Source organism: Wasmannia auropunctata, unplaced genomic scaffold, assembly GCF_000956235.1.
Source record: "Wasmannia auropunctata unplaced genomic scaffold, wasmannia.A_1.0 LD335987.1, whole genome shotgun sequence".
NCBI lineage: Eukaryota > Metazoa > Arthropoda > Insecta > Hymenoptera > Formicidae > Wasmannia > Wasmannia auropunctata.
Genome location: NW_012026903.1, coordinates 1,984,972 through 2,057,060, shown reverse-complemented (window position 1 = coordinate 2,057,060; position 72,089 = coordinate 1,984,972). Strand labels below are relative to the sequence as shown.

The following is a 72,089-nucleotide window of genomic DNA, read 5'->3' as shown; positions in this document are numbered from 1 at the left end:
TCTAACATCCGACAGACAATTTTCTGCGGACAATTCGGCCGCAGCGTTCGTCGTCGTCGTCGTCGTTGTCGTCGTCGTCGTCGTCGTCGTCGTCGTCGTCGTCGTCGTCGTCGTCGTCGTCGTCGTCGTCGCAGATACAGCAAGGACGAGACGCGCGGAAACGATAGTTGGCTCGCTGGCAAGCTCCAATCTCCGGATGCCCTCTCGAGCACACCTCTATTAGAAGGGATGGGAAGGGATATCCCCCTTCGCATCCCCCGATCGTTTCGCGATCCTTCGTCTCCACGGGGTGAGGGTGAGTCTGCCCCTAACGACACCGCCGTCTTCCTTTTTGCCGGCGAAAGAGCGAGCGAGCGAGCGAGCGAGAGAGAGAAAGAGACCCGGACAACTCTTTTCTTACCTAAATGGCGAAAAACGGGTGGGTGGTCCTTTTGATGAATCGGTGCCGAACTGCGTCCGGCATACGTAAACCCCCGGAGGAAATCACAGGACGATCGGGGATGAACGATGCGTCCGTGCGGGCGACGAAGCGAGAAGAATGGCGAGGTGGAGACGGCAACGACGACGACGAAGACGACGGCGAGACGACGGGGTGGAAACACTTGGAGGGAAAAGCCCAGGCACTTTTGCCGGTGGATACCGTCCAGTATAGGAAATTAACCCCCTCCCCCTCCTCTCCGCCGCACCGTCGTCCGCTTTCTACCCTCCGGTGGAAAAAGAATCGCCGGGGGTGACAAGCTGCAGGTGCGCCGGTGCGAACGACCGTCCGGTCGCCAGTGCGAAAGAGTGCCTGCTCGATCTATGATTACTCCTACGCACACACACACACACACACACACACATACACGCACACACAACTCCGTAGTATCAATATATCTTTTTCGGACACGTGGCGAGACTATAATGCTACATTGTATTTAATTGCTGCGGTATCGATATTAATTTAATTGCTACGCGATACCACACGCGCGGAACGACGTCCCCTCCCTCTTCTCTCGCTGGAAACTGCAATGATTTTTTTTTCCTTCGCCAGTCAAAATTGATTATCGCTTATCGCACATTTAATAACGTGTTTGTCGATCGGCGTTCGTAATATCTTACGCCCGTAATAAATCAGGTTACGAGCGCCGGGGCGCGCTAGTAACACGGGGAGCTGAAGTATCGCAACAGAATCGAGCGGGTGATATAAGTAGTACCCGGCGATAGAAGAGAGTGACGTTCCCGTTTCCTAGGAGAAGAAATTAGTGTCTAGCAACGGGAAACTTCATTTAGGTGACTCATCGCATCGTTGAGCCGGTGCGCGCGCTCGCGATTGTTTCACGCGATGGGGGCGCGGGCGTGATGATTGATTAAAAAGTTGCTGATAGGCGGATGCGAACGGGACGTTTATCAGGGACGGGAAAGAGAGAGAGTGGAAAGGGAGAGAGAGAGAGAGAGAGAGAGAGAGAGAGAAAGAGAGAGAGAGAGCACTGAAAGGCAAGGCGAAGGCGAGAGAGGCGCGCTCGCGATCGCGAAATATTAACGACGCGCGTTTCCGCCGAAGTTCCATGATTAAAGCCCTTAAAGGCACTCCGCAGGAAGACAATCGCGTGCTAAGCGATCCTTATAACTGGAGGTCCTTATATCCCGTCCCCACCCCACCGCGCCCACGTCTCGTCGCGAACTTCGTGCGGCCGTTCTCCACTCCTATCCTTCCGCCTCCGCCGCCGCCGCCGTCTTTGCCTCTGCTGCCACCCCCTCGAGACCTGCAAGTTGAAAGGTGTCTCGTAGTCGATAGTTACACCGCACAATCACTTAGGGTGGATTCGCTGCGAGCAGCCGTCTGGCAGCCCCGCTTTGTCCCCGCTCTGAAGAAATTGACAGGATACTGGGGAATAAAGCGAGTTACACGGGAGATCACTCTGAATGTGCGTGAAACCGCATCATGCGACGCGCGTGAGGGATGCGTTGCCTTTCTTCACTCCGGCGGCATAGTGCCAAAATCGATGAATATAAATTTCTCGACGACGGCGGTTAATATACCCTACGGCCCATTAAAAATTTCGATAGAATACCTTCGTTCTCTCCTTAACCACGTTTAGATGGAGGAAAATAATTCATATTATCTCTCTATTAGTGAGTTACGAACGTTTCATTATCCCTTTATTAATAAGTTACTCCTCTAGAAGGAAACGTATAATTATCGAAATTGTTCCACTATTAATCCGTCTCCCTCTTCTCTTAACAGTAATTTTTGCCGCGACTGGGCTAACGCTATTAATTAAGATAATAATATCGAAATGCATCCTCTCTCTTCTCCGCCGACTATAACTCGCGGCATCCAGGTCGTAACGTAGTCATCAAATATTTTGCTGCGGCAGACGCGGCGGAGCGCCTGTATAAGAGACGCCCGGCTCTCAGGGTAACGTATGCCAGCGTTCGTTGAAATATTATTCAGTAGTCGGTGTCTCGAGGTGCGCGCGCGGCGGCAGGACCTCGAAAAATGGCCCCCGAGAATTCCTGATGCGGACGGCTTTTAGGGCCAAACGGGCGTGCACTCCGCGCGCGTAAAGAGGAAAGCCCCGCCGCCGCGCCTCCGCACTGCGAGAATACGTTTGAAAAATACGAATGTAAGAACGTTTTTGAACGCGTGTAAAAGCGTCGTTAAAGCGTAAAGCGGACAACAGTGCCGAGGGCCAGGGTATAGGTAACCTGGGCAACACACACGTCGAACCGGGAGGAAGCGCGAAATTTTAATGGCCATGCTTTCAGATCCTCCCCGTCCTCCTCGCCGCGGCCGCTTATAGATGCACAATGATCCTCTCTCTCAAGTTGTAAAATGTACTTCTAATAAACGTAAATAAATGATCGCCGCGCGAGCTCTTCCGGTATTCCGCGAACAAGCCTCACGTCGCTCTCGCGCGAAACACGTCCGATGAGAATATAAAACACCGGCGATGTGCACACGCGTAAACAATTACGAGGAAAACACGCAAATAAGAGGAGACGTAATCATTATATGATTCTCATTGCTGTAATTATTTCAAGCAGAACAATAGGTCACGGTGACGACAAAATAACATTAAAAATGAATCGCGACCGATCGAGAAGTGACTTTCAATAATCATTTTAGAGCAATTTTCACGCCATTTTAAGACTCGTTCTGCTCGGGTTTAATTTACAAAATCAAAATGGGTTTTCGATCGGAAAATTTGAGTAGAAATTGAGTAGAAACCTCGATTGATTTCGTCTCGTATACAATTCGTAATAATTCGGGATCATTCCGTAATCATCTCCACGGTGAAAAAGTGAAACTCGATCGATCACCAACGCGTCCATCCGCGCGCCCATGTCGCGTCGCTTATCTGTCCGTCTGGATCCGTAACCTAATAAATATAAATAAATAATCGGACAGATAAGACGGGAGAGAACCTTTCAGGACTCTCGAACGTCTCTCCGGCGTAAAAGCGGACGGCCGGATAAGAGGGTGCTTTTAAGGATATAAAATACAGCGACACGTAGGTACATCCGGCCAGTCAGCCAGCCAGCCAACCAGCCCCCAGCGCGTGCGACCCTCGCGCCGCTCTCGCGCGCCGTTTACGTCTAGAATATTACTCTTCTTCCCGAGAGATTCGTGAGGTCCTCGTAAAAGGCTCGTGCAGGAATCGATCCGGGATGTACGCTCGATCGCTCGTATATATCGCGGATATACGCGCCGCCCTCGCTTTCTTATTAAGCCTTATGCACGCGCGACACGTAGCGCGTGCGCGCGCGCGTGTATGTGTGTATACATACAGGTATGTGTGTACGTAGAGCTGCAAGAAGCTATATATAAATATGTACGGCACTTACAGGCTTGGTCGTGTCGCGACGGAAGCGCGGCAAAAAGAAGGCCGAAAGAAGAAAATTTCACCACGGTGAAATATCGGCAGCAGGAAGCCCGCGCGATTACGCGAGTGCAGCGTTAACGCAGCGCCTCGTTAAGCGCCGCACTCGCGTGTGAGCCTCACGAGCCTCGCGAGGGCAAAACCTCGTAATTCGCAGTCGAACATGCTGTAGCGCACGAGGAGCGTAGGTAAATACTAAAGCACGATACGTTAACCCGTTTTAATTCCTGAACCGCTCTCGTCGCGATCTCGCCCCGCTCGCTCGCGAGACGCCCCGTGAAGAGTCGCGGGAAGTAATTACTATCAACTAGGAAGAAGTGAAAAATCCCGTTCTCGGCGCGCGCCCTTGAATCGACGAAGAGGTAGAGGGTGTTTTTTTCCATTTTTAATTACCGACCACTGCACGAATATATTCTCGCGCTCACCGAAATCTCCGGGTGCGCGCAAAACCCGCTACCGTTTCGGGGCGAAATTTACTTATCGGGATGAGACTCGCGCCCTTACGATTCTCCTGGCGCGGAGAAGCGCGCGGCACTCGCCATTCACGCTAAATTAAGCACCGGCGAGAAGGGAGGAAAAAAATTAATCCCCCGGTGGCGGAGATCAGGCGAGTCGATATGCTTTTTCACGGGTCAGGTCGTCCAAACGGGGAACGAAATTGAGGGCAAACGAGGCACGGGGCGAGGGTGAAGAGGGAGGGGGAGAGGGGAAGAGCGGGGAAGAAGGCGAGAGCGGAGGAGAGAGGCCAGGTTGGATACCGGGATAGAAGTTCTGTCAGGATAGGGGCGCATCCGGATCCCGGATGGGCTACATTAAATATAAACAGCGGCGGAGTCGGAACGGGGGAGTTGGGGCGGGTGCGAGAGATGAAACAACCCCCTCCCCCCGCCCCTTTCTTATCCAACTGAGTCCCGTGGCACCTTCCTTACGTGGAATTTCTTACAGGGTAACTTTTCCAGCCGGTCGATAGACAAATTTCGCATCCTCCCTATTCTATTTCTCGCCCCAACCTCCTCTTCGGAGCTGACGAGCGCTTTGGTAATTTAGTTTTGTGCTCTCCTCACGCTCCTCCGTAATTTTTTAAAAGACCCTCTCGCAATACAGGCTTATCTCTCATTGCTAGCGGCATACGATGGATCTTATCCCGATTTTATCATGCATCTCAACGTCGACTAATTTGATAAAAAAGGTTTTAATAGGCATACATATGCCCTCATTAATTTTTTTATAGATAACATTTGAACAAGAGACGCGTTTAAGAGATCGTAGTTATCGATATGAGAAATATGTGAGCTCAAACAGCGTCACATAACATTCGGTTCCGTATGATTTTACTCATATCATAAAATACAAGACTTCAAAGACTTCTATATATTTCTCTTGTCTATCATTTTAATCGCGACGTCACACATCGCGCGTTGCGAATTTATTCGGAAAATCAACAGAATTAAAACAATCCCAAAAATGAGAGAGGACCTATTCTCAGGGAAAATACACGAGGGGGAAAAAAAACCGAAATTCACTGTTTTAATTTTTCGACACCGAAATCTCTCCGGATTTTAACGTTGTAGATCGCGTGGCTATTTAAGCGTGGTTAAAAACCCATTTAATCCCAATACCGTGTATTTCGGTGCCGTCAACAAGGCACGAAAGATATTACGGCGCGCACCAATTTTCAATTTTCACAAAGCTGCGTCTGAAAGCCAAACGCGTAATTAAAGAAGGCTAAACATTTGCTCGTTAATCGAGAGTTGTTATATTCCGAATTGTAGCGCGCGCGCGCGCGCGCGCGTGACCTGAAATTAATTTACGCCATCGTTATTATTAATTAATTACGCATAATTCTCCTACGCCACGAGCTCTAACAAATTAGCACGGTGTTTGTTTGATCGAACGTAGTAGAGGGAATTGAAATTTGTACCAATAACCAAAAGGCAGAAGAAAAGGCAAAGGGCTGGGGTGGGAGGGAAAGACACGAGGTATACCTAATTCATTACGCTTCTATCGCTTTTACAAAATCTCTTTTCTCAATTGAGGACGTCGAGAACGTTGAAGGGAACATCGTTGCCCTTCACCTTTTTGCTACCAGACTCAGCTCGACATAATTCTCCTTTCAAAAACCTCTGTCGTGAAGCAAATGTTTTCGTAACTTTTGTAAGCACAGTTTTATACTTTAACTTTTTATCATTCATGATAAAACCATGATCGCGCAAAGTCATCCACCGAATCTTACTTTAGACATAAAATGTTTATTGTCTAGAATGTCTAGATCGAAATTAATAATGAATTTCTTCTCTGCAGTAGAAAATAGAAATATTACATATTAACGACACATTAATAGGTCATTACGAAAAACGACATATCACATTTAACGTATCACGAATGCTATTTCTATCTCAATTCTTTCTATTTAAAAAAATTTTTTTAATTAACAAATAAATTAAATATGATTAAATAATAATTACAAACAAAAATAATGTTTTTAATTACTATACAAAGATTATTTCTCTTTCGGCATATATAATAATAATAATAATAACAACAATAATAATAGTCTTTATTTCAATAGATATAATATCTAATATTAAGAATTGTGCAACTGGCATTAATAATGTGTCTACATTTTGCACGATGATACTCATAAAACCCGCCTCATCTTTGAGAGAAACATTGCTCTCTCTCGCTCTTTCTTCTCACTTGAACCTAGGATTATAAAAATATACTTTTACCGTCTAAGTGACTCTGTCTTTTTAGAAGCATTCCCCGTGCACGCTCGGCTCTCTCTCGCACACCTGCGCTTTGACCTAATCCCGCGGCTTCTTGGTCTCTTTAGGCGCATTACAAGGTTTGGCTTCTTCGCTACGCCGCACGACGTCACCGTCTTATGTGTGTGCACAATTTACCGAGATAGTGGCTGGTTCTACGGATCGCCTAGTAAAGCCGACGCTTCACGATCGCTCTTTTCCGCTATTTAACCCTTCGCTATGAACTTCTAGCACGATCCGAGCATTTATTATCTGCCGGCATAGGATTTAAGGCGGGCTTTACGCGAAATAGCGAAATAGCGAAGCGAAAGAGCAGAAACTGATCCAGTAAATAGAAAAATTTGTTTGTCAGTATTAATTTAATCGGTATTAAATTAACTAATTTTTTTATTTCGAAAAGAGGAAAATATCGCAAATGTACCTTAGGCAATTGTACAGTTTGCAAAATTAATCATCCTAATAAATATCTCTATATCTATCTCATTCTGATATTTTTCTCGTATTACCTTATTTGAAAAAGCGTACAGTTTACCTCTCGATTTATTTCTCGTAACACAGACACCGACAGAAATCTGAGCGACGCTTTAAAAATTTCACGGCTACTCGAACGCGTGGCAGACGTCATAAAGTTTCCATAAGTCGCTTCACGGTATATTATTTTACATCGCGTTTGATCGCGATGGTGCAAGGCGAGTAGCCGGCTTGAGTGCATCGCAGAACTATCGTCGGCGAGATTTAGCGAGAGATTTCGCCGGTCGATCGAGCTCGTAAAGAGAAAAGGTTTCGACGTGTCGCACCTAGGCTAGACTAAGGAAACCCTCGGCGAGCTGGACCGGGCGAGGAATGGGCGTGAAAGGCAGGGTTGACGGTGGTCGACAACGCGGCGGGGGTTCGACGCCGAGAGAAGGGTGGAAGGGCAAGGAATTCTCGGTGGAACTCGCGGAGAGACGAAGTCCACCGGGAATCGGTCCGGGGGCGGAGGAGAGGGTGGTAGGAATGGCTCGTTGAATATTTAAGCTCCGGGAGGAAAGATCTCTCTAAAACGTGCATTTTATGAATGATTGAGCGATCCTCCATGGGACCCTCGCAACGTCGCCGGGTATAGCTTTCATGGTTCGGAGAAAGGAGGTCGCGCGCGCAAACACGATAGAGAACGCCGACGGAAACTGTAAGTGACTACTTGCCCCTACTCGCACGACGCGCGCCTCGCGTTAAAAGATGCGTGCGTTCGGTGCTTCCGCGTATATGACGTCGCGGCGGTATGACATACAGTAATGATGTGCCGCGCTTAGCGTCGGGGCGCGTGTGCGAATAGATTTAGCGTGTGTAGATTTCATTGAGATGTTTTATATTACAATTAATTTTATGTATCTAGAGGATTAATATTGCGTACATATTTATATAAAATTTCCACAACTGCTGTATTCTTAATTTAATTTCCTTCGTTTTATTTCATTTAATTGCTTCCGTTATTTACTAAGAATAATTGCTTTTTTTGTGTAATGCCTCACCTTTTCATACCAAAGAGTCTTCTGTGATTCTAGTAATTGCGCTGAGCTCTTTTTAGAGTCCAGAAAAAAGTAGAGGAAAATCTCTCATATCAATCTTTAATATCTATCAGTCTATGATTATATTTTTCGAACAATGCACTGATACGCTGCTACACTAGTAAGATGCATTGTACTTTTTTTTAAATGGAATTATACAGTTGTTTTAAAGTAATTCGATTTTTCTCATTATTATAAAATGGGGGTAAAATAAACGGAAGAATTCTTTCTTATGGAAATTTATGAAGAATAATACGTATTCGCAGGAATTTATTTCAGAAATTAATTTTTAATTAAAATAATTTTACTCATAAAACGTGTAATATTTGGCAAAGTATTGATTTTCCAATTATCTTATTTTAATATTTTTATGTGTAGAATAATAAGAAAAATTGATTTACATGTGTGTGTGCTAAATAAAGTATATAATTTAATTTGAAAAATTACAGTGTGAAAATGTATAAACAATGAAAAAATTTCCTCTATCACTTTTTTATCTTAAAAAAAGAGTTGCAACTAGTTCAATTGCTAGAATAGTCCTGTAAAGGGTACAGTGATAAGGAATACGGTAATATGCGGGCGAAGTTAATTCGGTTCCTACGCTTCATTCTTAACGGTCTTCGCAAACGGTTGATGTGCCACATCACGAATATTAACATGGCATTAATAATTATGTGTATATTTGCGGCGTTGCGCAAGAGCTGGAGGCGCGCGCGCGCGGTATAAGCCCGCGCCGCGCTCGACTATTAATTGCATTCGCTCGTTAAATATTCCCCGTTAATTTAAATGCATTAAATACGAATATTACCTTGCCGCCCACTTTGCCGCATGCCGATGTATATGAAATATTTATATATACAAATTACGCGGTCGATTCCGCAATTAGCCAGTCTGGAGGAGGGCAGTGGGGTAGAGGTGGGAATGGAACGCGCGAAACTCCGGTTTCTCGGTTTGTTCCCAATTCAAGTGCGGAGATCAGCAAAGGAGACGAGAGAGAGAGACGGGCCGGGACTGCGGCGAAATGAAACGCTTTCTGTGAGAGGGAAGTACCGTGGGTGTTGATTATCCGGATGGTGTGTGGAGGCGAGGATACATTCAAGGATTGCGAGCGAAGGTCCTGGCGAAGGACCATCGCCGCGGGAAATTGCTATGCGGACGGCGATGGCTTCCGAATGATCGGCAACGGCCACCGCGGCATTTCTAATCGCTATTCCTAAGCGCTGTGTGGTCGACATCGCGCCACTCCATCGCCAGTATCCTCGCCGTCCCTCGCGTCGCGTCGTCCCCGCGCGCTCTCGTGTTCGCTCTTTTTCATCTCACGCGCGTCTTTTCGCGCACACGTCCTCCTCCGGATAACGCCTCGAATGCCGTCGTGCCCGCAATGCCCGCATCCGTACGCGCGATCACGATAACGCCGTGGCGCGTCTCGATCGCACCTCGGCATCCGCAAGTATTCGCTCCTCCACCTTCTCCTTTACACGCTCGATTTCATAATCCGCGCGTGTTTTCGAACGCGCGAACGCGAGCGAATGCGTTGAATTAATCATGAACGCGAGCGCGTATAATCGGCTCGAACAATGTCGCATTCACCGCCTTTTTCCGCTCGCGTGCGCGATATCGGCGCAGCAAGCCGTAATGGGGTTTGTTAGGAGCACTTTTCACAAAAGCTACAAACAACAGGATGCTCTCGATGCATAATTAAAGGAATGATATATACGAAGAGCTAACGGGTATTTTTAAACTTTTAACTCTCCCCTTTCTCCTTTCTTTTTCTTTTCCTTCATTTTCTTTTCGAGTGTATTACGTGAAGCATCGCGAGACGGCACGGAAGTAACCATTACACGCTATGTACCATTCTTTTCATACTTTCTTTCATTTTCGAAAAATATGCGAATGAACGAACGACGTTTTACATCAGACTACGATATAATCGTCATCGGGCTAATAATGTTCAAAATTACGTAATGGCGCTTTTGTTTGAAATACAATTGCATCAAAGCGTAAACGGATGATATACATATACGGGTGATAATAATAATTATTATTATTATCATTCTGCCATCATTATTATTATTGTTATTATTATTATTATTATGCATAAATATGACCTCACTTTCTCTCCCTCCTCTCTCTCTCTCTCTCTTTCTGTCTCTATCTATTTATCTATCTATCTATCTATCTATCTATCTATCTATCTATCTCTATCTCTCACTCTCTGACATTGCATAGAATTGTAATCAAGCATAACAAAGAACAGAGCTTTCATTCATTTCTGATAAGATAATCCATCAGACTTTAGACTTGTACGGTGTTTCCGCGTACGGCGCAGTCGTCGGCCGTTACATAATTTACAACCGCGACCTACACGACCTCGCGGCATACGCACAATTACAGCGGTAGCACTTATCAGATTACGTACGAGCGTGTAACGCACTTTTTTCACGCGACATAAAGTATTTTGTACATTTCCTGCCACGCTAACGCCGGCCTTTGATACATTACGAGGTCGCGTTCGCTCTGCCAGTAGTAGGTACTCCGTCGCTGCTTTTACAAAATTATTTTCAGTATCGCCTTTTTCGACGAGTACATATAATATATGTAGCGATTTGTAGCATCACATCTGGATCTTCCGTACAATTATTTCGCTGCAAATGCTGTAGAGAAATCATCTAAATTACTGCGGATGTTTGTGCACGAAGACTTTTACGAAACTTATGGAATTTTATGTCTTTCACAAAATTGTGAGTCTACAATTCTACAGACGTATTTTGATCAAAACAGTAAGTAGAATAATTTGCAAAACAGTACAGGAATAATTTATTATTACTTATGAAATTCATCAAAGGTTTTATAAATATCTAATAATTTTTTTTAATATAATAAAAGAGCAGAAGAAAACAGAGCAAGCAAAAGAATAGGTCATTACATTATGTGTATAATCAGAAGGATCTATATATAATTTTTAAAAAATAACCATATACTTGAATAACTTTTCAAAATTTTCGAAATATGTGGTACATATTTTAATAAGTAACCATAAAATTATTTTAAGCAACAATAATCGACAGACAATACTAAAAATACATTTGACATAAAAAAATTTTGTCGTGGCAGGTTTATCCCGCTAGCGGAATAATGGGACGCGACACGAAATGTTGACTTTGTATTTCCCCAACGCTCAACGTAACAGGCGCGTTCTTACTCCGGGAAAAAGAGGGTGTAAAATGTGTAAGGTAAGACGTAAAACGACCCTTGTCACGCAGAGCCGGCAGTTACGATATGATATGACTGACGTGTGCCTTTCGGACGGCAGCGCGTTAACGAGAGGAAGAGGAGGCCTTCCGCGGATTATCGCGTGTCCGTGTGCATTATTACTGCACCGCCGCACGCCCGTCTGATCTCTCACCCTCACCTTCGTACACCCCGGATTACAGACCGGAGGTACCACTACCCCCTCCTGTCACGCCCCTGTCATTAATTTTCATGCCCCGGCAGGACGATGCGTCGCGTTTGTTAGAATTTACGGGGTAACTCGTCCCCCCCTTCGCGGGACGAAGGGGAGGTGGCGAGAGGTCGGGAGTCAGACCCCGGGGGAGTCGGGGAACGATTAATTTTTCAAGGTAACACGTGGCGCGATATTTCGGCCTGTATTCGGTCGGCGGTGTCCGCCGAAGTTGACTCTGTCGACAGTATCTCCCGAAATGAGTCGCCGAATATTTTTCCTGTCAACCTCGATGCCGCGCCGCTCGCGCTCTCAATCTAAACCCTCTTGTCAGTGATGGACAACGTCCTTCGCCACAAGTTTATTAGTGTAATGTATCAAGTAAAATATAGTGTCATTAAAAGCTTGTACAACAATGACTTTTGTTATGTAATTATAAGGAATTATTTTGTAAAAGGAAAAACCATAGAGAGAAATTGAAGACATTGTATACCTCTATTTGTATGTACCTAAGTCATATAAGTATAAAGCATTCTCAATTTATTGCATTTTCTTGGAAAAGGCGATAATAAAAGCGAGGACTAACAAATATTAAAATTGTTATAAAAATAAATATTATTTTTCAAAATTAGATACAGAACATTTACGTCAATTTGTGGGGGCTTTATGCTTACGGCCAACGCTGTACTGCATAAATCTATATTTTAATTAAACGTCGATTCGCACTGTTGTTAAAGCCATTGCGTCGCTGATTTACTTTCGCGGGAGCGGTCGAAGGTACCTCGATACCTCGAAGCAAGGAAACAAGCGGAGGATAGGTTTCGCGGGAAAACAACAACAACAACAACAACGGTTGTTACGATTGGCATACGAAATAGCGACAGTTCAATTTGGCCGAGCGTATACTGTTCTTCGCGAGACGATCGTTACTTTTGGAACAGGAGTATCATCGTCGCGAGGGAGGACGAAAATTCCTGGCGGCGATATCGACAACGGTTTATCAGTATGCAGCCAACGAAACCGAAGACGGCTCCTCCGTTTTGCCTCCGTGCCTTATTCTCCAACTCCGCGATGCGATATCTCTCTCTCTCTCTCTCTCTCTCCCTCCGTTTTTCTCTCCCCGCTCTTCTCATCCACACAACAGGCTGAGTTTAAAATTTCCCGCGGGATGCTCGCGGCAGGAGGATGACAAAGTGGGAGGGATAGATGGATAGACCGATGATGGGCAGGGGCGACAAAAAACACACTTCGGGCTACGTGTTAGTAAAGAGGGAGGAAGAGGGGACGGGGAGGGGTAGAAAGGATAAGACTCATCGCGGATTTTATTCATCGAACAGAATTCCGCTTGTCGGGATAATTTCGTATCGGCTTCGCATCGTTATCGGCGTTTACGTGTCGTAAGGATAAACAGGGATATACATGACCGGTGCGGTGTGCAGCCAGACAATGCGGAGGACACGCGAAAGGGCAATTTGCATCCGGTGGACGACTACGAGCGGAAAATAATAATTGCCGAAAGTAATAAATCCTTTGATTGCAATCGCGATGAAACAGAAAGTCGATGCCCGGTCCGCGGGGGCGATCGGAAAAAAAGTGTCATGCCCATTTGTTCGCTCGAGTATAGGGGAGTATATAATCAATTAAGGAGGGAAACTAAAAAGTTGTGACTTGGACAATCGATAGAGAGGTAGAGAACAAAAGAAGGGAAGCGACACGGGGGCGAGGGCGGCCAATAATATTTATTTATTGATAAACGCTTCAATGAGGCGGCGGGTTACAAAAAACCCCTTTTATAACGAAATCCAGGCGTATCAGCTACTAAGTCCGAGTTTTATCTCTACGAGCAATTAATTTCGGACAATGCTCCGACAATGCGAACCGCGCCGCAGCGGGAGGATGCAGAGAGAGAGAGAGAGAGAGAGAGAGAGAGAGAGAGAGAGAGCGCCATTTTTTCCCCCGGAAGTTTTGCCGCCGAATGAGAATATTCTCTCCGTTCGAAAAAACTTCGCTAACTCAATCACGGGATAACCGCGTAACTCGACGGCGGAGAGGGTAGTTTTCGGAAACCGGGTTTACCCCGGACTTGGCGGCGGGATAGAAAAAAAATTCGTTGAACTGCGCGACCGGAAAAGAGAGTTTCCCAGGCTAGACGGTAGAGATTCGATTACAGGTTTTGTCCCGACCCGATCGCCGGGGGTTCGCCGGGATCCATCGTATCGCGCAGTTTTCCCTTCCGCTAGTATCCTGCGACGTCGGTCGCTCCTTGCGCCGCAGGACAAACGCACGCCCGGACGTAAGCGGAAGAGCTAATTATCCGTGATTGGCCACGGAGATTTTTCGTTCGGCGGGCAAAATGACGTTCGAGTCCGCGACTGCAGAATAGGAATTAAGATACTAATTGCAGCTAATGCGATTAGGCGCAAATTATGCCGTACTATATACTGTTAACGCTTAAGCGGATTGAAGGATTGCTCGAGTCTTTAACTTTTTTTCTTAAATTTTTATTTAGGAAATTTTCAGATACCTTAAATTATTCATAATCAATATAGCACGTCGAGTCGAACAAAGGCGACCAATCAATCCGAGCAAACTCATCCTCCAACACATCGAATAGCGTTAATATTTTGAAAAATCATGGTATACGTGCACGTCGCGACGTCCGCTCGATCTAAACTGTAAAAAAGATCACCAATAGCAAACGCGCGAATTAATCACCTCAACTCCAGACGAGACCACTATCCGATCGAGGATAGATTCGGAAATAGATGTAATAGACGAGAGTCGGCGAGTCGACCTGGAGGGAGACGAATAACATCAGGGATTCGCAGATTCTACGCACTGCGATCGATCGGGGACGATGATATTGATGTTAAAGTCGTTCATGCCTACAATAGTGTCCACACTGCATGCACGATGCCAGACAGACGGGATTCAATATAGTGAAGATCGACAGGATATATGTACCTGTTATTGCTTTTGTATCATTTTCAGTCAGTTCAGCTAGTTGCTCGAAACTCGTAACGGGAAGGTACATACAGCTGCCATAATTTCCTGTATGTCGGCTGTAACGTGCAACAACATGCATCTCGCTAATGTAAACCAGCCTGAGACAACTCTAATTTTCAAAAAAACGAAATTTGCATGACATACGCGCATTCGCTGTATGGAAGAGTTATACATGTGAGCGGATATCCTCATGAGAGAAAGAGAGAGAGAGAGAGAGAGAGAGAAACGGGAAGAGAGGGAGAACAAGAGAGAACACAAAGGCAATAGGCGGATGGCGGTCGTGAATAACAGAAAAAAGGAAAAGATCACGCGGATCGAGAGAATGAATATTCGTCTATTTATTTTACGGTCCATATCATGTAATTTGATTCTGTCGAGTCCCGCAGAGAGCTTCGTTCCTTCAGGCATGCTTCTTGCCGTTCAGCCGCATCGCTCCCGGCCGTATTCCAAATTTTTACAGCTCCTCTTCCCGACGGGATATCATTATACTTTCACCTCCTTTCCCGCCGTCTCGTCTGTCCTGGTTTCTCGGGTAGACAGACGACGTACGGTTAGCGGTTTCATTGCTGGCAACGGCACGGCGAGCCAATGAAACGACAAACGGAATCCAGAAAGCGCGTAGAAACTGATTTATTTTGCTCGTGCGTACATTCGACGAGAAGTCTCGAAAAGATTGCTCGCCAGAAACGTCAAGGACAACTAGCGTCCAGATAAATTTTTACACCGAGTAGAATAGGTATTAATGCTGAAACTTTTCGAAGGAAAAGCTGACGGGAAATAACAAAGATTATATTGATATATGGCCATATATGTTGACATTTTCCCTAAAAATTTTATATTTTTCTGTTATTTCTACTATTTTATATCTTTATTGATGTATTGGTATTTCAGATAAATGATAGCACGCTTATTTTTATATAGAAATATTTTTATGAGAACTTTAAAACGTTCTCATCACTACACAACAAAAATATCTGGATATACATTTTTTATTTCTTTTACTTTTTGTTTTTTCTTCCCAAGCCGTTATATTTTTCTCCTTTGTTTACTATAATTATACATTAAACAATTTAAGTATAATTAATTAGCTCAAATTGATGTATGTTTTTATTATATTAAATTCGTTCAATTAGTTAATAGTCGCGGTAATGTGAGCGTAATATATAATAATAATAATATTGCACGATTCGGGGGGAAAAAAATCAATTGGCCCCAAGCGAAATTACGTCAAGTTCGGAAAGACCACCGTCGTTGCCCGTCGTGCGGCGGGCTTGTCTCACAAGACAAGCCGCGGTTACACAAGACCGAAGTTCTGTGAAGGTTACAAGAACGGGATTGCTCCCGCCGCCAGGGTGGTTGCGTAACAGTAGTTGGTAGTAGAAACGAGGTAGACGAAGCCCCGGCGCGGCGTGGTGTAGCCGGCTGGCTGGCTGGCTGACTACCGGGACTTGCGACCTATCGTTTATTAATTAACCGGCTTAATTAATAATTCAATAACCGCTATCACCGAACTCGCCGCCGTCCCGCCCTTCCGCGCCACCCCATCTCGCGCGCCACGCCACGTCGCTATTTTCCACCACCCATCCCGACCCATTCCTCGTCCTCGCCGTTCAGACGTGTACACGGGCGTTGCGTACGATGCTTGCCGAATCCGGCGAACCAGCCTCGACAAACCCCACCGTGTATATTGTTTAGCTTCGTATACGCGCGTGAGCGGAACACCGGAGCGCACTTATACACGCAACGGCGCCCGCGTCCGTGTATACAGGGTGCTCGCCGGAACCGCACCCTCGCTCGTGTAACAGCGAGTCCCTTCGATCAGTCTGGCGCTTCTTCGGCAAAAATCAGATCCGACAGCGATCTCTTCCAATAATTTGTTCGTCACGGTAATTGATCGTCAAACGAAATTATATCGATAGACAAAATTCGATATATATACGTTTTAATCCCTTTTCCAGCATATGTCACACGAGATTTTCAATTACTTTAATAAAATCGAGCCAAGTATCCGCGTATGAGAAAGAATGGGGAGCGCGCGACACCCAGTACATTATTAGGTATGTCGCACGGCGACATGCACGTGTACACGAAAGACGCGTTCGACGTGTACACGAGGCGTTTGTACACGTGTGCACGAACGGGTACGTGACCGTTGTGTACAACACGCGTGCGCACACATACACTACGGAGGAAGCGCGCGGGGGTGAGGTGCGCCGAGGGTGCACGGTTCACGCTCGGCGTGGTGCCGCGACACGTGGCCCGGTGTAAACCGAACGCGCGCGGGGGCGCGCCGGTCTCCCTGTGTAAACGTGTAAATGTGTATAATATAACACCCCGCAGGCCGCGCAGCCAAACCACTTTGTCGTTCAAATAACATTTTAGCGGAAGCACCGCCATTACTCCGTCGCCGACCCGTGTGGATCGACGCGAATTTTTCAAACAAACGAAAATGGAGGGTTTACAGACTCCTGAGGGACTCCACTGCAGGTATCAGGGACAAAAAAAGAGGAAGAGAGAGAAAAAAAGAGGAAGAAAAAACCGGGGAAAACACCCCAATATTGATAATGATATTGAATTAAATGCATTTGCGTCACCGGAAAATATTAAAACGCCGAGGATATCGTTCTGAGGATGTAAAATATATGAGAGGGAACTCGTTCATTAAAAAGTGAGAATGATGATACATAATTCACAAAATGTAAACGTGTATAACGATCCCGCGTTGTAACACGAGAATTACGGCGAAATCGTAAAAATGAAACGAGATTTATTTACCATACGAAATTATATATCGCCGCGTGTAAAATATTACGAAAAATACCGCGTGTATATTACATATAGCATAATGTGTATAATCGCGATGAAATTTGCAAAGGTGGGTGCCAGTGCGTGGCTCGACGTGCAGCGCGACGAGCGGCGACTCGACTCGGTTATTTCGTTCTAATATCGGGTTTTTACAGCCGGGCGGTTTGTAGCACCCGGGCTTTCGGCGCGGTCGAAATAAACGCGGAGACAGAAAAAGAGAGAGAGAGAGAGAGAAAGAGATACACAACGCTTACCCGGGGAAAGCGATACACGCGGCCGCGCGCGCGCAACCATTATCCGGGGAGATACGCGATAATAAAAAAGGCGATTGGTCGCCATTCGATTTCAGCGTTTTAAACTTCGGAATGGCCGAAGTCCGTTCGCCGTCCGTGCGCGTCCGGACGCGAGAGAGACGGCCGACCAAAAAAAAAAGAAAAAGAAAAAAAGAACCGTCCCAGAGTTGCGTTCATTCGACGCGCGTCCGTCGCGCGCGCGCGTTCCGGCCAGTGAATTCTCTAATTTAATGCGGGACGCACGCGTTAACATAAGATCCACTGTGTTACGGCGACGTGATCGCGCAACGTGAACGCGCGTAATTCACTACGTTTACATTTATTAACGTAATTTCCGAGGGTTAACCAATAGACATTTCCCCGAAATTTGCGGAAATATAGAAACGCGCGGAATAACAAGTGCCCGCGGCTCATACGGAGAGAGATTATTATGCTTTACGCCGCGTACTAGATTTCCGCGATGTCGGATTATACAATAAACAAATAACTTTTCAATACTGAAAGGAGAGAGAGAGAGAGAGAGAGAGAGAGAGAGGGTGGGAGGGGCGAACGGGTGTTGGAGTAGTAGAATTCATGGTGAAATCGTGTACCGGCTTTGCATCAACGGGACGTTTGACACGCGTTATTCTCGATTTATGTTATTAGCGCGCTCCCCGAGAGATATCGCGTAAAACCAGATTCGCGTAAATTGAACTCGCGGATACGCGTAAACAAAAAAAAAGTTCAACTACCCATATATTTCACAAGAAGATAAAAGATAAATGAACATAATCGGTTTTTATCAAATTTCGCTACGCGCTGAAGTCCGCGAAAACGTTTAACAGAGCGCGCGCGCGAGGAGAGGGGAATCGCGTAGCTAAACTTATTCCCCTTTAGAGTCCCCAACTTTGTAGTTTTGGGGAAGATACTGAAATCTACCTGCAATGGAATCACGATCGCAAGGGTCACCGTGAGCAATTTGCATCTCAATTTACCAAGTTGCCAAGCGAAATTTTCAACGTTTTCAATTCGCATTGCTCAAGGGCCGAATGTAAGAGCGAATTTTGAGAGACCGAAAGATTAATCTGATGGATTTTACACGGAATTTTCTCATTATCTGCACGTCAAAAGGCTTTCGAGATAATCGAACGCTATACCTAATCGGCAAGAAGTTACAATTACAGACTTCGCACGTACTCCGCATCCAATATATTTACATTTCTCGCGAAATTATAAATGTACAAAGGCCAACAGCAGAAAGCAGGAATGGCCTAGGGCGGGTGAAACCCGTCTCTGACGTGAATCCGCCGCGCGTATTTTTCGTTTATTTTTTCGCGTTCGCGTCAATAATACCGTGCGTACACACGCGATGGAAAACGCGCGGACAGTCGTACCTCGCGGAAAAATAATTCGCGCGAAGGTAACGCAGATTGATCTCTCCCGCGTGGTCCATTAGTTCGGGTTACAGGGCTTTTCAAATTAGACGGGAATGCGGAGGCCACGCCGTGCCACCGCCTCTCCACCTAGGCACGGGCAAAGCGACGAAGGTACATCAGCGGCGGCACACTGACATGTCCTCTCGCGCGCGGTGATATCGAGTATAGTTCTCTCGTATCACGCATCGATCCTTCACGAGTATAAACGTCAGCGCGTAAATGCGGACGTATCTGTAGTGCGTCCGTAAACTACGGAATGTCCCTTTAGCCGCAAATTGAAATATATAAATCATATCGAAGATACGAGCACAGGAGATTCAGCGATTATTTTCCGCGAGAAAATTAATTTCGCAGTATCCATATATTAAATGAGAATCGTACGACTTAGTTCTTATTCGAAAATTACAATGCATTCTGAAATTATACGTCTGAAAAAAAGAAGAAATAATAAAAGATTTTCCGTGTACTAATTTTTACACCTGGTATGATGTATCGGTTGAAGGGCCATCGTCACGTCGCCGCTCCCATGGAGGTGGAAGTGCGGATTAGGCTCGGGGGCAGAGACCTCGTATCGGGCTCGAATTTGAAGGCGCCTGCCAGGCAGGAGCACAGCCACCGCAACCGGAGGTTGGTTGGCCGCCCGTATAAACGAGCTGCCGCGAGGGTGAGATCGGTGAGATGAGTCTCCCGGAGACGAATGAGCTCGCGCTCAGGATGTTAAGACCGGCTCGACACCACGACACCCATATCCTTTCTCCCCTCGCCGAGATGATAACGATCGGACGGATGCTCTGTTCCGAAAAATGGTCCCCTAAAACCACAACCACGGAAAAGCAGTTGTCTCGACATCCGCACCCGGGGAAGAAAAATACTCGGATTCGAGCTATAACGCGTCGCGGGATTCAGCCGGCTTCGGCCAAATCCAAGTGAAACGCTTATTCGACAGATTCCACTGCGAAACTGCGTGATGGAGGTTTAATATGTAGCTCTAAGTCCCTAAATCTCGATACTACGCCCAATAACGTATTTCCGTCTATAGTCTATAATCCAGATCGTTTCGAAAATAGATAAAATGAATCTTAACGAGTTCGTATTTAATTAGGAATGTATTTGACGTAATAAGTGGAATGAGGTTAACGAGCTTGAATTTAATTAGGAATATATTTGATGTAAAGAGCAAAATAAAGAAAGAAAGAAAGAAGGAGAACATTAGCCGGAACGACATTAAAGTCTACGAGTGACAAAGGAATTGGTAATTCAACGTCTCGGCGAGAATGTAATTGAACGAACACACAGAAGATTGCGCGATCGCACACACGACATAAGCGGTCTGTAAATATAACTTCCGTTACGAGGATAATTGAAAAGCGTATCTCCTGGGCTTTTTCTGAGCAATCGAACGTCCGGGCGAAATCGATGGCACAATAAACAAGTCGAGATCGACTCACGGATCGCATTAATCTGCCTCCGCTCGTCCATGTGATTTTCGTGTTCAATTTGTCAATGAAACATAGCAGCGAAAATTGCGGTTCGGGCTAAAAATTTTTCGAAAGCAGACGTGCGGCTTACCGCGCACTTTGCCACCGCATTGTTCTCGCATTTCATGCTAATATTTATCGTAGCTAATTGAATCCGCTCAAGTTACAGATAATGTCATGCATTTAAACGATACCGCCACGTGACTGACATGACAGCCTGCAATTTTTGCGGGCTCTCTTTTCGACCTCCATATAGAGATACGATATCATGCAGAGAGATTTCTCTCTCTCGAATATCTCCTCGCGTACACGTATATGAGCGGATATTTATTTTATGAATAACGTATCTCCGAAGGTTATGCAGGCAGGAATACTAATTTACTCGTACTATTTCACGTACGAGAAGATTAATTATCTAATTCCTTGAGCTAGATATTTTTATCAGTGGCATCTATCCTAGAGCGAGATTAAGCCGCGCAAAATGGAAGCACGGACGTGTGAAGGGAAGACAAAAGCGCGTCACGATCTATTTAGCATAGTTACGAAAGATTCATCATTGTTGCAAAGTTACCAAAGCCATGAAATCGCGCGCAGCGCGTGCTTGACGGGCCATGTAATTAGTATGTTAATTCATTCACCAACAACTCGTATCCAGGATCCCCGGCATCCTGCGCCGGGATGCGCCGTGTGTATTATGCAACGGATAATTCTCAGCTGTCATTCGTGGGACGGCGCGATCGCGTTCGAATGTATGCGAAACGCGCCGCACACTTCTATTCTGCGCGCGCGAGATCCGGAGCGGGGGGGGGGGAGGGGAGGGGAGCCGAGGGAGCTTCTCGCGGTGAGACGCGGGGGAATGTAAATCGAATCGGCATCGATCCAAGCTCGGCAAATCGCGGCGCCGTGATGGCGCCGTGACAAAAACGCGCCGCGGCGAAAGAGCGGAACGCGGAATGATGGAATCAACTGCACGCGTGGCGGTCCATCGACTTGACGCTATACAGTACGACAGATGCGGACCGGTTTCGTTTCGATAAAAATATTAACCGTCGCGGTTTAGCGATCCGAGCGTGAACCGAGTCGACCGTGTCCGACTTTAAAGCGGTTCACGCCGCTTATCGCCGGGGCGAGTAACCGCTCGCCGGACGACGACGGCGGCGGCGGCGGCGGCGGCAGCGGCGGCGGCGGGCGCGGCAGGCGCGGCGGAATAATATTTCCGTCGCTCGGCATTGGGATCACGTTGACGGCGTGCGCGTCGGCGTTTTAATTAATCGATCGCGCGCGCAATTAATTCATCGGCGCAATCGACGGCACGGTTCGCCCGTCGTGCGGGCCATAATAATAGGGCTCGGCTAGAGCGTCGCGCGCGGAGCGGTGCGGCGCGGTGGTGACGCGTTGTTTCACGGGACGCCGCCGTTCCCCGTCTACGTGCTTCCCCGGGCCCTTCTTATTTAAACTAATTGATTTATTACGCAGCCTGCTGCTAGGAGAGAAAGAGAGAGAGCGCATTTCTTTAATAATCCCTCATTGGGCCCGGGGAATAAGGGACGACGCCATCGCGAAAACTTATGCAAGCGACGACGTGTAGACGCGTCTCTCCCTCTAACAGGGACGAGAGAGAGCAATGAATATATTTAACAAATTAAAACAGATCGTGACGGTCGTCTCCGGATATGTGCGCGGCGTTTCAAGTTCTACGTGTGTGTGTATTCCCTTGCGTTACTTCTATATATTCCTCGCCAAATTAATCTCGTTAAAGAAATCGATCTTATTTTATTTCCATTTCAGCATTATTAATGCATATACAATACATAGCCGAGTAGCAAGCTGACATTATTGGACGTTGTTTTGACGTCAAAATGTCGCCAAAAACATCATTTTCACGTCAACGATAAATAATGCCAGCTTGTTGCCTGAATGTAATAATTAATTATTTCACATTCATAATTCATAAGGCTTTCATAACATCTCCAAAAGTAATTTGCTATTGTTTAACAATCGTCGCTTTTTAACAATCGTTACGTACAAATCAGTGTATCGAGAGTTTAATTACGCTCAATCAACAAACTGTGGAGAATGATTTTTAAATTAGTTGAACGTAGAAACCTAAAACAAAACAGAGAGAGGGGGAGAGAGAGAGAGAGAGAGAGAGAGAGAGAGAGAGAAGCAGCGGTCTCGTAAATCCGCGTAGTGTCTCGTAAATCCATCGTTTCGTTCTGACAGATTCTACATCCCTCCGACACGCCATACGTGGCCAAAGGGTTAAGCTTGTTTCAACGAACGAGATAGCTTCCGATGCGACAAGCTGAACAAAGGCGAGCCAAGTTGAAGAAAGTTGCTAAAAGGATCCAGCGGCGTGTTCGCGGGTGACGGAGGCGCGGGTCCGGATAGGTCGCCCTTCGGTCGAGTTTATTACTCGAATTAATTGGTTTATGGATCGCCCCACTCCTCGGCGATAGTACCACGTGCGGCGGTTATTCGGCGGTGGTGGTGGACCAAGAGGGAGAGAGACACAGAAAGAAAATGAGGGAAGAACGGGAGCGAGAGAAAACGATTTGAAAATGCAGTAAACGGGGGGATCATGCGTGAGGAGGAAGGCCGAGGGTGAGAGGAGAGGAGAGCGAGCGGGAGGAGAGGAGAGCTCGACGAAGGGGAAAGGAGAAAATAAGCAAAAGGAGGAGAGGGAGTGAAGGGGATCATGATCCGGAGAGTGGTGGTGGAGCATGCGCGGGTGGGAGTGGCACCTTATTCGTCGTACCGCTCCCGCCAAGGGTTTCTGTCAACTACGAACTACCGATGGTAAAGGTTCTCGGGTAACCTGCAACAGACGAGGCCGGTGCCCGTTGCCGCGGCACGCGAGTCCACGGGAGTATCACGCGCATGTGATTCGCAGGAACTGTACTTCCGTTCTTCGCAAACGTGACGCGGAGAGAAGTGACAATTATTACACACGTGTTGTGACTTCTTTGTACCTTCATTAACATTAAAGAGAAAGATTGCTACAAAAGACGCGCGTGACGGTGGAAACGTAATCTTCGCGCGATCGTCCGTTAAAGCGAGGAGATCGATCGCAGAAATTCAATCGCCCGGCGAAGTCGATGACGGGTGTGTTTGAGAGTGACAGTGCGCCAGCGAGGATACGCGTGGTAAATCGCTGGTGAAAAGGATACAGTGACGACGAAACCCGAATCCAGCGAAATGTGCGAATCGCGGGACGATAATTGAGCGCGCGATGCGAAGTGCCGCGTTTGCTACGGGCGCGCGTCGCGGCGGGAGAAAATAAAGGTGGACAGAATATATCGCGATCGCGGCACGTGGCCCGGGAGAGCGAAAGTGTCACGTGGGTGCATCGCCGTTCGGTGTGTACGCCGTGTTTCGGGACTCGAAACTTCCCCCCTTTTTTTTCGCACGCGAAGAATTTGCAGACGTCAGAAGGAATTTGCCCGCTGTGCGCGCGCGGGGAACAGGGGGACCGCGCGGCGTTGGAAAAAAAATCGGCGAGGAAATTCATTGAACCGCGAAATAAATGCAGACGCGGAAATTCACGCTCACTGAATTCTGACGAATCTGTTATTTTTTTCCCTCCTCTCTCTCGTCGCGCGCGTAACGGAGAAAGGGACGGAAGGGAATAGAGGAGAAGAATCCGCGGACGCGCGCGCGGAGTAATTCGGCCGGTAGTCGAATGAGATTTACAGCGAGGTGTCTCGCGCCGCTCTCTCGCGAGCTAGGGCCTTTCCTTTGATATAACTAACGAGCCGCGGCCGGCGCGGGCGGTGGTCGGTTAATCAACGACGAGGAGTCACCGGTGAGGGAAAGCGAGCCTCCATTCGTTTCCGCTCTCGTGCACCGGCTCGTCCAACTTCGGGAGGAGGAAAACCTCGATTGCGAGGAGGCCTGGGCCCTCTTCTCGAGGCGCATCGACGTTCGTGTCGCGGCGAGTAATCATTCCGCGTTAATTAGCGAGGAACGGGGAAAACCGAGGGAGCGCGGCGTTAATGCGCGCGTTGCGAAGGAGGGTCGGTCCCCGTTACCGAGCGGGAACGAAGGCACGAGAGTGCCTTTCGTGAGAGAGTGATATCCGTTTGACGGGACTGAGATATATACGTGTACTCGGGTAGCGTGGCCGCGCATCTGGGTAACGGGTGCGCAAAAAAAAGGGAGAAGGAAAAAAAGGGAAACGGAAGAGACGCCGCGAGCCTTCGTGTAAAAAACTTCGCGAAAGCCTCCGAGGGAGAGTGCCCGAGGGAAGTTGCGGGAGACGAAAAACATTAACGGGACAACGTTTACGGGCGGAAATAGCGCCCGCCGTCTAACAACTGGCGATAAAAGGCGGGATCGTTAAGCCCCGGGAAGACCTCCGCGGAATGACCGAGGTAAACCGAAGTAATAGCGAAACTACTTTCGCGCGGATATACGAAGGCTAAGTGCGCTTATTGCCCGTGTGGCTTCCACGGGAAAAAACGCGTCCGTTCGTATTAGGAATCGAGGGAGTCACCTCGTCGAACAAATAAATCGCCAGAAGAGGATAAGGAAAAGGCGTGCCCGCTCTCGACGTAATAATTCAATTTTGATTTAATTCACACAAGTGCTGTCTTCTCTGCAACAACTGCCTTCCGTTGATAACCGCGGTCGATCGGCGCTTCTGATCGAGCAAATTAGAAAGGCAACATTGCGACGTAGAAAGAAAATTACGAGAACGCCGAGAAATTCCACGCGTTCCATTAAATCCGGACGCGAGGTGGAATTTTTTTCACGCTAAACGACGCGATTGGTATTCGGGCTCTTCTTAAAAAGCACGAGAAATCCTTCGGCGAGGAATCGAAGAGGATCGTGTGGGAGAGACGAGTCGTCGGGGCGAGGACAAATCAGGGCAAACGCGCGCAGGAATTCCGCTGGCTCGGTCGAAATCAACATTCAAATGCGGGCGCTCGACTGTTTCTGAAGATATCGAGGAATATCGAGACGCCGAGAGGCGATCTTCTCGAAGCGAGGAACACGTGGCACGTCGTCGAATCGCTTGGTCGTCGTCTCACCCCGCCGAGAAACGAGAAACGAGAAGGAGCGCGTTGAGGCGTATCGGAGCGGCGGTGAGCGGAGCTCGATTAAGCGGAAATTTCCCGACGACGGCGCAAAATTCTGCGGTTTTGTAACCTCTCTCTCGTTCTTTTTCTCGACAAACGGTACGAACGGCCACGGTTATCCGCGCTTCCGCCCCTCGGACTCCCCCCTGCTGGCCCCGCCCCCGCACAAATGTCAAGTGAACGATGAAGTGCTCGACGAGGGTGCAGACGAGGAAGAAGTGGGACGCCACTTCGCACGGCGAACACGAATCGTGCTCCAGGTGCGGCAAGTGTCTGACTAAAATGCAGCTCGTACTACTGTCGGCGCTATTCTGCACTTCTCTAACGACAGGTGAGGCAGCTTTAATCTCGCCGGAGCGACACCTCTCTCTTTCCGCTCCATCCCCCACTTCCCATTCCCTATCCCATCGTTGCATAATTTATTTTTTTTCTCACTATTTTAAGGCCGGTCGCGATTTACATGCTGCCCTTTGATCGCAGCGTATCTTCAATCCTTCTGAGATTTTCTGGAACTTTTTAAGTGTATATAAATTTCCGACCTTTGCAACATCGCGAGATTTCACTTTTAAATGATGAGTTTCGAATGGTAGCTGCGCGAAACAGCTTCCTCTTCTCGCGCCCGGCGATATAAACGTCACAATGGCATTTACACGATCGGGAAAGAGCGAGTAAGATTTATCTACAGCAGAGCTTCGCGCAATTAGCATAATGAATAATTGTACCGCGCGCGGCCGGCGATACGTCATCCCGCCGATAAGTGCTTAATAGGTAAATTAACGGTGACAAAGTGACGCAATTAATCCGGTAACTAGTTATTAAAGTCATCGCGGAAACGGCCGCGCGCATCGCCCCGTCGCTATTATGGCGGTAAACCTCGTTTTACCGTAGGCTGAAAAGAGATTGGGATCATAAATATTCAGCGACGGTTAAAGCGAACGCCCGGCGGGAAATTTTCACTTTGAACGATATACAATGATATACACGTACACGTGCATGCATAAGTACAGATATATACAGGATATATATATATATATATTTCAGGATCGCATAAACGGAAGACGAGCAATTTAACAAGAACTTCGTGTCGTTCCGCGGCAAACTTAGCGTAACCGATATAATTCGCGCGTAAAGCGCGCTCCCCGGTAACAGCCGCGAATTCGGGGGGAATATTACACATTCCATCCGGCGATTGGAATTGTCGCGAATATATATACATTATGCCGCAGATTGCTTACCGGTAATTAAGTTGTATTAATAATACGCGGCGAACAATTATTACGGACATTAACGGTTATTGCTTTGTGTGTGCCGGCCGCGCGGCGTGGGCTATTCATAACGTAACGCGGAATGATTTCACGTTGTTAGCCATATGAATTTTCGTTAAATCCACGCACGCCACGTTTCGCGCAAAAGCCCGTGATTACAGTATGATAATTTTATACGCGATCTTTAATCGCAAATTGCGCCTCTCGGCAACGCAATTGCGGCTCTCCCTCTCTTCATCGGTGGATCTCGTATACTGCAAAAGCGACACTTAAGTTAATTTCGAAATTATTTGAGATCTCTGTCCCTCTCTCTCCCTCCCTCTCCTCTCTCTCTCTCTCTCTCTCTCTCTCGCCGCAAGAAAAATATGTCCGACTGAGGACGCGTATAAATTTCACAAAACAAATATTTTTATTCCACGCCGCGGAAACAATCTCGCAATTTCAGTACGTCAGAGGCAAGACCGGCAATTTTTACGGCCACGTGAAAATTTATTCAAATCGGTTACGTGCAAAACTCAGGGCGATCATGGTGTGTCATTTGTTTTCCCCTAAGAACCGACCGCGCGCGCGCCTCCCGTAACGGCACACGTATCCCCCTGTGTCACCGAAGGTCGTCGTCGTCGACGACGCTCGCGTACTTATAAACGCAGTCGATCTGCGGAAATCCGATCATCTCCGTCCCCTCCCTACCTTCCTCCACCCTTCGGACGGCTCGGACAAGAAAGTCGCAATTGAGACGATTCGCGTACGCGGCGATCGTCAATCGCCGTGCGCTGACCGCGGCTACCCCGATGATCAAGCTTCCCTCGGGGGCGCGCACACGAAGGTGAACGATCCGTCGTCGCGTCGGTCGTCGATCGATCGACGGATATAAATCAAGCGCGATCGTAGAGAGGCACCTAAATTTCCCGCCTGCCTCGAACAAAGAAACGCGATCGTTTTCGCGGATGGAAGGTACGGGGATCGGATGGGAAAAAGGAAGAGGCGCACGAGAGAAAGAGAGACGGGCGGAAGAGACGGGAAAGAGAGAAAGAGAGAGAAAGATCCGGCGAAAGAAAAGTGTGCGGATGTGGACGAATGCGACGCGGCGGGCAACGGAAGGAGATTATGCAAACGGCAGCCAATTCGATCGAAGTGCACTGCAAATAACCGCAGTTTTAACCCATTCGACTAAATGCACGAGAGAAAGGCCGGCTGCCAGCCGTCCATTAGAATATCGCTCGCTCTCAGACGCGTAATCTCAGACGTCCGTGGCCCCGTACATCGCGCGTCGGTGTTTGTCGAGGCAGGGGGGGGCGGACTTTAGGCTCCGGGTTTCATTAAAATCTTACTATCGGTTGACTCGCCATGTCATTCGTGAAATCGCCCCCGCCCCGGCCGATTAAATTCCCTCGACGCCAGGCCTTTGCGTTTTCGCGAGGTTCTGATGTGAACAAGAGCTGGGAAAATAAAGCGTCATCATCTATCTCTAAAATGACACAAAATATATAAAAGCGATGGTATAATATTTGTGAAATATATACGGATAAATAAACAAAAACAACTTAATAGCAACTTCCGCAATTAATTGATAATGGCTCGATAAATCAAAATCTCAATGACTTTATCGCAAATTGGAGCTTTACATAATCATTAGATAATCAATCCAGTGATTATATCAGTGTTATGTGATATTACCGATATGTTCCTCTGAAAGCTGCCGACAAAGGTGCGCTTACAAAGATGAATTAATTAACAATTAAACGGCCAATAACGGTTGATTAATACTTATTATACCGAACGAATTGATGAGCTGCGACACACGGCGCGCTACCGGTTTTGCAGATAATACATACGCGAGTATGAAAAGGGCAGTCACGCGAGATTACTGATGGGTAATACCGGCTAACTGTAGCTACATTTGATTGTGATATCCACCTATTCGCAGTATTTTCAAGAGTGGCCGGCCGATAGCCTCATCTGGCTGCGCCTCTTTGGCGGTATTAGCGAGCGAGATTCGAACTCATGCCCGCGCGGGATTAGAGCACAAGTGACTCCATTCGAGGCGAGCGCGAAACGCGAATGCGATGGCAAAAGTTGTTCCATTCGTGTTGAACAGAATGTAACGTGTACGCACAGGCGTCTCTATAATATATACATATATCATATGTAATATATATATATATATATATATATATATATATACATATAATACGAGGCACAGATTAAATATTAAAAAGTACACGGTACACACGGTGAAATAGTTCAACAAAAATCTCGCACTTCCCTTAATTTGCCGAGCGAAAATATCGCTTAACTTGTTACTCGTAGCATTAATCGTCTTAAGATTAAAATGCACCTGAGGCCAAGATCTTACCATTTATTTTACTGGCACGCGCCAGACCTTTCTGACTTTTAATGCGAAATATTTCGGTCAATTAGAACTGTTGCAATATTTTAAGAAATATCGATTCCAAGTATTTCTTTAAATGCGGAAAGAAGAGCGCTGGGAATCGGGGCCAGGAATGACTCGCAAAGTTTTAATAAAATTGCGCCGCAACAATAGAAGTGAAGCCGCGGAGTAAAGGCGCAACCGGCTTCTTGTAGTTTCCCGCGAACAGATGAGGAGGAATGTAAACCGCTGTGTGCGTGCGTGACGCGGCGCAAGGATCGCGCACTAGCGAAGCTAGCATCAAGAGAATTAATTCGCTCTTATCGCCGCGCTACGATCGGTCGCTATATAAGGGGGGTTTGCGGTATTCCAGTCGAATTATTATCATGCTTAATAACATTCCGTGCACGGCGTACGTACGTAAGTGCACAAATATTGCAGGCACCACCGAGGAGAGGGACTGAGGGAGTGAGCTCGAGTGAGAGAACGCTTGCGTTTCACATAATAAAGTCGAGTGCGCAGGTATAACTTTTGTATTTCGTAGCTGTATGTGCATAGAGTAGACTTTTTACAATCACGAGCGTACCGCGTGGATTTGAATTAGATTCATGATTAATTATAAAGGGAAATGTTATACCCTTTGAAAAAAGTGGAAAAAAATGCGCATATCAAATAGAGTGGCAAGAGAGGGGAGAATCTTCTCATTAATTAAATGTATTTCCAAAATAATAAAACGACTCACTTCATACATATTGTACAGTTGTCTGGCTCGAGGGGAAAAAGCGTCAGACGCGAAAAATTCAATGTTTCAGGAGATGAGGAGAGAGCCGTCTCTGCTCTATTTCTTTCTACGCGATTCATACACACACACACACGCGCGGGCGCACATTCGCAAATGCACACGTGTGTTATTTTAGACCAGTGCCTTTCTTACGTGTTCCTTTTTCCCCTCCGGAGGTCAGTGAATTATCGATCTTGAGAAAATTAATAATTCACCCCGGTGCACATATTAGATGAGCCGAGGTCTAAGAACCTTCTTCCCTCTCTTCCCTCCCCCCCCCCTTTGTAAGTATCGTCCGTAAAATAATGTACTTGTGAAATAATTCCCCTTAATGGGTCGGCTTCTGTAGGTGCGCGAGATTAATGATCTTGCAAGATGGCCTTTCGAACGGGGGAGGGAGGGGAGGGATAATAACAGCGCGTAGTATAAGGGGGGCAGGGAGGGTGCGCGCATAATGTGGGTCACTCCCGTGTGCGCGCGTAGCCGGTCGGACCCTCCGATGTAAGCTGGCGTTTGGGAAGGCGGAATGCGCCGCGCCGAGAGAGCCCATCACGCCAGAGTGCATCATTTTCATACGTAAACACGCAAGGGGATAAGGACGGAAAGGGGACGGAAAGGGAATGGCGCGCATCGGCAATAAGACAGATGGCTTCTCTCCGCCATCCGTTTCCAGGTCGCGCCGTCCGAAGTATATACCTGCCGGGACCACCGCGTTCAATCCCGCAGGACGACGATTCTGGCCTGTTCCTAAGATAATCCTCCTCCTCCTCTCTCCCCCCCTTCTTTTCCTCCCGGTACAGTGAACGGCAAATCCAATCTCTCGCGCCGGCGATTAAAGAAAGAGGACCACCGTCAAGGACTCAAACGGTCCGGGGAAATTCCCGAGACTCGGTTAAGACATCCGGTCGCAACATTGAGATAACAATTTAACACGTTGACTGCCACTGAACAATTAGATAATTTTGTTCCCCCGATTTCATTTTTGTACTTCCCTCCCCCCTTCTCTCTCTGGTTATTTTAATAAATTACTTAATCATATTCGCATAATTATATTCTTAATCTACTTAATTATATTATTTGTCAAAACTTATAATAAAATTTTTTTTCTTAAAAAATCAAATACAGCAACAGCTGTCCATCTATAAGTTGCCAATTACAAATTGAATTAACTCGTATTCAGTCAATGCGTCAAGATCGTAGAGACGATCAATTGTGTCGCGCGCGACGTGGAGAACATCGTCGTGCGGTATACATATAATTCGCGATACTTCAACCGTGTCGTACTTTATTTGCCGCACTCTAGCGATTCATATACAAGTCACGCACCTGCGCCGTCACCTTGGAAGACATGACATATGTATTTGCACGTCGTTAAGGATCATACTGCTCGTTTTACGCACTCGCCATAACGCGGATATCATACGTCGTAAAAAATCCCGAGAGCAAAAACAGGCGTCGCGCCGTCGCGCGTACGCCGCGGATCTCGCACCGGTGAAAGCGGTTTTTAAACGGCGTCGCCGTACAACCGTTAGTTTCGAAGTAAACGAGTGAGCGCTCGGTCGGAATTGACAATGCGGAGCGACTCGATTCAATCGGCACGCACAATAGCGTACTTTCTCTCTGTCTCGCACCTCCTCCCCCTCCCCCGCGCGTCCCACCACCCGTCACCTCGCACCCCCTCCCCCCTGGTAGTCGTGTCTATCTCCCCGTGATGCGCACCCGATCGAAAATATGGGGCATTAACTTCGCGGACGTCCGAATACCTGACCACTCGACAATGGCCGCAATTAACAATGGCACCCGTAATACCTGCGCGCAAACCGATACCCGCCGATAATCGGTCGGTATTGTACGTACAGCACAATACACACACATACACATACGCACATACGTGTGCACATGCACACAGCTGCGTCGCGTGCGGCTAATAACGCCGTGGGACCACCGTGTTTCGTGACGGACAAGCGCAAGTATTAATTTCATATTTGTTTCCGCACTTAATTACCGTAATCGGCCGCGTCGCCGTGAACGGCCTATCGATCATCGTTCTCTCACGCCGCTTGTCCCATTGAGCTAGGCGCAACACGACGGCACCACGGGTACGTTTCGTGAGCCGCGGCAATTGCAGTAATCGAGACGAGTGCACTCTGCGTTACGTCGCGCTCGCGTCCCTTTGAGCCCGATGCTCTGTGCCGCGAATCAATTCTGGAATTCTTGAATGAAAAAGATGACGCGTAATACAAACGTAAGTAACGCGTAGAAACTCGTTCGAAATATTTTGATTCACATGTGTCACACATTTGTGGCAACAAGTTTTTAATAATAAAAAATAATAAGTGAAAATTGAACGATATATTACACACGATATGAATATACAATTAACAACAGCTTAGAAATAAGCCTGTTCAGTCAAAACGCCACTTGGTGCCCATAATAATAAGTTCCTAGTATGTATTAAGGTCGTGGTACGTATATTAATGAAATAAATTTTGTGTCGCGTAAAACAGATTGCAAAGTGATATATCACTGTTCGCATCTCTGTCTCGTTTATGTAATGGAAGCGCGAGCACTACGCGTCAACGCAGAATCCCCACAAGATTCTAACGGATGATTTCCTGAAAGCGATCTCGTATTATTGCTCCGGGCATAACGAAACACTCGAAGCTCGATCCGCGATGTAGAGAGGCCGCCGACACGTTAATGAAGCTTCACGTTCCGTTGTCATAATCGCGTGCCCTGTGTGACGTTAATCGAGTGGCTTTCTCGAGCATAATCGAGACAGAACAATAAGGGCGAGGGAGGGGAAAAATTGGAGGAGACGACGGGAGACGACACATCCTCTCTTTCACTCTTTCGCTCTTTCTCTCTCTCCCCCCCCCTCTCTCCACAACTCTGCGGCAGCGGCGCGACGCGTAATTGACAACGCGAAAGAGGGAAAGAGAGAAATGGGGAGGGAAAAAGAGAGGTAATGGAGAAACTCCGTTTTGGTCCGTACATTCGATCGCCATTGTCCACGTCCAGAAAACTGGGATTTTCCATGACCGGATGGAATGCGAGAGCGAGAGGAGAAGATCGCATTTATTATTCGGCCGCGTGCTCGACGTCGCTCGCAGAAACAATAGGAAAATGAGAGCGACGATGCGGGCCCGGCACATTGGAGCACCACTTTCGGCTGTCGATCTCGCGTTCGCTTAAAAGCCCCCTCCGTCCGATCGGGCATGCACACTGCCGCGTGCATGGCCACTGCATTTCGGCACATCCGCGCGCGCGAGCGATATAATCGACGGGGAAAAACGATCCTCCTCCTTCCTCCCTCCTCCCCCACCCTCCGTCACGTGGGGTGTTTCGCGGCACGGCGTGCTGAAGGTCTGCGAAGTTGCAAATCCAACACGATTGCAGACCCCTCGCGGTGTGTTTCATTTTAGTTGTAAGACCCCGGGGAATACAACTTAATATCGCTTTGTGTTTTGGAACATGCTTTGATCTAAGATACATTGTGTACGTAATTATTTTACATAAAATATGGTTTACTTATCCACCTGGTTCCGTTAATTGCAATTATCTGATGAACTCGGATTGCGTCGGATATTTTAATGTATGTTGTATTCTAATGTTTTAGAGTATGACCCTAATTCCAAAGTTGGCCAGAAAGCCAGAAAATTTTTAACGCGTACCAATTTTTTAGTACCAAACTGTGTGTGTTTATGCGATATTATTTTGTGAAAGCAATAAAATCGCGAAAAGGCGACGAATAATATTAACATGTCCATTTGTAACAATATATTTACCGGTTTATTGAAATATTAATATATCAAATTAAATTGAAAATTAGTGATTTGTGAACTGTATGGATATTATATCAACCTTTCACCCTTTTGTCTTTGTTTGAGTTTGTGTTACATATTTTAAGGTTGGGATTCAAAAATAGTACGTTGATATCATTAAATATTTTATCTTTAAATATAATATTTCTCTTTAATAAAATTCACGTATTCTGCATGTAATATAATATTATTGCGACATTGTTAAAGTTCTTTATGTAATATTAATGGATTTGATTTTCGGATTTCGGCGCACCGATTTTATGTTAAATCGCTTCACTATAGGTTCAAGCATTGAGCGCAAAGTTTCAATTCGCAGGCTATACTGTTATCAATAACAATAAACGATACGTATAAACAATAGTTTTAATGTATCGAATTCATCCGTTAAACAAACATTTAGTCCGGTTTGTTTAGTATCGCAGAATATCGATTATATATCGAAGATCTTCGATACTGAAAACCACAATTTCGATACCATTAGGTTTCCATTCTTTGAATTTTTCGAACCGCGCACTGCAGATCCCGAAACGTGCACGCGCGTCGCTGACTCCTATCCCCAGAGTCCGAAAAGTGTTTGATCCCCCGAATCGGCAAATGTCATATGCGCATCGCGGTCGCGTCTGATCCCGATGCGAGAGATGAAAAAAAAATGCGCGCGGCTTTTTCTCGCCATTTTGCGGGCGCGCCGGGCGATCCGCGTGATTTAACCGGGCGTCGCTAATGCGATTTGGTACCCGGTCGATGATTGATTATTAAATTAATAATCGAATTACAAGCGCGCCCGCGGGCGCGCACGAACGCGCACGTACGTACAATGATACGTCCGCCACACGAGCATGTACGCCGATTGTGAGCCTACGTGTGCACGCGCGCACGTGGGCACATCTATGCATTACGTTTTCGAGTGCGCGTTGCGGTCGACGGCCGACGAGAGCTTTCGCTCAAACGCGCTCTCTCGCGATACCCGAGAAACGCGCGTTTGCGGATTTCTACGCGTTGCTTGCAGGCTGCAGCACGCGCGCACGCGTGTGTATGGCACACGGGGAAGGAGAAGGAGGAGGGGGACTCAGAAGCATTTGACCCGGATGCGGAGCCCGGTTAACGATGCTTTTCGCAAACGCCGCGACGAAAACGTCCGTGTAGGACGACACTCGGTGTCCGATAGCGAAGGCTATCTCATCGCCGCGATCGAACATCAAATGCGAATGTGCGACGGTCGACGGTATTCGCATCGCATCGTCGTATCGTCATTGCCGTCGTCGTTGTCGTTGAAACGCGTCACTCGTACAAAAGGGAGAAAATGAGAAAAAGGAAGGGGCAGATTAGCCGACCAAGATGATGGGAGAGGGGGGCCCTCTCGGTAAGCCGCGTTTCCGCCGCAATAAAATTATAATTGCGCGACCCGAGCACGTAACGAGGGGTAGGAGGGGTTAAAGCCCTCGCTTACCTCGTTATTATCTGCTATAGTAAACACGGAGAGCGGGGTATCGAGTCTCGAGGTAACCTCTCGCATGCGCGCGCGCACCTCGCAACGCTCGCTCTCGTCCGACGGATTGCGTCCCACGCAATTAGGAGGAACACACATGCGACATGCGAGAAATTAAAGGGAAAAAGTAAGGGAGTACGTGGAAAACCTTCTGAGCGCGAGAAACGTGCGATATAAAACTCGTGCACACCGAGAGAAAGAGAGAAAGGGAAAGAGAAAGAGCAAATATTATATTGCGCGCGTGGATGACATCTCCGCGCGCGCGCTCGCGCGCGCCGCACCTGCCGCTGGACGAAACGAATTGTGGAACAATCGTGGCGGAGTTTCCTCTCGTTGCGAATTTGAGTGGTTATGCGGTGTGGCCGCGATGAGCTTGGGTCTCTCTCTCTCTCTCTCTCTCTCTCTCTCTCTCTCTCTCTCACTCGCCGGCATCCGAGAGACAACGGGCGATGTCACAAGCGCGCTAATTGTGTATACCCCGTCGTCCCGATGGGACTTTATTATCGTGCACCGATGTCGAGCACCGTCGCCACGGCAAGGGAAAAAGGGCTGGCCGGGACAAAAGGCCGCGATGGGAGACGCAATTAAAAATCACGATCCGCTGCGAGAACCCCTCACGAGAGAAAGAGAGAAAGAGAGAGAGAGAGGAGAGAGCCGCGGGAGATAAGCGCAATTGACGAACGTGTTGTGCGCAAAACCTACGATAGCACGACGATTATCGCCCTTCGTTATCTCACTGTTGGTTTCAAAAAATAAAATTTATCTTTAACTGCCATATATAATTATAGAATTAATTCCTTGTGGAACGATAATGAGTATAAAAATACTTAATACACTGTACAAATTCAAAGTTTCATTTGTAAAAAATGTCTCATCCGTTAAAAATAATACATAAATATGTAAATTCAAATTTTCGTGCAGTACAGTGTGTGTATTTTTACACTGATGAGGCACTCTTTACACATCTTGTGGATTTGCAGTGTACATGAAAACAAACGACTGTACTTTAAAGAAGAATAGAATTATTCTATTGTAGAAATTTAATTAAAAAATAATTAAGATTAAATTTTATATAAATTGCTTCCTTAGATATTACTTGAGACTTTATCTTTAATGATGCAACGTTGTTTCATTGCGAAAGCGTGATCTGAATGTTTCATTGCAAAAAGGACATATTGTGAGAGACGTAAATAAATAAATAACAAAATAAATAACTTATAATTGCTCGAGATGCGCACTTAAAAATAAAACGCAGCAGAGAGAATCTAACTGTAACAAGGATCCAACTGTAACGCGACTATATCGCTACTATATCGCGGCGCGATAGCTTCTTATTAACTATGCAGATTAGCGCGAGCTTATAGTTTCGTTGCGACACAATAAACAAATTGCACGAAAGTTCGTATAACGAACGAACGACGCGACGAGACGCGACGCAACGCGGCGCGACGCGACGGCTCTGTTTCGCGTACCTAAAGTTTGACATGCACGCGCCACTTTACGAATAGTCATATTTTGAGAGCATCAAGCTCGTCCAATTGAGAGCTCCCGCGAGCGAGCGCGCGCGCGCGCGCGCACAGCATTAATTAGGGGGGTTCAAAAGGGCCCCGGTACGCGCGTTACCCATCTCCTTTCGCCGCAACCGCGATTGCTATCATCGGCAATCTCGTTATATGAAACTAGGCAACAGCGGATACGGTTATTCCTCTATTGTCGTGATTACTACCCTCCGCCCACATTGTCATTCCGCAGTCTGATGCGCGCCCGCAATTGTGCGCCCCGGTCGCCGGGATCCGCATCGCAGAGGAGCGCGCAGCTCGACAACGACGATTTCAAAAGGACCGTATAAATGTGAGAAAAATCATTTCGAGAGGGGACTCTTCAAATCGAATTCAATACCACGCTCGAGTTTCTCGTCGCGCGCGCGCGCGACTCCTCTTTGTTTAAAACCTTGTACATTATCCACGCTTCCGGCGAGTTTACCTTCGCCGAAGAAATTGCAAGCTATTTTCGCGACTGGATACTTAGTGTCGCCGTTATTGCGCTATCATGGAGGCACTTCTGCTTAACAAGAAGTAAATCGTTTAATGAGAAAACAATCGCAAAAACAATGCCGAGTTAAGCAGCGTCGACGTTGTTGCCATTTTATTCGGGCGGCAAATTGAACAGCGCCGAGCGTAGCCCAGCGCAGCGCCCGCTGCTCGAATCTTCTTAATCAAATACGCAGGAACAAACGCGGGCGAGATAGTCGTCATTTGAAATGTCTTTGAAGAAAGATGGGGCGCGCGAGAGCGGGGTACGGATTACCAGGAGTCGTCGTGTGGGACCACGACCGAAAGATTAATTAGACAGATTTAATTACGTTTCCTTTTGCTACAACTTACTTTACTACAGTTTCATTACCGTAAATTTGCTTTACTTCTGTCCCCCGTCCCGCCCTCCCGTCCCTCCCCCGCCTCCCGTTGCTGTTTACTTTGCGCGGTAGTAGACGACACAATGCCGGTACATAATGCCGTATTGCGTTTCTTGCTCAAACGCCGTACTTGCATCTGCATCGCGTGTTGCCGCAGCTGCAGAGGCGAAATTTGCGAGAATGGCGGAGATCATTGAGCCACGTTCTCGCATAACAGACGAAACAGGCAGAACGTCCAAGTTTGCTATCCCTTTTTCCCTTCAAGTCGCGGTATCATTTATGCAAGTTGATTCGCCGTTTGCTCGGGCATCAATTTTTATTCAACTTTCCAGCTGGCGACGTTGTATTCCGTAACGTTCTTATTCAAAATACATCGCGCCGGAAACGTTAAAGTTAATGCAGAAACGTCGCTTGTTAAACCGCTTGAAAAACTTCAAATAGAACGATATTTAAGATACTCGCTTTGAAAGCAGTAACTATACAAATCACACTCAAAATACATCAAAGTAAATATATATGTATATATATTATATTAGTAAATTAAACTATATCTAAATATATCTAAATAATAAATTTTTATATATTTTTTTTATATTGCAAATAAATATAACAAAAATTATTGCACCTCAATGCTTTGGTCAAGAGAAAAATCTCTACTCTAAATTATTTAAAAAAATTAAATAGATTAAAATTACAGAGAATACATTTCAATATATCCTCTGTACTTTTATATATATTTGAGGATATATTTGCGGATATGTGCGGGTATTCTCGCATCGCAGTCCGAATTTCGTGCAATTTGTTTCTAATCTCATTGGTAAAGGGAGTATGCGGATCATACTCTAATACTATGCGGCCGCTCTGCGGTAAGAGACACCGTAAATACCGTGCCGCCGATCTGCATCCGATGGTTAATTTACACGGAGAACGACAAAGGTCCCTCCACGGTTGCGGCGTCCCTCGGACCGCCCCGGGGGACGCCGGGGCTCCTCGTGCACCTGCATCGCGCCGCACGGCCCAGGCGCAGCTGCACGGCAAGCGGGAGAGAGTAGTGACCGTAGAGGTAACCACCACGTGCTGTCAGTATCACGGCGACAACGGCCAGGCAAGAAAATCTACATGGGGTCGGTTTGTGCAGCGCGCGCGCACAGGCTGGGTAAATTCGTAAGCAATTATCCGAACTTGGAGGAACGAGGCGAGGAACAACGATGGCAGTGGCTCGAGTCGGCTATAACGACATTCCTTACTCCTCCCGCGGGATCGTTCCCGAATTAATGCATAGCCCGTGGCTAGAATACCGTGGTCCCGGGGAGAGCGAGAGCGAGAGCGACATAGAATAGCCTCGGCTTTGAGAAGCAATTATCGGACCGCCACCTTTCTCTCTGTCTCTCTTTTCCTCCAACTATTTGTCTACCTATCTCTCTTTTCCCTCCTGCACTTATCGCATCCGTCGTCGTTAGTTCCAAATTAAATCCTGCTCACGTTTTTCGTGTCAACGAACACTGCCCGGCGGGCAATATCTCACGGCTTAGATGGACGATTTCTTCCCTTTGGAAATTGATCCCTATCGACGTGACTACTTCCGCGCGTGAAGAATGACAACCAATTAATGCACATGGAAATACATATTAAAGTGTGTCAGTTTTAATTTTCTCTATAACTTTCCTCTCTCTCTCTCTCTCTCTCTCTCTGTGCTTCCTAAATTTTTTTGAGCGTAAAATTTAGCCCGATATAATTGATGGCAATCTTTTGATGGAATTTGCCGACGGTATTTTCCGCGTATCAATTTTGTAATATTTATCTAACAAGCAAAATTTATCAGATTGCACTTTTAAACGAGCAATCAATTTTCGCCGTATACAAATTTCGTTCGGTTATTACTCGTTCAATTAGAACGACGCGGGTATAGGGCTTAGTGGCGAATGCTCAGTCCTCGTTTGAGTACTTAGCGAACATATACTCTTGGCGACAAAGTGTCCATTCGCCGCGCGATCTTCTCGTCACACTTCATTTCTTGAGAAAACGGTTTCATCACGGCCGGAACTGATTACACGCACATACATATATATATATCCTCAACATATATACATATGTATGTACGAGCTAATTGGTTCGCTGCCTAAAGATCTTCGAGCGGTCGTAGTCATTCGATCATGTAATATTACATATAGGTAAACTCCCGCGAAACACGAGACATCATTTTATCGAAATACGAGAGAGGCATTAATAAACTTGATTATATAACGTCCGCAAATAGTTTTGCATTTTACATGTGATATGCACATATATAATTTACACTGTAAATATTTATATGTATAGTAATGTATAACATTCAGATATTTTATATATATTTATGTATATTTTTTGTAGCATAATAAAGTTATTCAACATAATAAAGTTATATTTATACTACGTGTACAACAAAAAATGTATAAATATCTAGCTTTATACTATGCATAAATATTTGCAGTATAATGAATGATACAGTAAGTATAACAATTAATCATTTTATATATACATTTTTGTACATAGTATAACTTTGTTATATTTATAATATGTACAAAAAATATATAAAACATCTAATTGTTATACAAATCTAATTGTTATACAAATATACACGTATATTTGCAGTGCAGTACAAATTATATATGTGCATATCATATGTAAAATGCAAAACTATTTGCGGACGTTATATAATCAAGTTTATTAATGCCCCTCTCGTATTTCGATTGTATAATAAAACTACATATAGATTTTTTAAGAGGATCGGAAAGAATTCGATTACACGGTCGAAGGTTTAATATGCAGTTCGTTTCGAATTACAGCAGCCCATCGATCGCTGAAGCACATAAACAATACGTCTCTCGGGCGGTACCAGAAGCGCTCTCGAGCGTATACCGCGACGTTCGCAAAGAAAATGCGAAGCAGGTACTCGAACGTCACTCGAATCGCAGCGCTTTTTGATGAACATCAATAAGACACTCCATCTCCCGGCTGACGGCGCGGTCGAGTATTGTGGAGACGACGAGTGTGTCGTAAAGAAACGTTCCTCCGCGGCTATTAAGGGGGCAATTGCGGGGACGGAGAGTAAACTGAACAATGTCGTCACTAATTTCAGCCAATTGCGGCCGCACATGTCTCGTCCACGATGTCCGTTCGTGCGCGCGTGTACGCGGTCCGAAGCGAAGTGCGTGTGTGCGTGCATGCGTGCGCGCCCGCTCGTTTGCGAGACGGCGGCGAGCGAATTTACACGCGTGTAAGCGCGCTCGCGACGCGATAATTATTACGAGGGCAGTTGCGTTCGTCCGATGAAGGAAGAGGTAATACGTCGTCGGCCTCGCGACGCGTTCGATAGCCTAGCAACCGCACTAAACAATAATATGGCCAATTAAAACGGTCAATTACGTCGTTAACTGCATCCGCGTTCTTCGTAACGCGGCTCGCAGGCTCAAACACGGGTCGCCGGGGATCGAAGGGATGGCCGGAATATATTTCTTTCTCTAACGAGGAGGAGAGGAAGCGCATCCGCGCGCGCAACGCGTATATAACGGTCGGGAATTAAGATAATACGAGAACGCCCAGTGGATGCATAAACAGTATATTTAAATTTCTCTAAATAATCCGTCGATTATTAGAACTTAGCTCTCCCGCGTGTCTCGCGGCAATTCACACACGCCCGGCAACATCAACGTGGTCATTACATGAACGTATCGTGTAACACGTGATAGTTTTGTGTAGTCGCATAGGTATTCATTTCGCCCGTACCTACGAGTGGCATGGGAGCTTTAATATACACGCTTATCGCGCCGGTAGTGAATATGCATATGCGATAAAGCCAGCCCCGACGTTTAAGATTACCCAAACTGATTGCGAGAGTGGCGCGCGCTGCGTGGGAGCACTAATAAATGCGTCGCGCGCGCGCGTGTGTCTGTGTGTGTGTGTATACGCGGAAAGGAGCGTTACTCACGTGAGTAAAGTACCGCGAGTTGTACGTGTATGAGTCACTTAAGCACAACGCTCGACGACGAAGCAACGAAGTCTCTCCGCTCCGCCGCGCCGGCGAAGAACTCGCGCCGGTTGCTGGTCATTTGACTTCCCGACCCGCCCACATCTCGTAAAATGGTCCAGCCGTCTTCCCACAACCGCTCTTGAATTTTCGAGCAATTCATGTTAATCAGCGCCCTTCTTCCCTCCTGCCCGCCCGTCCCCTCAAAGAAGACTACCTATATCTTGCGGTTAAGTAGCGAGCGAGGATTTTAATCTCATCAGAAACAGACCATGTATACGAAATTATTCCTGTATCTTGTTCGACGAATTTTGATCTTTACATTTTTCTTTATTTCAATATTATTTGTTGCTCAATATTATTTGTTTGGTACAGTTTTAATACGATATATTTTTAACATAAAAATGACGGTAAAATAACAAAACAATTTAAAAAAATTGGTTTGCAAGATTTGAAGAAATGTTTGCTCTTATTCTGTCAAAATAACCTGCCGCGTGTCAATAAAAGGTAATAACTGCTGCTACATTATATAATCTATTAAACATGTTTACGTTTAATCCGGATATAAAACAAGATTTTGAAAAGGATTACTAATTGCGGTGTAATAATTGAGCACGTAATTGCACACAGCGTGTTGTTTTTAAATTTCATATCGCCGTTCTTTCCTTGATTGTATACGGTGCTAATTAAAGGTACGACGGACGATCGATTTTCATGAATAAACGAACAATCGAAATTAAATGCAAGCAATTAACAGTAAAACTCGTATCGCAGTTCTGTTCTACCGCCGTAACGTTCATGCAAATTTTTTTATTTAGCCAATCCATATTTGTTTTTAAATTAGTTGAATATTAAATCAAGCAATGCGCGCGCGTATACAATAGAACGCATTTAATACATTCGTATAAGTAATTTACGCATAATAATGTTTGATCGAACCGACGACTTATTCTCAGACTCTAAGAATTTAAGCGACGACTCAAAACGCTGGGAGTGACATGTCTTAAGAGTCTTATAGGACCTGACTAATGGGGTCAATAGTCTCGTTATAAAAGAACGAGAACTCAAATAACGAGCGCGAAATTTCACTGGTATTTCAACTCTCACGCAAATAAATAGTTGCCACTGGAAACGCGAATCGTTTCAAAACTGAACAAAGCGAGAGGGAGAGAGAAGCGAAAGGGCGAGCCCGAATTAACTCGCAAGCGGCTGCTGCACCTGCTGTTAACATCCCGCAAGAAATTTCCCAAAATTGAGCGTTTTACCGTGCCGTAGGTGGAGGATGAAACGCGGCGCGCGCCCCAGAGGGTTTTCATAAATCGCGATGCGCACATAAGTCCCTTTAACTAGAAATGTATCCCGCGAACTCTCGATCCTGTAATAGCACCTGTATATACCTACGGAAAAAGGGAGGATAGAATCTGTGAGAGAGCGAGAGAACGCGGAAGAGGGAGAGGTACAGTACAAATACGGTCAGCTGTGCGATCGTTAGTTACTCCCTCCGCCGCCAACAGGCGGGCGGCTGCAAAAAAGAATCACGAGCAAAACGTATATCGATGTGTGGACGTGCGGCGAAACGTACAAATAAACACGCCACCGCCCGCCTGGGCGCCAAATTTATCGCGCGTGCTTAATTAGCGGGCAAATAACGCGATTAACGCGGCGCGCGATAGTATGTCGCGTTTGTCGCGCGGCTCGCGCGAATCCGGGCTCTTGTGTAGGCCACACCACACCACACCGGCGCGGCGGCGGCGGCGGCGGCGGCGCTCGCGCCCCGGAAACTGTTGCTCGCGACAGCCAGAAACGCCAGCCAGCCAGCCAGCCGGTGTCCCGCGACCGGAGAGAAAAACGAAAGACACAAAGGGCAAACAATAACGCGTCCACCGTGACTAATGCACCAGTTATTGCGCCGAGCTATTTATTTTCGACACATGGAATATCGCGATATTATCGATATCACGCGAGAAAATGCGAATTTCAAAATTACATTGAAATTATTATATTAAAGAGTGTTACATGTATACTTTTTATACAACCGTGAAACACTACGTTTACGTGTACCTCTATTCCCTCCTTTATGTATCGATTTACAATACGGACTACATCCTTATCTTTCCCTCCTGGGGCTCTGTTATTCTTTAAAATATATTCTTTATGGAAAGTTTGCATAACGCTGGCAATGAGCTGTGCTAAGGCGTAAAGGACAGATACGATTTTCATTCTGGTTACTTACGAAGGGCGAAGAAACGGGAGACGATGAATCGTCGAAACTTTTTATTCGCGCCGCGGCGGGTGTAAAGCGCGCGGAATGGAATGAAACTCGAGGTATCGGCTTTGCATTTGATCAACCGTGCAATGAATAAGGAAAAACTTGGCCGCGTTCGATGCATCGGTAGCTGTTGCGCCCCGCGCGTAAGCCTGAATTGTAAAGCTCGCACAGCTGCGGGCGTGAAGGCGCACATACCGAAAAATAATATCAGACGCGGAAAATAAATAGCATTCCGAGTCATAAATTATTCATAATAAATCATCGACGCCCTCTTTAGTTTTACCCCCCGTGCGATATTTGGAAAATCGTGAGGTATTGTATAAAACGATAAACGCGCGCGCAATTGGAACAAAAGCTCGATCTTTTATGAAATTTATTTAAACAATATAAAAAGGTATAATATATAGTAATACGCGCTTGATGGTAAATGGAATGTTAGCTCTCGTGTTTGTTAAAAATGTATTTGTTTAAGAAATTTATTTAAAAATATATTAAATTAATTCTCTGGAAAATAGCATTCGATCCAGTTACAAATGAAACGAATATAGTATGTGTAAAGAATATGAAACAGTGTGCATCTTTTATGTGCTGTTCATTGAAGTCTAATACATTAATATTGTGCAAAAAAATATATTACAGCGATGAAATGATTTATTTTGAATAATCAAACTGATGATGAAATCATTGCGAAGAGAAGAGAAAGGGGCAGAGAGAGAGAGAGAGAGAGAGAGAGAGAGAGAGAGGGAGGAAGGGAGAGAGAGAGAGAGAGCTAGAGAACTATAAAATTAGACTCTTACCGGAATACGGCGTGGAATAAAATTCGAAGTATCGGCTTTGCATTTGATCAGCGGCGCGGTGAATAAGGAAGCCCTGTGTCCTGGTCGTATTCGAAGCCGCGAACGAGGCGAATCAATCCTCGAACTTCAAAGGAATCCCGGCCGCTCTGATCCTTCGGGATTCCCTGATACGCGTGGGAGTCTTTAATCAGAGTACGCGCGCGCGAGTCGACGGCCCTCGACGGTACGTCGACCCCGAAAATGGACTCGGTCGCCCATTGTCTTGAGCAAGCCGGTCCGTCCTGTGTCGCGTGGCATATTAATTAAATCGCTAATTATTAAACTAATTGCCGGTTTAATTGGCTCGCGAGAGAGAAACGGCGGCCGCGCGCGTGTTCACAAACAGAAAGAGCGGAGGCTCGGGTGGAAAGGACTTGCGGAGAGAAATATCGCTTGATTGTGCGCCGTGATACTGTACCTTCGGAACACGCGAGTCAGCCAACGCGCGGATTATCCGACAATCCGAATTAGCCGACGCTGGCATCAGCAGTCGATCGTTTCATTCCAGATCCGTATCTTCTATCTGTAACATAGAACAATCGGTCTAAAATTATAACGATCGTTATTAAATGGCCGTTTTAATCCATACATGGTAAATTTGCGGTTTTAGGAAATACAATATCTACACGATAAATAACAAGTTTGCACGGTCTACATGCTAAATCATATTCAATCATGCCGTGTCAGTTTACTTGTTTGTCATTAACGTACTCGTACAGTTTTGCGTATTTGCGCATTCGGCTGCACGCTGTTCCGCCGCCCTCGATATGTAAAGCACGTCGGGAGCATTCGTATCCCAATATCGTACAACGTACTTTATTCAATGGCAGGCGAGCACTTGCGTATCTGAGGCACGCGCCGGGAAAGATGCCAGGAAGCCGCGTGGTTTCATCCTGAAGTTCGCACTCCGAAACCAAACATAGCCCTGCATGTCCTACGGCGTAACAGTAGGACAGGGTCAAAGGAGAGTCCATGTGGCTCTCTATTGTGTTTGTCCGGTTAACTACTGCTTATACAGCAACACAAAGCCCGAAAGCCGACGAATTATTTAAAAAGACTCGTTATTGTTCCGCGAGGCGAATGGTCAAACCGCCGCGAAACCACTTGTTAACTAGACGGAATTCTGAGAGCTGAGAGGAAGGTCACTCGTATACACGTGGAGAAATCGGGGGACCTTCGATGTTCACGTGAATTAGTGCAAAGAGCTGTTAGAGAGCAGCTACAGAGATTGGATCCGGTCATGAGGATCGGAGAGATAAATGTAAAATGTCGCACGGTGTACAAAAACTTCCAATTCAACGTGTATTGATTTTGCGGTTGTGCGACTTGTTTAACAGAAAAATACGTAACAATGTCCGGAGCGATGTAAAATATCGATGCGCCGTAAAATTGAGTGTTATCAAAATAGGATACTCAAAGTAAATCAATAAATTGTTATGTGACTATATGTAACTGCAGTAGTTTCGCGTGTGTTGACGCGCTTGAGAAGAAAGAAAATAACTGTCCGCCGATTTTACTCTTCTAATTGTTCTTCAATGTTTTGCCAACGTCGTTGTGACAACCATCGTTTGTCTTTAAACAAACCGGTGTACAAACTTTCAAACGAAACAGCTTCCTGTAGCGACGCGGTAACCAAGTACATCTTTTCTTTTTTTTTTTTTTTGAAAAGGATTTTTTTAGAAATATTTTATATTGCAGTTTTATGTATATGTATATATAAATAATGCCAAAATTGTTTTACAAATTTCGGACAATATCGAAATAAAAATAAATATAATATCGATGCGCGCGGGACGCAAATAGTAAATAATATATTAGCAATCCATAACGGAACATGAACGTTATAGCGGCGGACAGCTTGATAATGAATCTTGAAGGAGGTCACAAGAGAAAATAACTTCGAACGTGTATCTATTTCTTTTCCATTGTCTTCGTTCTTAACTTAAAAATATAACAACGTAATCGTATTTCAAAATGATTATGGATTTGACATCAAATGGACTACAAGTGTGTCAAAAATAAAAAATCATAGAGGTAGCCATACTTTTGCAAATAACCGCTTCATTTAAAATAAAATGCAGTAAAATGCAGTAAAAATACTTTTGAATTAATTTCTCTTAAAAAACGGTGCTCGCTGCAGTTCTCTCTTTGTTGTCAAGGTTTCGTTCACATGGGATATTTATGTTGTTGTCACGTGTGTTATTTAATGCAACAAATTTTTCCCGCAATTTTTGTAAACTGTACACATTATCGATGGGAGAACAAGTGCGGATGAATTTTTTGTTTGCCTTCTGAAGAGGTTTGCACGATAATAATTGGCTCTCTCTTTCACAACCACTTTAAATTTCAGGCCGCTTTGGAGTACTCAATTGCGTTCGGTTGATCGAATATTTTTAATTACCGCTGTATTTGTCCCGATCGCCGTGCGGATGCATGCTTAAATAAATTAATGCGCGCATGTCAACTATCGCGGAGCCATTTCCCGCTGAGATTTCCATTTGCGCGGTTGAAATTTTCCACTAATAACTATATTTCCCCGAGACCTCTTTCGAGAATTGCGATTTCAACGTCAGAACAATTTTTTTATAATTACCAACCAATTAAATTATTTCACTCGTGTTCTAAATTGTACCATCGTTACAGCGTAAATGAGTTAAAATCCGAGATCTATTTCAGTGTGACAAAAAATATGGAGAAATAAATCAAGAAATTTTATTATGTGTGTTCACTTCAATCTAATTATGATAAATTCTGTTAGCAAAATTTACTTTTATTCAAGTACAAACACATTTGTTTTAGAGAAATTTTAATTAGCTTAAATTAATTTAACATTATTTAAAACTTTGTATTTATAACAGCGCTTAATATATTATAATATATTATAATAATATGAAGCGCTTTTAATATCATTATGTGATAGTACATATTAAACGTACAGAATAAAAAAATCGTTTGTGTTTTCTATCGCGTAGCTGCGACATTGGAGATACGAAAGCTGGAAGTGCCCAGTATCGCCGATCCGAGGTGGGAGAGGGTGTTACTCAAGTGCGAATACGATCTCGGTGGCAAGGAACTGTATTCGGTAACGTGGAACAAGGATGGCCAGGAAATCTTCAGATACATGCCGGGATCAGCGACGCCCAAGCGACCTCAAAATATCAGCGGGCTGTACATCGACCTCAACCGAAGTGACCACAAGCAAGTGACACTTCTGGGCCCGAACACCCGCAAAGGTGCGCGACATCAATTTACAAGCGAGACTCGCAAGATCGTATCCACTATTACAGCTTTTATATAAAAGATGAATCTTTTATGTACAAATTAAAATCGTTTTTGTAGAATATCGCAATTTCGAGATACAGATTGTTATAGGAATAAAGTTAATGTCGGAAATTTAACGATTTAAGGTTTAAAGAAGATTTAATTATATTCTCAAAATAATATTCTTCCGTTGTATTGTCTTTTATTAAGATATATTCATAAAAAAAGTGCCTTCTTAAGTGCTTCCTTTATAATATAGCTAGTCTCTTTTCTCTTTAACTTAATATCGCAGGTAAAGTCGACTTGGCCGGGTCTTACGGCTGCGAGGTGTCATCCGAATCGCCGAGTTTTGAGACAGATTACAGAGAGGCGAACATGAGCGTGGCTGTACCGCCTAAAAGTGCCCCGGTACTCGAGGGGGTGCGACCTTCTTACGAAGTCGGCGAGATCCTCCAAGCGGAGTGCACGTCGGGATTGAGTTACCCCCCGGCAGTTTTAACGTTCATCTTGAACAATAAAGAGGTGAGTCGATGACGTTCGCGCGTGAGCGAAGGCGAGGGTTAGTTAAATTTTCGAGAGGTAAATCGCATCAGTTCAGAAAGATAATCGGATAAACTTCCGAGATTCTTCGTACCGTATACACGAAGCGTTTTTTATTCACCATCCGCTCGCTTTGCGAATTATTTCTATTAAATAAAGAACAGCTTTTTATTTATCTAAAACAATTATCAAGCGAATAACACAAATTTTCAATTTCCAGCATTAAATGTTTTTAATTCTTCGATAGCTTTTTTAAGTCAAAAGCTATCGAAGAATTAAAAACATTTAATGCTGGAAATTGAAAATTGTGTGTTATTTATTAAAAACTGCCAATTTATTATATAGCTTTGGCCATAAGTATGAAGTACTTTCAATTTGTTCTATTTTCTTGAAAAAGGCAATAATAAAAGCTAGAGGAGGACTAACAGACTATTAAAATTTTTATAAAAATAAATGTTATTTTTTAATAAAACTGTTTTTTAATTTATTTTTTGTTAAACATGGATTGTTTACGTCAAGTTACGGAGAAGCTTTACCTATACTTAAAGGCCAAGGTTGTATTATATATTTTTATCGAAGGAATATTTATCCCCGAAATATAATATCTAACTACTCTAAGGGCATCCCTGTAGCGCTGACAGACACGAAACAAGCGAAAATTTTGTAATTAATCGCGCAACGTAATCCCAAGCTCGCTTCCGCGGGCTGTTAAGCGGGCATGGTGAACTAGAAACCACATAACTCCCATTATTCAATGCTACGCTGCGCACGTCATTCGCGAGGAGGTACTACTCGGTTTATTCAACGACAATTTGTCAAGCGAGGCCAGTTCGCGTGGGCATTTTTATTTCGCTTGCTGACCGGCCGCGCGCGTTGAAGTCTCAATAAATACAGAGCTATACGAGCCACAAATTAATTCCTCGAGAATAAACTCGCGGAAACGCAACGCGATTGCGACAGAAATGTGCTACCCGTACGATAAAAATCGTAACTCATACAAAATTGATATAACAGACGTTTTTAGAGTTGTTATTTTTTAAAGAGACTCTGATGATTAAATTTACGGTCGAGGACCGAAATTAAATCTTTCGCTTTGCAATCTCTTTTAATTTTTTATACTCTGTATCCTATATATTTAGATATCGTCGCGTTGATTTAAAAAAAAGTGAGACAAGATAAAAATTAGCATTTTTTAAATAATGAAATTTAAAGAAAGAAATCGATGCTGAAGTCTTTAGAGTCGATTTGCTTTCAATTTATTGCATTTTTCTATCAACGCGGCGATGTCTCGATAACTTGTGACTGTTGCATAAATCTTATCGTTATTACAGTTATTTAAAATATATGGACTTTGCAGATTCCATAAATATTTTAAACAATTCCAACAGTTTTAAACTCTACATACTCTGTTGGCTTGGATTCTTGACAGGTAAACAGAGCCTTAACTAAAGATTTACGGGGAATTGGCAACATAGACGGACTGGTCTCCACGACGCGGCTAGGCCTGACAATGCGCCTGGAACGGCACCACTTTTCCGGCGGCAGTTTGACGCTGATCTGCCAGTCGACGCTACCGGGAATCTCCAATGACCAGCCCCTCAAGACGATCGAGATTGCCACACTCGCCGCCAGCAACCAACGTCTCGCCCAGGAGCCCCCTAAATCGGGCTCGAGGTCAAACATTGAGCTCTACCCGATTCTGACCTGCTGGACGATGACCGTGATTCACGTGATTCGCTACGACAGTCTCAGACTTCTGCACGTTTAATATCGATCGGTGCGCTTAATTATTCGATCGACGACCCCGAAGAATTCGGATTCTTTAAAAAGTACGTGCTAATTAGTGTATATGTCTTCTCGTGATCAGGAAAGAAAAAAAAACGTCGCGCGTATCGTCATCGGCTTTTCTTTACATGTCAATCAAGCGCGATACATACATTTCGAATGCGTCCCGAATTTTCGCGCAATCCACACACGTTCGCTCGCATGTGTACACACATACATACACACAGTGTTTAGAACACCCCGTATATCGTATGTAAGACGGAGATAGCAATACAATTCTACGTAAAGTAGGTCGGAACGGCGGGCGCACGGCGATTGTACATAGTGTATAATTGTGAATTAGCATTACAAATTGTCGTGTATAATTAACCGGACGGAAGGACTGTGTGGGGGTGGACGATGGAGGGAACACGATGAAAGTAACACGGAGAGATATATCGGGGAGATTCGCGGGGACACGCGCGCGCGAGATCGCGAGCGATTCTTTGCGTGGGGTGGGGAGGGGGGAAGGAAGGGGGAAATAACGCGGCTGGAAAAACGTCGCGTTCGAGAAATATATCTATCATTTGTCAGACCAGAAAAGTATAGTTTAAGAAGCATTATAAGTGTATACGAGTCGTAATCCTAAGCACGGCTCGACGACGTCTCGGCGTACGTATATAGCGTATAAGTATGTGGTTAATTCGACTATATTCTCCACATCCGAATCTTCCTCGACAAGGCATGCGAGAGTTCTACGTGTGAAGAGATTTACGACGCCTTTTTTGTTTCTGCGATTTTACACGATCCAGAGTATCGTCGTTATCGTCGGAACGATTGCAGTAATAAAAACGATGATTCAATCAAAACTTGGTTGATTACATTTCTCGCGAACCAGACGTCCTCTTTTGCAGCGTTAAACGATTTTATCGAATGTTAATTACATCGCATGTTTAAACGATCAATGGATTAATCAATGGAATTGCGATTATCGTTAACATACTACGAAGAACAAAAGACGATACATGCGGCAGGAGCAGCATGATGGCTATTCGAGGGCTCTCTCTCTTTTCTCTCTCCGCTCTCGTGACTCGAGATGACTTCCTTTGCCGGCGTTTGGTACGTGGCGGAAGATTCCGCCAAGACTCCGATATACATAATTTGCGTAAGTAACAAAGAGACCGGCGAGATAGGAGCAGTTTAAGACGTCAAAGAGAAGCCGTAGGACGGGGTAAACAATAAACGGAGAAATTAGCGGGAGAACGATCTTCCCGAGGAAACCATCGAAAGAGGTAAGAGGGAGACGGTCACACAAACCGTCTCGGATTCACCAAACGGACTCCCTCTCCCTCACCCCTCCCTTCGATCCGATCTATCGGCACGCCGGCTCTGTGACTCTCCTGCCTCTCCTTGATTCGATTTCCAGATTAATTAAGGATCGCTGGTCTGAAAGGACGCCCTCGAGATCCTTTCAAACGGGGTCGAGTATCCCGTTCGTCCCCCCCGGCGGAGGCGGCGTAACGAGCGCCGATTCGAATCGGTTTCACGAGACACCGAGCCTGATAATGACATTTTCCGTCGGCTCAGGTAAGTCTATCTTACGATTCCATGCCTGCTTACTGATTACACGAGCCCCTTCGACGAAAATCCTCAATTTAGCCTTGCCACATGAGAAGGCTTTCACGAAGGCTTCACCGCCCTTTCCGCGCCTCTTTTCCGCTCTCATCCTCGCGAGGCTTGTGAGAGAGATACTGTTTTATCTCGATATTTTTGCAGTAATAATCCGTGAGATTGATTTTTTTTTCATGAAAATATTAAACAACTATAGTTCTCGTACATATTTGATATTTTTCTACTAATTTTTATTTCATCAAGATTCAAATTAAATTCTTGTTAGAGAAAAAAAATGATATGTTGGAATATTGTATAACAGTTAGCTAAAATAATTTTTACTTTATTGTTTTAATCTATTTGTAGACCATCGAAATAACGTTTTCAAGTTTACCAGTATTCTCTGCAACAGAAATTATTAACGCCCTAATGCGAATTCTCATTTTCATCATTCGTGATATTCTTATAATTTAATAGTTCGCGAGAAGTGATATACGATTGATCCGAAGACGACCTACATAAGACTGCCGAGGACAATAGTCAAGCACACCCAACTCACAGCTGAATTGTAGACGACGCGACGTTAGGGAGGCTTTAGGGCGCTCGAAGTCGAAGGTGGAGACTCGCCCATTACCCTCTCTCGCTATTACTCCCTCTCCACTTTGCTTTATCACCTCTTCCCTAACAGAGAGAACGAGAGAGAGAGAGAGAGAGAGAGAGAGAGAGAATGAATGTGTGTTATATATGTGTGTGTGGTATACGTGTATGTGTGTGTAGTTATTGTAAGTGCTCTCATATGAACACGTATGATACCTGCACACTTCTGGTGATGCGTGCGTGCGTTATACGTGCAAATTCGCGCTCGCAGTTGTGTGTACATATCCCGCAAGAGATGCCAGGAACTGATACGAAATCGATAGAACCCAGTTTCCGACGACGTGACGTGCCAGCGTTATACCATTCGCTCAACAGCAGCATCAACCGGCGACAGGAACAACACTATGCCAGCGATCTTCCAGGTGATTCGCGCATCACTCGAGTACGCTTTGACTAGGGAGATAGATATGCCTTCCATATCTCTCTCTCTCTCCCTCTCTCTCTCTCTCTCTCTCTCTCTCTCTTTCTCTCTTTCTCTCTCCTCCCTGCAATTCTCTCTCGAAAAGATAGAATGGACGAGGCTCTGGACCAATATTGCGAATTTAACCTAAATATGGTACGGGGCGATTACATTTTATTCATCTGTGCCGCATACAATAATATAGGAAATTTAATATATGTAGCTATATTTTCCTAATAGAGTTTCTCCTGATAAAAAAAAGATAAAAGAAAACTGAAATAATTTAAATTCCATCAAAATTTTATATATAATTCTAACAAAAAAAGATCGATATAATAACGTCAATATTTTAAGATTTGTATAAAGCACATACAACCGTTTACAAGTTAAATTATCGTTCCTTTGGATCAGGAGATGTAGCGCACAACGACTGAGAAAGATGAAGATTTCATTTACGATCGAATGAGCAATTTGCTCGTGCATAATGCGCAAGTAATAATGCGCATTTACATGGATTAAACCAGATTAAACCAGATTTTCATTGGTCACGAAAAGTGAGAGGGGTAATTACTCAGAATTAATATCGCGCCTCATATATATTTTCGTTCAGCCGGTGTTTCTGCGCTTTCGCGAATACAAATCACCAGTCACGAATAATAATCGAACGCCGTTCAATCCCAAGCGTTTAATATATACGAGACATCGGAGACTGGATAATCGCTTTTGTCCGCAAATGTAAAATTAATAATTCTATCAAACGTGGAAGACTTATTGCGTGTAGTACACGTTCATTTTGTGGAGCAATTCTCAACATACCTCGCGAGAACAATTGTACTAGCGATTCCAATTAATAACCCAATTAAATTAATTACTATCCCATTGACGTCAATTTCGTCAGAGATTCGCCATGACAAGTCACGATCACTATAATACCCGCGTTCTCTCTCGCGGTGACAAACTTGGAGAACGTGGTTTGCGATTGGCAAACAGAAAGCCCGCATACCGATAAGGAATCATGATGTTGACGGCTACATCGCGACTGCTCGTAAGTGATTTCCGAACGGAAAATTTGCTGCCGAGTGTATCATCACTCTCGTAGTAGTTTTTTTTTTTTCAGCTTTCGACATATGCGGGCAAAAACTTTTTATATAAAACTCTTGATATTATTAAGCACTAAAATCCGCTTTGATCAAATTAGTTCACTTTTGTTTATCTTTACGTGAAAAAAGTGCTCTTATTTAAATAAAATTGTATTTGTTTCATTGATACTGTTATTGAATAAACAAGATTATTTTCAATTAAATTATTGCATATTTGCTAATAATTATTAATACAATATCTTTTTTTGCGTTTGTTGTTTATATCGATCGATTTTCATTTATTCAACTTAATTTTGGCTGCAATACATTTTTTTAATATCAATAATTTTCTTTTAATTTTTACATTTTTCAAATATAATAAATTTTTCAGCAATTGTATTTTAAATTGAGTGTTTAAAGCTTAATTTGATATTGCTCGAAAATTAATACTTTACTAAAAACTTGTATCTCAGAATTAGAATTTGCATAACTTTAACAATCTCTGAATTTTTAGTATTAATACAATTCGGAGATAAATTTCAAAATTTCATATCCGTTATATGCGAAACTTTTGAAAAGTCACGAGTCACTTAGAAAGAAAGGTTCTTGTTAGAAGATTCAGTATACAGATTCAATCTCTCTTAAGGTAGTAGTTTGCTCCTGATGGAAAACTACGAGAAAGCAATTCTCAAAAAATTGTCAACACGGAGAAATTCCAAGTTTTTGATCCGTAGCGCAGCAACGCCGCAGCAAATCCATAAAAGAATTTTATTAAATAGTCGAAACCACTCACTCCGTTTCCCTGTTGAAAGGAGCACGAAGTTTTAAGAGAACGAGAGAGGCAGGAGAGGCCGCATTGGCTAGATTAAAGGAAAAAACTTCGCGATTATTCAACTTTACCATTCCGCCTTTTCGGGACACTTCATTCTTTTCGCAAACGCGATTGACGAATTTGGAGCATCGTGCATTCAGCCATTTGCAAGCACTCGCCTTATTCGGCTAACCAGGCTAAGCGAATAACTAAACTAACGAGTTATAATATAATAAAACGCAACTATATCTTCTACATACCTAACGCATCTACATACTTTATCAGAATTTTACTTTGGCACTCGACTTATCCTACATTTAACATTAGGAATTAAAAAGTTGAAACCACTTTTCTCAGAATTTAACTGGCCATATATTTCATTAAAATTTTAATTCGATTACTATTGATAGTAAAAATTAAAAAGTTGATAATTACTTTTCTCAGAATTTTATGCAAAAAATGTCTTTCGTGTGTTATTTAGATGTATAATGAGTAGCGTCAGAATAAAATTTCACTACAAATAAAAATCAAATTCACAAATTAGTAGCAGAATTGTTAAATTCAAAACGCCATATATGCCTCTAGTAGAAAGAACTTGCACGGTTTTCTGACAGGCAATGGAAAACAAATCCGTGGAATCTGAATACACAACTGGATTCCTGTCGGTAGTTTAAATCAACCTTCCACGACCTTCGTCTCCTCTCGTTTCCTTTCCAGCGAAATATCTTCAGGTGGTTCTCGTTGTTATGCCAGAGAAGCAATATAAACGCAGTCGTCGCGTAGGAATATAGTAGGACGAGAGCCGTCGGTTTAGTTATTTTGATATCAAATTATTAAACCTCGCGTAGCTATTTATAAATCAGCTTTCCTCGCTGTTTCCCTCGCTTTATCTCCTCACTATCTTACTTTATCCAAAACTTGCGCAAAACATTCTCTGCTGCATTCATGCTCGAAAACGCTTTAAAAAAAATCGCCCGGTGTTTCTTAATATTAATTTGAATCTTTCGAAAGAAGAAGACGCAAGCGGGGAAACGAAAAGTACGTACAAAAAGAGCTCTTCTAGTACTCGTGCAGATTGGCGCTTGACGAAAGTCACATTGCGCTCGAGTAGTCTCAAAGAATGTTTTTTAGGAAGAATCTCCTTAAGAAGGATTCTGAGCGAGACCAGAAAGCACCGAAGTTTTCGAGTAATCGCGGTTATTACTGGAAGTGCAGTTGCTAAAGTTTCACGGTAAATAACGAGCGAATTAGAATTATTGTCGGAAGAAAGTAGAGGATACTCTTCGTGCGAAATTTCACAAAGTCCCGAGCGCTAGCCCGTCTTCCAATAATGTACTCTGTTTCCATCTTGCGTGTCGCGCGGTTTTCACGATTGTCTCCGAGAAAATTGAGAAGAAGCTTCCTTTCTCCATAATGAAGAAATATCAACCACGAAAAATCTCCAGTCGTCATATTTTCATATTTTATAAATATATTATTGCAATTTATATATACGAGCGTGTGACATTTTTTTATTGTCATTTGGAATATTTTGAATAATGTAACGCTGTAGTATTATTATTTATAATAATAATGTCTTCTAAAATGACTTCATTCTCGTGTTGTTTTTATATCAGCATCAAAGCGATACCATACTTTTATATCATCAATTAGCATAGTGTATTAACATCACGTCACCGACGAAATGATCGGCGGCGTCAAGTCGCGTGACAAGATGCACTATCTTTTCCTTTAGGTCCATGTCGAAGGATCGTTTCGCCCTTATGATAAAGAATGACCCCTCGTTCTTTGGTTTTCCCTCTTCCTTCCCCCGCCAACAGGGAGTTGCCTCGGCAGTAAGAACTTATCGTATCCGCAAAATCTCTCTCCCGTCGCCGCCGCCGCGCCGTCCGGAGAGTAAGAAAACTTATCAGATCGCTCGTAAAAAGTTATTTTCCGAAAATGAACTCGCCCGACCGACAATCTCCGCCGGCGTGAACAATACCCCATAGGGTTCCGGCGGCGGAAGATACGGCTGCAAGATGATTCTGTCAACCGGCACGTTGATCGAATCGATAACTCTTATGGAGTTGACTAACTCGGGTATACCTCATCCATCCTCCTTTTCGTAATGCACTTATTTTCGTCTATGGAAAAACTGGGACAGCGGGGAAAAAATTTCTGGTTTGTAAATGCCTTCTACGAAAATATATGTATACACGCAACTTTCGGCGGCAGTGAATTTTTAACTGTTAAAATAATTTAAACTGCGACATGTTGTACTCTCTGCTTGATTTCTTAATATTCTTCCTCACCCTCCAGACTTATTAAGATGCGTGAGATATCGCCGTAAATTTAGAAGAATATTTTCCTCCTCATCCGTTTATAATCTCACCGTTTTGATATTTATTCGCGCCCCAAGGCTTTCAGCCCGAGAGTCTCAAGGATGAGGATCGCCGGGCATGGATCTTTTCAAATCTCACGTGATTCCACGTGAAACAAAAAGATTACAGAGGGATTCCGCGTATAAAGCTCGTAAAATCTCACGAGAGGGGGAGAGGCGAAAGGGAGAAGGCGGGCGAAAGAAAGATAGAGGCAGTGAGCGTAGAGAATGATGAAATAACTATAAAGTTTCGCTTTACGCGAGGAAGGGTGGACTCGAGCGAGCTTATTGGACCCGACACGTTTCGCGGAGGCGACCTTCGAATCCGCAATCCCTCTCGCCGAATGTCCACGGCGATTTTCCTTACTTTACGCTGTCTCTTTCTCGTAACGCACACCCGTGGAAAATTGCGCGGGACAGGTCGAGAGAGAGGACGTCTCTCTGTGCAGAGAGTGCCCCCCACGGCCCCGGTCCGATGTGGCCGTGGGCTACGATCTCTCGGTTCACGGGGCCAAGGCCTGCAGTGCTTGTCTCTCTGAAAGCGCGGCGCAAACGGCGCGTCGAAAGCAATGGGAAGCGCAGCTTTATTTACCAAGAAAACACTTTGCGAAACGAAATAAAGTATCACGCGGCGGGAAAGATAATGGCTTTTCTTTCCGCTGGTTTCCCTCCCCCACCTCCCTCTCTCTTCCCTCGACGAAAATGGGCGCGCTGAAATATTTCTAGCGAGGAGAAGATTGGAACTTGTGCTTCATTACGTAACAGCTACGACTAAACGCCAAATAAGGCGCGGCCCTATCGCGAATACAATAACGACGGTCGTTCTGTGTCGCGCGGAAAAGAGAAGAAACGTCCAATTTCCGGCGAGAGCAATTCCTGAAAATCGCTCGCTCGCCCGCGCGCGCGAGCGCACGCGCGATTCCGCGTAATCATCCGGAATCGCCGCCGCGGGAAATTGCGGTGGATTAGACGCCTTATTCCGCCCCGGGGGCGGTGAGCTCTCGCGGGCTCGACTTTATTCTAATTAGTCACCGGAAAGCTCGCAAAGCGCGATACTTTCCTGGAGTGTGTCGGCGGACCGCGACGTCCGCGACCCCTCTCCTCCTCCTTCCGGTAAAACGGAATGGAGCTCGCGAGAGAGCTGGAGCGAGAGGGCGGGAAGGGAGCGCGAAAAGGTGCGAAGGAAACGGCCGCGGAAGTGACCGTGCTCGTTCTACCGCGTATTCGTCGTGTCTCGGGAATAATTCTCGGCGCGCGAATAATGGAGTGGACCCGTTCAAAAGTCCCATAAATTCCACAAAACGTGCTACCTGCTGCGGCTGGCTTCGCAGAGACGCCGAGCGCCGCGCCCTGCGCGGCTTGATGGCGCTCTGAATATATCGGTGTGGCGTTATGTTAACAGAATAGAGAGAAAGAGAGAGAGAGAGAGGTTGAGTAAGAGAGAGAGACAGGGCAAACACGGTGGTGGTCGTGCTGGATACGGTATTCTATAGCGAGAATGAACGGGCGAGTTAAACAGCCGGAGGCTACCAATTCCCCGGCCGCTAACTGCCTTCGCGCAGAGCAACGCGCCGCGCCGCGTTGCGTTGCGTTGCGTCGCGTCGCGCCGGGTCGGGCCCGACCGGGCCACAGCGCGCCGCACTGTGGAGCTCTTTCCGGTGGCATTTAAGGGGCGGGTGCAGCGATAATTTCGCGTATGTGCTCCGCTAATTAGCGGCGCGACGTCGACGCCTGGAGTCAATCGATAATGCTCGCGAGAGAAGGCAAGTCGGCGCGGCGCCGCCGGTTCGCCCGGTAGCGATCGTTACATTTTGATTGCTGCGAGATTGTTCGCATTTAACGGCCGCGGGCACTGTTCCGCGCGACCGTGGCATTTCCGGCGTGCGCACCCTTTGATTTACGGCAACTTTGTGTTTACACGCATATACGCTGACCGGCCGGCCATAATGCACCTCTCGACTTCGCTTTAAGACAATTTGGCCGTATTTGGGAACGCGATTGTTGGCCACAACGGATTATACGTAATCAAGATAACAATAACTACTTGCCGCCTAATGCTTGTGTCAACGGAATTAATGCGAGAACTTACACATGAGAAAAATCAATGCCAAGAAATCAGTTTCGAAAGAAAAGTATAATAGATCTCTTTATAACGTCGGTATTCGTATAACACAGCCAGTTTTATATGACGCAATAAATCCCGCCCCGACGCAGCATTAAATGCAAATGACAATTTTAATTCTTACGATACTAATTATAAGATGAAAGATTTACACGCGTGAATTTGTTTCAATAAAACAAATTAAATTCTTGTTTGAATTTTCATAGATGTTTTAATTTTTGTAATATTTAAAAAATAAATAAAAATGTTGCTATTAACGTTTTCGTTTTCACTGAATAGCCACAGCTATTATAAAATGAGAAATTATACATATTGCAGCGTATATTTTTATGTCTGTAAATATATATTAATTCTTTATAGCCTTATATGTATAGATGGCTGTAAATACTTTACACTTGTATAAATGGCACATATTTTGATAAGTATTTAAAAACTTCTCGGTAGCATAGAGTATCTGTTGTTTTTTTTGTTACCGTTACGATACGGTGATAAAAGATCATAAATAAGAGCTTGCCGAATTACACCTTCCTAAAAATATTTTAGATAAATTTTACCGAATATAAAAAATAGTTTTCATTACATATAATAATTTTGCAATGCAAATTATTATACTAGTGGCAGTAAAAATAATATGTAGAAAAATGCTTAAATTTTTTCAAAACGCGCATCACAATGTTTTCATAAATCGCTTATTTATCATGCAATATGAACAAAAATACGAAGAAATATTTTTTTGTAGCTGCAGTTAATAATTTGAGAATAAAAAAGTTTTTATATATAACAATTGAAATTTATAGTCATTTCCACGTATTACATAATCCATATATGTATAACACGGGAATTATGCAGATTTATATAACAGGAATCCTCCCGCGTTATACGAGAATTTACTGTATTTTTTTAAACAAATGCAGATTGCATGCTAGATTGGAAATCGTTACGGCAATGATTGAAAACAATATATACACGCAATTCCAAAAGAGTCATTTAATCTTGAAATTATAAATCACGATATCTGTCTGTTAAATAAAATAAATCTTCTAATCAATCGCTGAGCGAAATCAATATAATTCGTTCGATTAATAGAAGTTTCGACGTCTTTCAGATAACCTAGTTTCGCAGAGATAAAACGCACTGCCGCTCGTTTTTCACTTTTTCTTGTCAGCAGGAATTGTTCTATTAATCATCAGTCATCAGGATAATGGGCAGCATGTAGCCAGGAGGCCGCGGCGCTTTGTTTCGCACACCGTGTGTATAGTAGGGCACGTGTAAACTTGAAGCGCTCGACGGAGCTCTCCCCGAGTGTTGATCGAGCCTAGGAATCCGTCGAGATTGCGCGGGCGGTAAGAGTGCTTTACCGACAATCCGAGCAGAATGTCGGAAGGAATCGTGAACCGGATGATTCAATCAACTTGGTAGAATACCTCCGATGCCCGCGAGTCGGGCGGGAATTGGATCGCGGCGCAACGAACTTGCGCGCTTTCGGCTACCGCCCGCGAGAGAGATTTTCCCTTTTAATCCCTTGATACCCTTCTCAGCCCCGATCCGATGTATTTGTCGCATCGCATTACACACTCCTCGCCATTTTCTACACACTTTTTTTTTATCCGAGATCTTAAGGAAGAGTGACTGATCCGTCAACAAAATTGACATCTCTGTACGTTTATGCAGATCAATAATATACAAATCTGAATAATACAAAATTATAAATATGTACACATCCCTCGTCATTTTCTACACATCTTTTTTCATCCGAGATTTTAGGGAAGAGTGACTGATTCGTCAACAAATTGACATCTCCGCGCGTTTTTGCAGATCAGTAAGTTACAAAAACAATACAAAATTATAAAATATGTGAATTTAATCTTACGTCTTTTTTATCGCCTCTTCTTTTCTTTATAACGATTACGTAAATAGTCAATGTGTTTTTTTGCAATTATAATAATGTCTTCATTATGTCTAATGTTATGGTCTTCATTATTAAGTGCAGATTTATTCCGAAGTTTAATACCAAGATAATAACCTCAGTCGAGTATTTCTTATTTCATTCTGCTGTTTGTGAATGTATATATTTGTTACGCTAAAAGGTATACGGACGAAACGCGAAAATGCGACAGCGACAAAACGTAAACGACGATAATGGTAAAAAGTCCAAGCTATAACATCGCCTGACGAACAATCGCAGCCTTGCCTCCTTGTGTCCTCGAATATTAATTACTCCACTCGGGGAAGAGACGAACCGTCGTCGGTGGAGTTCGCTTATTGCATTGCAAACTAAGAAGAAGCAAGCGCATTGAGCGATCCGAGCTAAACGTCGACGATCCTTTCGACCGACGCGGTGGCGGCGGTGTGGTTCCTCCTCTTTGGCAGCAAGAAGACAAAAAGAAGACACGGAAGAAGAAGACGGAGGAGAAGAGGAAGAAGGAAGGGAGCAGGCAGAGAGCAGGAATAAGCAGGAAGTCGAAAAGGGACGGAGACGACGACGGAAGGAGATCTGCAATCTTTGAGAAAGAGAGAGAGAGTGAAGAGAGGGTGGAAAGACGACGAGGTGAGAGTTGCGGGAGGAGGGCAAAAACAATTAGCCTGGCACCCTATCTCACCCCGGCATGCATCGAAGGGTGGGGGAGATACCCGCTACTCTGTCTCTCTCTCTCTCTCTCTCTCTCTCTCTCTCTCTCTCTCTCTCTCGGTGGGAAAAGGAGACTGCTGGAGATGAGCCTCCATGAATATATCGATATCCCATTAGAGGGTTTCCTCTTCACCGTCCGCCTCCCCTCCCGCCGCTTCTTCACCGACCCACTCCCTCCCCCTCTTGCACCCTCTCGTCTCGTCACCCGCCTCTGCTTGCCACTAGACTGTTTAAAGAGTGGCTGGAAGCCAGCGCTGGTGCTCGGATGAACGCCCGCGAGGATCGCGTGCCGGGAGAGAATCAAAGGAAGGAAAAGGAAAGAGAGGAGGCTGGCGGATTCATGTGCCCACCGCCACCCCCCGCGCCGTTGGTGTTTCCATCAGGGGTGTTCGATCCTGGAATGCAGGCTCTGGCAGTTTCAGGGTGGAGTTTCGCATCGCATCCGCGCGCGGCATCGGCGCGGACTAACGGCCTCGACCTAATCCCGACATTAATGCCGCGGCAGGCAACCGTTACCCGTTACTCGTTTTGCACCTACAAACCACCTAGATCCTCGGTACACGTTTCAGTCCTTTCATCGGTGTGAAGGAGGGAAAGGATGAAAGAGATAAAAGAAGGAGGAAGAGGAGGAAGAGGGTCGAAGGGGTTAGGCGTGATCGAGTGAAACGATCGTTTCGCTTGTAACGGCTCCTCCTTTTCTCTTTCCTCTTTTTATTCCTTTTTATCGTCGCGAAACGGGAAATACTCCTCGCGTATCCTCACTTGCATATAACTACCCCATTATATTTTCGATCACGTCTCAGGTACCGATCCTCGAGGACAAGGCTGCCGAGACACTCGCACGAGGTCGGGAGCGAGCGAGCGAGTGATCGATCGATCTCACCGCGCGGGAGAAAAGATCCGATTTAGCAAATCGCCAGTGTGGATTATTCGCGCTTTCCACCTCTCGCGCGTGTGGTAAGCACGTGCCGCGAACTTTTTTCATTTCGAACCCACGAGACCACTACGCTATATCTACGAGTGTGCTTAACGTCGGAAAAATTTCAGCCTGCTCTCCGGCAACGATGAGATTTCATCTATCCTTAAATGAACGCGCGTAAGGGAGGTCGTCGGACTCGTCGCAAGGTCGATAGCGTATCTCTCTCCCTCGATTTTCGCGATCGACCCGGAGTTTGCACCGGAGTTACTCTATCGCGAATCATTAAATTATAAGTTACCGTTGTAAATTATACACGGGCTAAATATTACTTCGTAATTTGTCGCACACAAAGGATGTAAATGCGGCAATATATAATAACATTATATTCTAAAGATCGAATATTCTGTAATCTAATATCTGTATTTCAAATATCAATAATAACATCTTTTAATTTTATTTTTTTTAATCTCCACTCGATACTGATTTCTCTTAAAGCATTCATTAATAAGAAATATTAATAATGCGATCCTCTTAATTGTTTCTAAGTGTTGTATTGCTTGGTTTTAATACTAGTCCGTATCTAAAAAGTTTCCAACAGAGCCGTAGATACGTGAATCGGCCTATACATACAGATACACAGTAAAGATTGGAGTTTTTCTCACTTCCTGCTCGGTATTCCACGAAAGTTCTCCGCCTCTTCCACCCCATTACACGTGGCCGACCGGGGTAAAGAGTCTCACTTTATTTTTGACCACGTACCCGAGATAGCTAGGAATTTCATTTCTCGCTTCCCTAGGGGTATAGTTACGTTCTAGATCAGGATATCACCCTTGCAACACTTCTCGCTCCCTAAGAAATATTATTCCGCGAGAATCGCTTTCTTCCTCGGCGCGGTCCTTGCTTTTCCTTTTCCTTCCTTTTTTTTGTATTTCCCATTATCCTCGACAATCGCGATCCCGACGCGTGGCAGCATCACTATAGTTTGATACGAAATAGTCACGCTTCCGCGGCGCGAAGAAACTCATGTACGCGTGTAAAATTAGAGATTTTATATACAGAATCTTTCAGAGGATTGTATGACTCTTTCTCTTTCTTAACAGAAAATCTTTTCACTGTAAACTTTTATACTGATATTTTCTAAATATTTGAAAACGGTCGCCTTGATATAGTGAAGCGAGTAATATCCTTTTTTTACGGTCGGTTTCGTTACATCCCCACAACGCGCCAAAAATCCCATGCGTCTCGGGGGTGGCTTTACGTGCTGGTTAACGACTACTCGTATAAATAGAGCCGACTCATAAAAATGCTCGCGAGGGTGGGTGGAAAACAAGACCGGAGTGCTAATTAACTCGTGGGCTCGATGCTCGGAAGGCAACGGATAATGTTGGCTTCAAGCTGCTGCTCGTTGACCACGTATAGAAATGGATGTTTATAAAAAGTAAAGAAGAGAGAGAGAAAAAGTGAAAACGACGTCGCGTGACTCGCACGATAACGGAGGGGAAAGTGGTCTTATTTCTGTGAGAAACCTGGCCGAGAAGATTGCGCTCCATCCATCAGTATGATCCGAGAGAGATACCACGTTTCTCACACACAACAGAAATCGCAACAATGCGAACGTCCGTGCGCGGAGAGGGAGGAAGGGGGGAGGGGGGCGGGGCGTTCCTATTATTTGGATTTATCAACTTCAATGGGAAAAGCTCTCTCGCGTTCGGGGAAATCTGTTAGCGGAGTTAAAAATGCAAGGGACGTGCGCGCAGTCCGTTCGTGACGCAAATTCAATGCTAAATGTAGCTGTCTGACTGTGATCTATCTCTTTGATGCTTGATAAGAGGGAATTCTCTCGCGAGACTCCTCGAAGAACTCGAGACGAATTATGCAAAGCTTTCAGTTTACGTTTTAAAATTTACGTTTTGTATTTATCGCTCCTCGTGTTTTGCAAAAGAGCTCGAATAAACCGTGATAATGGAAAGTTTAATAATCATCCCCCCCCCTCCCGACGAAACACGTTTATTCGCGTAAGGGCGATATTCACCCGGCGGTGCTGGCGAGCAAATCCCATTCGGCGCATATTCCATATTCTTCTTCCTCCCTCTTCTCGCCTCTTCACCCGCACTCTCCACTCCCTCCTCTCAACGTCTTAAACGTAAATCTAATTTTTACTCGTTACACGGCAGACTCATTCGTAGCAGCGGCGGTTATACACACAGCTCTTACACTCTCCTCAGGTTTCACGTAAGCCGCGGGCTCTCCGTTAGCGAGTACATATTCCGACGACGAGGGACTGCCGTAACCGGTGACTCAATCTCATTTACAAATGGACCAGTCACCCGCGGCAATTTCTGTAATATACTTAACCGTACTCTCTCCGGCGGCGGCGCTCCGCCTCCTCCTGCTTCTCTGCCTCATCTTCATCCTCTACCTCCTCCTCTTTCTTCTCCATCTCCTGCTCTTCTCTTTCCATTCCTTCTCCACTTTCCCATACCGTGGATGGGATTACATTGTCCGTGGACATTCTCAGCTCGTCGGCTACGGGACGACGACTCGCGCAATATGCACCGTCTCGCGAGGCTCGCGTTACGAATTACGCGAGGGCGGGCGCGGGCGCGCAATATACGCCGCCGTATAAATGTAATGCGAGAGATTTCGTGCCACGGAAACTGGCCGTTACGCCCGCCAATTTCTCGTGCAGCGGACGGCGAGGCTGCGGACACAGGATAGGCGATCCGCGTCGACACGGACGTGTCGGGGATTAGGGATCGATCGCGCGTGGACACGCGATTGGAGAAACGTGCGCGCGCGGAGAGAAAAGTCTCGCGCTCTCCCCCGAAAGCGCGAACGGGCCTTGTCAGCTTACGGACCGACCGACTGACGCGCCGGATCTATTATTCGCGGATTTGACGCGCCGCCTCCGGGATTCCGCAAGGCGGAAACGTTGGCCTCTCCCCCTCCTGGCCGATTTACGGAAATAAATCCAATTTCACGTAAATCAAAACGTCACGAGCGGGACAATCGGCTGCATGCTGACATCGTTTTCCGAAGGACCGCTGATCAAAAATACATTAATTACAGAGGTAATTATCGGCTACTGCAACAGCATTACTACTAAATATTTTATTAGCAATATCCATAATTCTGTCCGTAATTAAATATCAACATTAAATTCTTAAACGGATCACTCTGGTGAAATTACTTTAATCAACCGTGATTTCGTCGAGGATATATAATTGTTATTTCCGACGGTTTAAGAATGTATAACAAGACGCGCGGAATGACAAAGAGAATATTAACTCCCGTTCTTCCCGCATATGCAAAGTATTGCATATGCTGCTGGTCATTTAACACTTTGATAGTAGCGTAATTATTTGCGACGCGGAGTAGCAATTAACCTAATGCGAACGGCACTTCCTCCTAATTCGAATGCAAATATTACCATATGAAAGTGCAGTCGCTGAACCAGCTTACGATCTTCGTGTAGAGATCGCGATGGAGATGATATTACGAGTGCATTCCCATTTAATCCGTCGTAATGTCCAAGAATATCAGGGGCTCGATCGCAGAATTAAGTGACTGACGATACGACAGTCGGGACGCTAATTAAATCGCGCCGATATACGCCAATTAAATCGGAGATATCGCGCGCGGTGATATTGGAACGAAATCAAAGTAAGTACGCGTCAAAACGTATTGCAGCGCGCAATTCGGCACGACAATAGGCGCGTGGATTGTATTAAAATAGGCTTTTGAAACGAACGAATGAGAAGCAATTACGGCAAAGTGATTATACTCGGCTCGTCGAGCAGCGGCACAAGGATTATTTATTTCGACAGTGCGCTTTTTAATTCGATTTTTTTCCAGATTCCATCGTCGGGACCAATTAAACACAGTTGGGAATTATATTAAATTTCCGCGAAAAGTGGCGTGCGTCTCTCGCGCCAAGTGGATCATACTCGGCCAACTATGCTTTTAGCGTAAGCCTTTTTTCGAGCAAGTTTAGGGATTCGTTCTCCCGACGGGTTTTTGCCGCGAGCTTAAGCTTTTCTAACGAACTTATGCATGTAATTTGCGGATATCGAAAGCCTTCTCCGCGCTCTCTTTTCCGCTTTGTTGCCGCCGCCGCCGTCACCGTCGCCGCGCCGCTGTTTCTCGGACGGCGACATTTAAATCCGCGTTTGCTATTAACGCACGGGAGTGAGAAACGCGTGAACGCGGTCACGTGTGAGCGAAACCAATTAGATTCGAGCGTGGTGTCGAACAAGCAAATTGAGTCGTTCGCCTACCTCAGAAACTTATAATTTGCGTTGCCTAGGGAACCGCAGGTAACGTTACCAAGTGGTCGCCGACAAGTGCGACGTCTAGAAACGCGGATCGTTCTCTCGGTTTCAGCCGTGAACTTTCTGAACGGTACCGCATTATACGGCGCAGCGTTGAAAATTACACGACCGCAACCGCCGACGAGAGACTCGAGACACTTCACGAAATAATTAAAGAAATAAATATTTACTACACTTTAGTTAAATGGAGTCGTTAGAGCAAAAACGAGCGCGAGATATTCAGGCATTTTTTTTACATCCTTTCCAAGTCCTTCTCCTTCGCAATAAGCAGTTTAATATTTTCTTTCGTCTATTTCACTGTTTGAACAAAAAAATGATTTCTTTTCCAACCGCAAGAACAAAGTAAATCGTTTCCTGTAATTTTTTGAACGCTGAATACGATTCCGTTCACTAAATTGCTCTATTACGTCAATTTTACGGTTGAAACAAAAAAAAAGACTATTGTAGTGGTTTTTGCATATATTTTAATTATGCACATTTGACATATTTTCACTATGTGCAGATGTGTGACATATTGAATATATTATAATCAAAAATATATTTATCATTAAATCATATAAAATCTATTATAATTGATCTATGTAAGTCACAACTTTAGCGCAATAGATTCTACTTAATCGTAAATATTTTTTTAACCACACTTGACACAAAAATTTTCTTCTTTAAAAGTTCTATCAACTTTAATTTTCCGATAAAACTTTTCCAACCCGTCACATATCGTAGCTATAATAATATGCCAAAATACATTAAAATAATTCTTTTTATAACTTTAACCATAAATTTTTCTCAACATTGTAACGTAATAGAGCACAAAAGCTTTTCTTAAAAAATTTAATCCTTAAAGATTGTGATTAATTATTTTGAGTAATTAAAAGCACTTGAACAACAGCAATAAGTAATTTCTAGTACTAAATTGACCAGTATTAAATTGGATTTATTTAACGATTGATAAACGGAATCGCATTTAGTGTCCAAAAAAGCTGCAGGTTACCTTCATTCTTGTACATTTTTTTTTAATTAAACAGTATTTTTCATAATTCAATATCCAATAGCTTAATAAATAATTGTACATATACCTATATATAACAGATCGAAATGATTTTGCTATGCGATTTGCCGTACAGTCCTTACGTTAAAATTTATATAGAGTTAGATGTTATCATAGGATGTTATCTTCTTGCGCTAAACTTAGTAAACTTGATACAAGATATATTCCCGCCGCAAGCCTCAATTGCAATCTACAATGTGGACCTCCGCCCTAGTTCGGAAACGGATTTACCGGAATGAAGAAATAGTATATAGAGCCGGCACTCCTATGCATATTTGAAGAATCCTCGTCGCCTAACGCTCCACTGAAAGTATAATCAACCTTGAAATGGGGTAGCGTTCGTCGCAGGCGGGAAAACGTTGAGCGCGCGCGGGGTCGCAGGGGGAAACTGCGAAAGTTTAAAAAGCAGAATGGAGATGAAGAAGTCGAGCTGTGCAGTCGGTGTGGCTCGGCTGCCGGGGGGATCTGTCAAGAAGCTGACGGCGTTTATTAGGCGGAAAAAGGCGGAACCGACGAGAGAATTAAACGATAGCGTGGGAAAACCGCTCCGAAGCGGTCCGAGGTAGGCGACGACGGTGGCGGCGGCGGTGACGGCGTCGGCGACGGCGGTCTGCGCAAAATGACGGTGACCATGAAAAGAAATTTCAGGGAGAGCTTCCTCGCGAAAAGCCCCACGGCGAAGATTTGAAGAGCATAAAAGGATTTCACGATGGATGACGCAATCAGGAGCGCGCGTAAAATCGAGGCAATTTTCAAAAAAGCCCCGTGGAATCGGCGAGGCGGGGTACCGCCGGCGGGAGGGGTGGTACGCGAATGGAATTAACCTCGGCGAAAGCTTGTCAAAATAAGCTCAGAGAAAATTCCTCCGAGGCTGACGATAAATTTGAACCTCCGAGTTATAACATCTCCCTCGCCCGAATGCTGAGTCAGAATGCAGTGCAACATCTCCTCTGTGAGACGAGGAGTTCAGAGGGACGATGATATCTTCAGCTGATTCACAATCTCTTTAATTATATTTAGGTGTTAATAACAAGATTATTTTCTTATAATCTACTATCGTTAATTAAAAGAAAATTTAATATCTGGAAAGTACTTTTATACATCGTTACAGTTGATAAGTGCAATTACAGAAAAAAAAATCTGTATATTAGACGTAGCATATTATAATATAGAGAGTTGTATAATTATTTTAATTATATAATATTACCGTGTGTATTAAGAGAAAGAGAAAATATATAATAATATATATATAAAATTACGCAAACGTATATGTATATACTCGTATATATCACTATTATAATAATATGTAATTGCATTTTTACTGTCAGATAGTTGTACTTTTTTATGGTAAAATGAAAATATTTCTTTCCCTCACGACGTTGTAATCGCTCGATGATTACCGATATATAGCGTCGTTTTAGTAGCTATAGCCGCTACTCTCGAAGAGTTTGTAGAGGCGCGGAAGAATTTTCCCCGGTAAGTTTCTTCGTTCTTCTTCGCGGCAGGGTGTAATAATTTCGCGGACGCGCAAAGTTTTGCGGCGGAATATCTCAAGGTCCGGCCCCCGGAAAGGTCGTTCCTCGGGATAAATCAGCCGAGAAGCTCGCGCCGCGCGTTTTACTCTCCTCTCCCGCGCACGGATGATAACTTCGGCGAATACTATTTCACGCTCAAATTCCCGGCGTCGAATTACGCGATAATGGAATTCGATCGACAAGAAGAATACGATAAGTTTTCCCGCCGCCCGCATGAATATCATTGGCGAATAAATATAAAGCGAATAAATATCTGACGTCTAAATAAGTCGATATGAGAGTTTAAGAAATGTCCTTATAGGCAATTTAGCTTTTCTTCCACATGTAAAAATATTTATTCTTTTGTTCGTTATAATACTTGCCTCTCGGGGGTATTGACTGAGATATCAAAGAAGAGGGAACGTCGGCAAAGTGAAAGAATCCCATTACGTAAACGTTTGTTTTGCGATACGCGGAACCGAAATGTAAAAAGATCTCTTTCTCTCTCTCTCTCTTTCTTTCTTCATTCAGGGATCGATGCATGGACTATCAGACGTTTGCGTGAGCTTCAAGAATTGCTACTCACGCGCGAGTGGACTGATCCTTCGGCAAATAGCATCGGAAACATTTCCTCCTGAAATATCCACGAGGTATCTGCCTCCCACCCTACCACGGCTCGTCCGTCCATCCTCGCTCTCCTTTCTTCGCAATTTGACTCACAGAATTCCCTCGGCGACTTTGAAAACATCCGACCGCGCTAGTAGAGGTTGGAAGTCCGGCGTCCTTCCCGGTGGTGAGCGTTTCCACACCCCAAACGACTTCACAATGAACACCGACCCCGAAAGGGGTAAAGCAGTGGTATAAACGACTCGTTGAAAGTCCGATGGACCAACACAAGAAGAAGGGGCGAAAGTGGCGAGAAAGGGGGAAAGAGACAGAAGACGGGTAAAACCGTAAGGGTGGAGAGTGCGACTGGTAGCAAAAGGCCGGGGTCCACCGGAGGGGCTAATTCTTTCGACTCTCGCTCTAAATATTGGAATAAATTGAGGCTGGCCCCTTCGATTTCGCACCCAGAGGACCCATCCCCCGGCAACCCTGCGGCCGTACACACCACTACGCCGACGACGGTGGAGCTGCGGCGTCGAGGGGGATGGCCCTTATCACGTGTTCGCTTCACTGCGCTTCTTCGTGGCTGAAGGCACTACCTTATACCCCGTCCCGTCCGCGTTACCGACCCGCCGATCCCCGACCTACCTACCTACCTACCTCCCTCCGGGCGGCCACAAGCGACTATTTGCAGCCGGCGGATGCGCCCGCTAACGGGTGATCCATCAATTTCCAGATAATCCTTTCGTCTGCCGATCGGAAATAAAGATGCGGCGACTCTCGAAGAATGCTTTCGCATTGCTGCTTTACGCCCGACACTTCGATTCTCGCGAGGACGAAATATTTATCGTCGAGCTCCGTGTGAAAGATTTATACATGTCAGCGAGTTTACTTTATACTTTGCAAGCCAGTCGGCGTTAAATTACACCTGTCTACCCGATTTTTCATCTCGAATAATACACACGGTTATACCCTGGAAACTCAGAATCTGTTTATTGCAATATTTAGCGTTGAATATGCAACGATAATATCTCCCGCTTTTAAACGTTGCCGTGAAATATTTGTTTTGAAAACTAACATGTAAATCGCATACACTTGATATAATCGTCTCTCTCTTTTTTCTTTTTTTTAAGCAGCATTACTGATCACGCTTGCGTGATGACAGGATATTATCGTCGAATAAATGGAACGGCCAATTCCGAACGATCTTTTTTTCCCCCCTCCAAACACCGAGCCCCGAGAGCGCATATCTCCCGATGCATATTTCGCAGGTGATTCCTCTTCCATTTAATCTCGCAGAAAATCTCGTTCGCGCCTCCGCCACACGCGCGCCCGTACGCGCGTATGCATTTACACACCGATATCGCCAGCATCGTTCTCGCCTCCGCCTCTCGCCCGAGCACATCTCCGTCCCCCAAACGGATGTTCGCGAGATAGTTTTGGGACACCGGGTTTCGCCTGAAAGTCATTCTTAGATAACTGCACT

General features: G+C 45.0%; 1 protein-coding gene across 1 annotated transcript; it reads left to right on the top strand.

Annotated features, from left to right (window-relative positions):
* Positions 1-25,862: 25,862 nt before the first annotated feature.
* LOC105454248 lies at positions 25,863-50,738 on the top strand. Its single transcript, XM_011696753.1, has 4 exons — positions 25,863-26,029; positions 47,922-48,182; positions 48,503-48,732; positions 50,180-50,738. Exons 1-4 carry the CDS (start codon positions 25,882-25,884, stop codon positions 50,516-50,518), a joined length of 978 nt encoding a protein of 325 aa, XP_011695055.1. The 5' UTR covers positions 25,863-25,881; the 3' UTR covers positions 50,519-50,738.
* The last annotated feature ends 21,351 nt before the right edge of the window (positions 50,739-72,089 follow it).

Excerpts from the sequence above, each read along its gene's own strand:
- LOC105454248 (XM_011696753.1), top strand. The coding sequence starts at position 25,882 with ATGAAGTGCTCGACGAGGGTGCAGACGAGGAAGAAGTGGGACGCCACT. Across the intron at positions 26,030-47,921 it reads CTGCACTTCTCTAACGACAG|CTGCGACATTGGAGATACGA; the intron begins GTGAGGCAGCTT and ends TCTATCGCGTAG. Across the intron at positions 48,733-50,179 it reads TCATCTTGAACAATAAAGAG|GTAAACAGAGCCTTAACTAA; the intron begins GTGAGTCGATGA and ends GATTCTTGACAG.